Source organism: Arvicanthis niloticus, chromosome 18 (genome assembly GCF_011762505.2).
Source record: "Arvicanthis niloticus isolate mArvNil1 chromosome 18, mArvNil1.pat.X, whole genome shotgun sequence".
Taxonomy (NCBI): Eukaryota; Metazoa; Chordata; class Mammalia; order Rodentia; family Muridae; genus Arvicanthis; species Arvicanthis niloticus.
The window spans coordinates 31,086,445-31,151,029 of record NC_047675.1 but is presented as its reverse complement, the minus strand read 5'-3'; the positions used below and the strand labels follow the sequence as shown (position 1 = coordinate 31,151,029).

The following is a 64,585-nucleotide window of genomic DNA, read 5'->3' as shown; positions in this document are numbered from 1 at the left end:
GGCAGTGCTACCCTAAGGGGTAACGAGTGTTCCTTCATCACATGTGCAGACTCTCAGGGAACTTCTCTTGCCTGCAGAGTCTCCAGAGGGAATTAATTACATACATTTGTTTCCTGGTCAATGGCACTTGGCCCTATAGGTTGTCACAGTGACCGTGTGGGTGGGATTAGCAAGTATCCATCATTGCTGTACACTTCAGTGATCTGAAGTATATTCTTCTGATTTCAGAGATGATTGTTGTCTAACAGGTCCCATTAACTCATACCTGGAGATGCCTCTCATTGTGCCAGAGAACACTGGTTATAATCTGAATCTGTGAACAGTTTTATCTTTGCTCATCTCAATAGTGCCTGAGGCTAACTCCCCGTGAGTGCCAAGCTCTGACCCAGGAGCTCCGTAACCTTAGCACATCATCAGAAAAATGCACAGGGCACTCATCCACAAAGAGAGAAAGCTACTGTGTAGCTGAGATGGACAACACACTTCAGCATGGCCCAGAGCTCAGAGCATAGTCTCCCTAGTGCCTGAAACCCTCTGGGTCCCATAACTTACATGGCTGGTTGTGAGGTCCCATCTCTCACACCACTCCATGGCTCAGGGGCCTCAGGAGGTGCAAAGCGCAGTGGTCCTACAGGAGGCTTGGCAAAGGAGATTCCCAGGAAGGTGTGGACATCAGATTTAGTGTCCTTCAAGTGGATGAGCCTGCCTCGGACCTGGCCAGTGTGTGTGTTTCTGATGGGGCTGGCCTCTGGTGAGTCCTGACCTGGTAGAGAGATGCCTCAGGGTTAGCTTTGTGTAATCAGTTGCTACCAGGTTGTGGGAGTTCTCATCTCAGTGTTATTGGGGCTCAGGAGAAGGAAACCCATGCCCCCTTCCCTCAGTTCACCTGTGGGGTTTGAGTATGGAAGCTTCCCTGTACCTCAGGCCCAGGAACCTTTCCTATTCCCATGTTGAAGGATGCCACAGAGTTTCTCTAGGCCAAAGAGGTCACACACTCAGAGCCATTTGGCTATATGAATCTATGATTCTTATTCTTATTCAAAGGTAAGTAGTAGCTATACACTAAGAAAAGAAAAATGACTTCTTACTTTCCCTTGAATTGTTCAGTGCTTTCTCTAGAGTTAGAGCTTTCTCTCTGTGTTAGTGGCTCATAAAATCTGAGGGCTTTGGTCAGAGAATGTGGAGGCACAGGTTTCCCTCACTTTTAGCTGTCATTCCCAACCCGCTTCCCTGCCCTGTGCCTTCCCTCCCACAAGTTCAGCCTCTGACAGGCAGAACTTGGCAGCTCTGACTCCAATCATTCCCCACTGCCAGTTTAGTGAGCCTCACCCTGCACATGGAGGTGGAGAAGCAGGAGCCCCAAAAGCACAGCATTCAGCCACCTATGCAGTTGGTTCCGTGGCATGGCCGGCTCTCAGGTCTGAGTCTGTGCTGCTAGGAGGACCACGTTTCACAAACAGGAAGCAGAATCTGTGAACCTTGCCCAGGCAGAAATTTAAGCCAAAAAGAAATAGGTGGAGCAAATTCTCATTGTAGGAGACCTGTTTAGTCAGAAATGACTGGAGCCAATGGCCTGGAGGCAGGGCAAAGTCACTGTATTTATCAGGGTTTTCCAGAGTAGCAAGGCTTATAGAATGAATCTCTACATAAATATATAAAAATGGGATTTATTAGAGCAACTTACAGGCAATGGTGTTAGCAATCAAACCATGGCTACCTATGAATAGAAAGTTTAAGAATCTAGAAGTTGTTTAATCTATATGGTTGGATGTCTCATCTGGTCTTCAGTAGATATTGAAATCCCAGAGAAGGAGGCTCTGATGCCAGTGAAGGACTGGATTTGCTAGCAAGGCGGGAGCAAGATGGCAAAGAGCCAACTCTTCTGTCTTTCATGTCCTTATATTGGCTTCCAGGAGGTGTGGCCCAGATTAAAGGTATATCTTCCAGTCTTGAGATCCGAATCGAAGGCATGTGCCAAATGTCCAGACTAAAAGTAAATGTGCCTAGCAAACAACCAATGGAGAGTCACAGGTGTACTCTCCATTTCTGGATTCTAGATGTAGTCGGTTGACAGCAAGAATAGCCATCAGGGTCACCTCTGCTGTTTCTCTTCCCCCTTTGGCCTCCTGGAAAGGCACATCATGGATTCTAGAGCTCGTCTGTGATACCAGAAATGCTGTCCCCTCACCTGGGCAGGAAGCTGTAACAGGAGAAGCCAGACTGTGAGAAGTTCACAGTCAAGATGTCACAGGAGAATCGGGCAAATGCAGGAGCTCTGAATGTGAGACTCATCCTCAAGATTCCTGTGCTTTGAAGACTCCGTTTACTTAGTCTGCTTCCAGGATCCCTAGTCCCTATGATGATCTTGGGGTGTACACGGACTCCTTCCTGTTAGGTTACGTCAAAACACTGCAATTCTGGTACATTTCAAATCCACAGCCTCTATTCACTTCACCATTACGATGTGCGTCCTCTACTGGCCAAGATCAACTTCACACTTAATATTTATTAATATTAATATTTTAATAATATTTAAATAATATTAATATTTATTCACTTAATATTTTAATGTTTGCATTTGTTTATGTATTGTGCTCATATACATATTATGAAGGTTCTCCCATGCCATGGCTCACATACTGAGATGAACAGAGAATTTGTGTAAGTTCATATTCTCATACTGTGTGAATCGCAAAGTGATCAGTGTTGGAGGAATGTTTTCTTACCACATCCTAATTGATCTCATTCTTAACCATATGACCAGTATCTAATGGGGCCTCCAATACTGGGTTCAATCTATGATAAAGCTGAGATACAAATATAAATAAAAGTTTCAGAATTACAAAGAACCCTGGCAGGTTAAATTAAGGAATGCAGGACCCGGAGCCCATATTCAGTCCAGCCTGACTCTCTGGAGGAAGCTTTGTGGGGATCAGTATCAGACAGTCTAAAGTGAGAACTGACATTGATTCCAAATTATGATTACTGTTTTTATTATTCAAATAATAATCCAGAGCCTGCAGTATGGCACTACAGAACTTCTTTCTTGTGTCTCTCTGGCTGCTTCCCTGGCATAACATAGCACTGTTTTCCCCAGTTTCCCTAATCAACATATCAACATGGGCTCTTTGATTTAACCTCACCCCTCCAATGCACTCTTGTCCTTTCTGCTGTTCAAGCCATTCTTGGTAGCTGCTCTCTCTACACCAAGTTCCCTGACCAAAGAACTGCTAGACCGTGAGAGCTGGGAATTTCCCAGATCCCCCAATCGTGGGATGGAAAAACCAGATCCCAGTGGGTGCTGGGCATCCTTGTGCTTCTTAATCCCAGACATTTCTGTAGCTCAGCTCAGGAAATCCCCGTGTGTTCTGCTACTCACGGCACCATCACTCAGAGGCCCCGTGTTGATGATGGCCATGGCCACAGTGAAAATGTAAAACGAAGAAGACACTCAGGTTCTGCTCTGTGGAAGGAGGGAGTGAATAGGGAGAGCATGAGAGATAGAGATACAGGAGACAGAGACAGAGAGACAGGCACAGACACAGAGACAGAGAGAAACAGAGGTTCAGGTCCATGAAAACACCTTCAATGACATGCCACTATATGCCCATTCAGTGAAACCAAGTTTAAGACCCATACAGACAAGTGTTGGCAAAGACAGGGAGCCACTGTCCCCCCGCATACGTGGCTGGAGGAGCTACAGAAATATATAGTTATTGTAGATGACAGTTGGACAGTTTCTTCACACATTCAACCTATGACTGAATAATTTTACTTGCATGTCTTCAGTTCAAAGAACTGAAAACACCAATCACAAAAACCTCACATTTAAAAAAGTTCATCCAGGCTTAATTAAAAGTAGTCAAAATCAGGTCATCTAGATATGCATCAACTGAGGAGTGGCTAAAATGTGTTGTGTGCATATGTGGAATGATACTGTTAACAGATGACATACTTGACTCTCAAATAGGCTTTATTTAGTAACAGGACCAGTTACAAAGGATTCCTTTCCCCTGACAGGACAGCCAGGGTTCTCATGTCTCTAAATTATATGCAGCTTCCAAACTATAGCGTCAGAGAGTGGTTGCCTGGGAGCAGAGACCAGGTAATGATTGACATAGAGGAGTCCAAGAGAACTTTTATCATTGAAAGAAATAGTCTCATACTTAAGGGTATGTGGTTGCATAGCTCATATTTTTATGCAAAATGTGTCCATCTATGCTGGTAAATGGGCAAATTTGGTTTCATACAAATCATTAAACAACAAAACTTAAAAAAAATACAGATACTACAATTCTAAAGGCTATTTGGTGAAGTGACCTGTGTGTCAGCAGAAATGGGGACTTCACAGATGTGTGTGTGCAGCAGGAGCTCCATAATGCCTTGAGGCTTCAATAAAAGTCAGTCCCCCTGCACTCAAAGGAAGGGCTCTTCTCTGCCTAGCTACTCAGCCAAGGCAGAAAGATAGCCTCATCTCTCTTCTGCCCCCTAGTGTTTGAAATGTGAAATGTAAGAATCCTCACTGGATCCTTAATGTTTCAGTGGTTGGTCTTCAACAAAGTGGATCGAAGAAAAAGGACTTTGCCAAGCCAGGAGTGAACACTTGTACTCCAGGGGGGCAAGTTGGTCACAGGTAGGGATCTGGGGGACCATCAGGGTCTAGAGAATTAAGTATTCAGCCTATTAATGACAGAGGGAAAGTACTTTGGGAAACATAGGGTTAAGTTGAATACAATTAGTCACCCTTGTAAAATGGCACAAAGATTGCGAGTTTAAAGACAACAGTAAGATAAGTCCAAAAACGAAATCACAGGAGATGAAATAGTAGTAGTGCCAGGTGGATCCAGGACGTCTCAGGAGGCAGATGTGCTACACACACATGTGGACATACTCAGGGAACAGGCATCTCCTTCTGTGGGACATTTCTGGACTCTCTGACACCACTTACACCTCCAGTATTTATATTGTTATATTATTATAATCACATTTAAAGATTCAGAGCTATGATACACAAATAAGAAAGCATATTGTATTTTTGGGTCTGGGTTACTTCACTTAGTTTATTTTCTTGTTCTATTCATTTACCTGCACATAATTTTACATCTGGTTAATACTGCACATACAATTACAATATTAATGAGAATATTTAATAAGTCTGTGCCTCAGCCTCTGTAGTGCTGTGCTGGGATTACAGGAAAGTTCCACACCACAATTGGAGGAAAATTAGATATGGAGGAGAGAGAGTGGGGGCAGACAGAGACAGAGACAGAGACAGAGACAGAGACAGAGACAGAGACAGAGACAGAAACAGAGACAGAAACAGAAGGAGAAGCAGAGTGGAGAAGGACTGAGAAACAAAGAGGAAGATGGAGGCAGAGGCTAAAGTCTCAGGAAAGTGAGAGTGTCCGCAAACTCAGGTAGTCCTAGCAACTGAAAAGCAGAGACTGGTGGGTCTTGAATTTAATGCCAGGCTGGAATACCCAAGGGCAAGAACCCATGCACAAAGAAAGAAAAATGCAAAATAATTGCTGTTGGTATCAGGCTCCAAACCCAGTGACATCACTTCTAGGAGTTCTCCAAAGCGTTGCAAGGCAACCACCATACATTCCCAGAATCCACCTGGCTACCTCCCACCCTTACCTGCAAGAGATTACATCACTGCCCATATAAAACAGACAGAACCCTCTGACCTCGCTCTCTTTTTCCTCTTCGTCCTCTTCTTTTTCTTCTTCCTTTCTCTTCTTCTTCTCGACCCCTGCCCTATCTCCTGAATAAACCCCACTTGGAACCCTTTGGTCCAGTGTGGTCTGTTCTAAGCCATATGCAGATGTATATCAATTGCAACAATTAAAAAAAAGGAAAATCAAAGGTCCAGAAAAATATCTACAATGAGACATAAATACACACCCATTCAATGCAACCATAGTAACAATTCCCAAGTCCTAGTGCAGGTGGGGCTATGCAACAATTGGCACTCTGCCTATGTCTAAATGGGTTGAAATATGATGCAGTCATTTCAGAAGACAGTTTGGCACAGTATTTCTGGGAATGAGTCCTTTGCTTTTACTGTGTGGGTCCTGGGAATCAAATTCAGGTCATCAAGTTTGATATTGAGTGTCTTTACTCCACTGAGCCATCTGATCATCCTGCATAACCTTTCAAAGTTAAACATATACATGGCTGTACCTATATTTTCATCAAAAGAATTGAAAGCCATTGGTCACTTGATGTTACCTTTGAAATTGTCCATGCCATATTGCTTAGGAATGCCTAGTGATGCTTGCTTACAATCCCAGTACTCCAAGGGCTGAGGTGAGAGAATTGTAAACAGGGGACCCAGACTGGGCTACATAGTGAGAGCCTTTTCTCAAAAAACATTGCATCTCCCAACCAAAGCAGAGTCTTTACATGGGAGTGACTCAGACATGCAGCTGCTGAGAGGATAAAAGAAACCAAAGATTATAACCTGGATTAGAACTCTGCAAGAACTGAAGGAAGAATTGCTTGATTTCGTGTCAAGGACGTTCTACTGGATGGAAGCTAAATACCAGTGGTTTCTTCTCTTACAATGACAGGAAGTGATAGTGTTCCCAAGCCATCTCCATCTCCAGGTGCAAAGCACAGCAACAGAAAGCAGAGCTTGAGGGCACAGAGGGATTCTTGGGATGAATGAGAACTATCTATGGGTTCAGCCACTGTGTCATGGCTTAGAACTCCCCTCATCTGTGCCCTGCTGTCCAAGAGAGGCAACGTGGGAGCCTTTACTCTCATCTGAAGGTGCTGGAAATGAAAAGGGATTTTGTCCTGGGAAAACTGATGTCCAAGGAAGGCAAATTGGCCAGAGGTAGAAGGATGAGAGATACAAAAATCAATAGGACAACAGGACACACCCTCTCAATGGCAGAGATGCTTTGGGGGAAACAAAAGGTATGGTTTGGCACCATTGTAAATGACATAATATACAAGAAGCCTTGAGTTGCTGGGGTTGAGAAGTTTAAGGACCACAGTAACTTAAGAATGCCCCAAAGCTCAAAATCCTCAAGATACAATTTATAGACCACATGAAGCTCAAGAAGAAGGAAGATCAAAGTGTGGATACTTCAGTCCTTCTTAGAAGGGGGAACAAAATAATTAAGGAAGGAAATACAGAGACAAAGTGTGGAGCAGAGACTGAAGGAAAGGCCATCCAGAGACTTCCCCACCTGGGGATCCATCCCATATACAGATACCAAACCCAGACACTACAACAGATGCCAAGAAGTGCTTGCTGACAGGAGCCTGATATAGCTGTCTCCTGAGAGGCTCTGCCAGAGCCTGACAAATACAGAGGAGGATGCTCAGAGCCAACTATTGGACTGAGCACAGGGTCTCCAATGGAGAAGTTAGAGAAAGGAGTAAAGGGTTTGTAACCACATAGGAAGAACAACAATATCAACCAACCAGATGCCCCAGGACTCCCAGGGGCTAAACCACCAACTAAGGAGTACACATGGAGGGGCCCATGGCTCCAGCTGAATATGTAGCAGAGGATGGTCTTGCCAGGCTTCAGTGGGAGGAGAGGCCCTTGGGCCTGTGAAGGCTTGATGCCCCAATGTAGGGGAATGCCACGGCAGGGAGGCAGGAATGGGTGGGTGGAGGAACACCCTCATAGAAGGAGGAGAGGGGGGATGGGATAGGGAGTTTCCTGGGGTTGGGAGGAGACCGGGAAAGGGGATAACATTTGAAATGTAAATAAAGAAAATATCCAATACAAAGAGAATAAAAATTAATCACATGGTCTGTCAAGAAGAGTCAGGATGCTACAGGAAGATTTCTTTAAAACAAGAAGACATTCGTGTACATGAGGCCGTCAGTCAGGGTTCCAGGGACAGGAGTGTCTTCTGCTAGACATGTCTGCACTTTTCTACCTCCTTCACCTCACATTCATGAGACACACAATTGTAAAAGATCTTCACAGATGTTATATGTTCATGCAAGTGTGAGCATTGTAGTGTCTACAAATACCCTGAGAATAAGAAAAAATGTATTATTAGAGGAATCCCACCCAGGCCTTCTGGTCAACCCCACTCTTGGCCTTCCCTGAGGTATTTATGAACATGTCAAGTTCAGTTTCTTACAAAAGTGGACAATTGCTACTTGGAAAGAAAATTGATGACATTTACTCTATAGGGACAATCTGCACAGAGGTTTTCAGAGTCTGGAATGCTCAATGGCTATTGTCAGAGAGGTCTAGAAGCTGAGCTCTAAAACCTGTGTGGCTCAAGTTCATTTTTGGAAACTTAGTTCCTAACATGTTGATATTAAGAGTTGGGAACTGGGCTGGTGAGATGGCTCAGTGGTTAAGAGCACTGACTGCTCTTCCGGAGGTCATGAGTTCAAATCCCAGCAACCATATGGTGGCTCACAACTATCTGTAATGAGATCTGATGCCCTCTTATAGGGTGTCTGAAGACAGCGACAGTGTACTTACATATAATAAATAAATAAGTTTTTTTTTTTTTTAAAGAGTTGGGACCCTTAGAGGGTCCAGAGTGTTATAGTTTGTACATCCTCCCTGGAGAGAACAGGACTGTAACTTTAGGGTCAAACAGCTAGTAGATCTGCTGGCAAACTGACCTATATATCTAAACATTTCTGCTGTTTACAAATCATACAGTTTATGATTTTTTTTTTGTTTGTTTATGAGATGTAGGCTTTGCTATGATGCCCAACCTGGTCTGGAACGCCTGGGCTCACGCAATATTTCTTTCCTGTTTCTGAGTCGATGGGGCCACAGATACCTGTCATAAGACTTGGGGGAAGTTTGTGATCTGACTAGAACAGCAGCTTGCACTTAGGAAAACAATAGGAACTTGGATAATCAGGTTTTCTACTGGCTACTTATAAATAGGTGGAAACATGGAGCTTGCTGAGAGAAGGGTGTAGGGTTTTGATATAGCTTACCCTGTGTAGGCAACATTCCCCTAAGTTTCTGGCTCTTGGAGAAGAAAAGAGGATGGAGAGAAGATAAAGGAAAAGAGTTGAATGGAGTTTAGTAACAGAGGAGTGTGAAAGAAGATGAGGGCACTTTGGCACTTACATGGGAGCCCTTTTGGAGCAGGTCTAATAATAATAATTCTGCCCAGCCTTTTGAGTAAGGAAGTTATGTATGTTGGCAAAATAGACAACTATAGAGGTTAGAAATGGTTATGTGAACGTTGGAATTAATGCAATCTTCTAAATGGACTGTGAGTACCCCAGGCCAACCTCGACTTTACTGAAGTTCACATACCTTTCTTGGGCACTATACAGCCTGGACTCTTCTGGGGAAGAGTCTTGGTCCAGAACTGCAGCCTTCTGGCCTTCAGGGCTCGGCCCACAGAAGGGTGGATGTCCAGCTGCAGGTACTGATCATCTTGGTTTGACATTGGCCAGTAGGGTAGATCCTTGCTGTTGGGGTTCCTGTGGATATGCCAAACGGTAGAGAAAAATGAAGGTCACTTTCATCTAAGGCCTGACCTCCCAATGTGAGATAGGGCAGTAGACTAAGAAGAAGAGGGCTGTGATGATACAGACATCCCGATTTAAAAATACAAGTCTGATCCACTAGTTTCTACTCCCTGTGGGTTAAGTTTGCTTGGCCTGTTTTGTTTCTCCTTCTCAGAGGCAAGATCTAAAGAATAGTACCACAGTACTGTGACCCACCCACAGGTCACTGTGAGATGACCAGTAACCAGCACCTACAAAGTATCTATTTCAGTATGCCTTGGGTACAGAGGGCTCTATCACATGATAAAGGATCCATGAGTGCTGAGATCACCAATCACAAATGGATCCCTACATGAAAACCTAACCCTTAGGAGGTTGAGGGAAGATGATCTTCTCACCCATGTCGTGCAAAATTGGCCCAATATTTCATCATCTTCCTGCTCAGCAGCTTCTCCTCTGAAGAGAGGTAAACTGCAGACAGAAGACAAGGGTCCAGATCCCAGCCATTTATCGCAGCTGCCAAAGTCATGCTTCATATTCACCATGCCAGCTGTACCCCAAAACCAAACTCAAGGCTTTGTTCCCTCCCTCCTTTATCACCCAGCATCCAAGATCAATCTAGTGCCCTAAGTAAATTCCCTCAGGCTCATTCCTGATCCAGTGAATCCTCATTTTCTCTCACACAAGCTAAACTAAGAAAGATCCAGACCCAGTGCAGGTTTTGAGCTGTGAGATGGTACACAGTTGATCCTGTTGGTCTTGGAGCCTTGGACTCCTAAATTTGGCTCTAGGCTCAGACATCCTTCAGGTACAAATTTGGTTCTCCATCCTGCTCATGGGAAATAAGAAAGACTCACATTTGGTGCCCCAGAAGAAGGATCCAAAGATAAAGAAAAGCTCATCACCATGGTCAGCCTTGACGTGCCATGGCCTGAAATTCTTGAGAAATCTGGACCTATGCTGGAACTCGTAGAAGTAGACAGGAGCATGGGAACCTGAGGGCAAGAATACATGGGGATATAAGCACAGCTTGGTCTCAAGTTATCTGGACTCAAAACAGTTAAGTGTGGAGCCCCATCCTGGAGCACTGATTGTGGGAAAGTCCACTGTTAAATAATGACTCTGCCCTCCCTGGGGGTGCAAGTCACAGATACCACTCAGCTGTTTCCTCATCTGTACCCAGATAAAATGTCACCATCTTATACTCAATATAAGGATTTATTAGAGAAAGACTCTTAGGATCTGGAGCCAGAGATCTTATCTAGACATGGGTTAAGCCTGGACACTATGGAGTTTGCCTGGGACTCACAGCTTTGAGCTTCCACCCTCAACCTTGTTACAGATGTACTCACTCTGAAAATGTGCTACTTGAAGTGCAGGAATTATGATCTCAAAGTCCCCTACCATCTCTCTTAACTGCATTTGGAGGGTCCAGGGGTTCTGAGTGTCCCCCATGTACTCTTCCATTAGCAGGTCCCCACACTCAGGAGGCAGCATCTACAACATTGTGATGAGAAAAAATGAGGTTGGGTGGGTGACATCCTTAGGGTGGGGGAATGTCAGTGAGGTCAGTTATAGGGGGAAAGCTCCGAGTGACCCAAACTAGCCAACCCTCTCTAACCCCCCATTTCTAGGGATGCTCTCTGAGCAGGATATTGAGAGGTCCTCTCAATGAGGGCAGGTCTTAAAGAGTCTCACCATCTGCTCCATTGTGATCTTCAGAATAGCCTTCAAGTTCCTTCTGGTTGTTGTCTTTATTGTCTGAGAAAATTCGAAGACCTGGGGTGTGGAGAATATTTTGAGTTTGAAGTAGGCTAGATATGGATCAATGAGTCTTTGAGTTCCTATTGCCCACCATATGAACCCTCAGACACATAGGAGATTAGATCTGGACCTTACCGTAGGGAGAAGCCAGCCATACTCATCATTGTTGACACCAATAATGCTGGGGACAGGTTGAAAGTCAGCTGAAGCCAGCAACTCCTTGGGATGTCTGGGTAGGAATTTCCCATCCACCACAGCAGGCATGATCCTGAAGGCCTGAGGGGGACATTCAAGATTAGTATTGAAGATCTATCATACACACACACACACACACACACACACACACACACACACACACACAAACGTGTTTGTGTGTGTGACAGTTGGGTGTTATCTATCACCTCCTCATTTTCTAATTTGTCTCAGGAGGATCATGCATACCACATCTCTCCCCTCACATCCCTGAAAAGACCCTACATTTAGACCTTATATACAGGACTCTATGAGGCAAGCTGCATCTTTCATTTTGCACCCAGGATTAAAAGAATGCCAAGCCATGCAGATAAAATAATTTGTCCAGAGTAGTGAGGACTTCCAGTCACACACCCTATTGCCCATCATCTTCTCAGACACACAATTCTGCCAACCTTGTTAATAGCCAGAATTTCTGCTTCACTCTTGCTTCGAAGGCAGCGTACCAGGGCTTTTGAGTTTGAAGTTTCACAACCGGATAGATTTGCCACCTTCTGTAATGGGAGTTGGCATGAGAGAGGAGTATCTTTCCAGTCCCAAGTGGGTGCCTGTCCTTAAATATAACATCTTATTGTGTGTTATGTACAATAGAGTGTGAAATTGTTACCATTTCCCTGTTGCTTGGAGTTGACAGCTGAGAAAGGGATCATTCTGTCTGCGCTCATGCGTGTGCGTGTGTGTGTGTGTGTGTGTGTGTGTGTGTGTATTTTGGTGTGTGCGTATGTGTTCCTGTGTAACAATGGGTATTATGTGCCACATTTTGCCTATGAAAGTCAGAGGACAGCCTTGAATATCATTTGTCATCTTCCTCCTTATTTGAGGTAGGTTCTCTTGCCGTTTGTTGCTGCCCACAGCAATGTAATGGACCTTTACCCTGTAGAGCAACTCTGTCTCTGCGACTTGCTTTACCATAGAAACACTGGGATTGCAAACAAGTACCACCATGTCTGGCCTTATGTGGTTTCTGGGGATTTGACCTCTGGTCTGCACACTGGCACAGCAGGCTCTCTCATCTACTGAATCATCTCCCAAACCCATGCACACTTGTTTTGGCCAATAATTAAAGATGCTTGGAGAAGCTTTGCAAGCCACATAATGTATTCAGCATGTGTAAAGTAGAGGGAAGTAGAGCCTCATCCTTGAGCCTCTTAGAAATTATTGGAAAGAAGCTATTTCCCATGGTCCTTGTTTTCCCCACTGAACATACTACTAGAGTACCAGAGGCTGAGGGCTATGGTAAAGTCAGGGCTGGAGTGATGGTGTACTTACTGTGAAGACGTTAGTGGAGTTAGATATAAAGATAGGCACCAGGGCCACCCCACTCTCCATGATGGCTCTATGGAAGAGTCCTTGGGACATGGGGGACACAACATGGAAAGACACACTTGTACCACCTGCTGACTGGCCAAAAAGTGTGACAGAGTCAGGGTTGCCTCCAAAGTTGGCTATGTTCTGCTGGACCCAGCGTAGGGCAGCTATTTGGTCTAAGAATCCCCAGTTGCCTCTGGCGTACTTATCTCCAGTGCTGAGAAATGAAAGGAACAGGGATCAAAGGGCTGTCTAGGTTCTGCTCCTCCCGTTTCCCAGCTCAGCCCTGTGCTCACCTGTAAAAGCCCGGGATTCCCAGGCGGTATTGGGTAGTGACCACCACCACATCCTCAGTGGCTGCCAGCCTGGATCCATCATGCATGGAAGCCATGCCCATAACCAGTGCACCACCATGGAGCCACACCATCACCTAGAAAAGTCAAGAGCTGACCGGAAGTTTCTATACAACACAAGCTCAATTAGGATCTTCCTAGATTACTGGCTGCTGTGTATCTGTACAGATAAATATACACAGGACTCCTCAGCATCCTAGACCTAGGCCACAGATGAGGAACTACAGTCCCATTAGCATATTTTCAAACCCCATTGTAGCATCAGAAACCTCTTAGCCTGGATTAATGGGTTTAAATCCAGATAACGTGACCATCACTATCTGATTCCTCAAAAGTGTGGAGAAGGGTATCTCCACAAGTATTTTTTCTGATTACAAATCAAAAATCTCACCAACTTTTATAGGTACAACCAATACCCAAAGCTAGAAATTTGGCTTATCTCAGTGTTCAGCCCTTGGACACATGGCTGGGTCTCTGGGCTCAAGTTTGTAGCATGTGTCCTTAGTTAATCCATAATCCAACTCCCATGACTTAAAGTTGTTCTGCATGGTAACATCCATCCATCATGCATGGAAGCCATGCCTATAAACAAGAAACAAACAAAACAAGAAACAAAAAACCAGAACCTTCTCGTACCCACTAGGGATAAGTCTTCTCATCAAGGTCTACCCTGATCTATTCCCACCCACTTGATCATGGCCCAATTCTCACAGGCAATTTAGAACTCTCATTGGCATGAGCTGGTGCGTAGATGTTAAGATACAGGCAGTCCTCAGACACAGAGAAGGCAGGCATGATTATCTTTATCTTCTTCAGACCCTTTAAATTCACTATATCATCGTTTTGTAGACACCTGTTGATAATGACAGAGGCTGATCCCAAGAAATGTTCAGTGATCAAAACCTGTGTATCCTAAGTAATATCAGAAGATACACCCATAAAGTCTTACAAACAGTAGAGCATAAACAGGAGCTGAATAATGACATACATATAGACATATGGTAAAGAGCATTAGACCTCAACCTTACACAGAGCTAGAGGTGAATAAGGAATACTCAGAGTGGGAGGAAAATCTTTCCTAAGGAAGAGCACTCTTATAAGTTATCCAATACTAAATGGCTGGCTATTAAACACACACACACACACACACACACACACACACACACACACACACACACACACTATTAAACAGACTAAGCAGGTTATATTTAGAAATGTATATGTGTGTGTTTACATATATGCATGTTACAACAATCAATGACAAAACAGGCCATGAATTTGGGAGAGCAAGAAGGGATATATGGGAGGGCTTGGAGGGAGGAAAACAAATGGATAAATGATGTACTATTTAGTTAGAATAACCTGTGAAGAGAGTCTCAAGGATGGACTGTCTAATATCAGGTTGGCCTGTGGGAATTATCTTGCTTACATAAATCAAAGTAGGATGACTTGTTTGTTTATTGTGGGTGTCACCATTCCCTAGCAAGGGACTTCCGAACTGAGTAGCAAACGTGGGCTCACTCTTAGCAAGCAATTATGCATTCTTTGCTCTCTTTTTTTTAATTACAAATGCGATGTGACCAGCTTTCCTTACTGTGACCTACCTGCTATGATGGGTTAACCAGGAACTGTGACCTGTGGTGAATCCTTCCTTCTCTAAGTTGCTTTTGTCAGGGTATTTTTATTACAGCAAAAGGAAATGAAAGGAAGGCACCTGGATATTTGAGTGCTGTGTCCACAATGGTACTGTAGGAATGAATGGACAAAACTGTACCATAGGGAATAAGAAATCCTTCATCCCACGTGCAGACTCTCAGGGAATCTCTTTTTTCTATATATTCTCCAGTGGAAGCTTTCATACGCGTTCTTTGAACAATGGCACTTAAACTTCTGGGTTGTTACAGTGACTCTGCAGGATACTCATCACTGCTGCCCTCGTGAGGGACTTGTCTTGTATGACACCAGACTCAGGGTTCTTGTTGCTTAATATAAACACACTGAACTTTGCCCATAAACCTCTCCATGGTCAGAGACTTCACTTGGCACAATCTGATTCTGGGATGAATTTGGATGTTTCTCACTGTAGTACCAGGAGCTAACTCCCTACATGACAGTTGTTCCATTCTAATCCTTAGCACATGCATCAGAAAAATGCATGGAAGATGTCCTTCATCACAGGCAGAGAACTGCTCTGTAGCCAAGAGGGAGGAGATACTTTTTAGCATGGCCAAGATCTTGGAGCATATTTTCAACTCAGTACCAGAAACCCTCTGGGTCCAGAACTTACTTGGCCGGCTCTGAGGTCCCATCCCTTACACCACGCCACGGCTCAGGGGCCTCAGGAGGTGCAAAGCGCAGTGGTCCTACAGGAGGCTTGGCAAAGGGAATTCCCAGGAAGGCGTGGACATCAGCTTTGGTGTCTTCCAAGTGGACAAACTTGCCTCGGACCTGGCCTGTGTGCGTGTTTCTGATGGGGCTGGCCTCTGATGCGTCGTGACCTGTTGGAGAGATGCCAACTGGGTTAGTTTTCTGTAATCAGCTGCTTGAGTAAGTTGTGGGAGTTCCCATTTCATTGCTACCGGAGCTCATAGGAAGGGAAGCCAGGGTCCCCCAATTCAGCTGTAACAGCTTCCCTACCCCTCAGGCCCAGGAACCTTTCCTAGTATCCCTTTGAAGGGTGTCACAGCATTTTTCTGGCCAAAGAGGTCATACACTCAGAGCCAGTTGACAGCACGAAGGTATTATTATTATGATTACCGAAAGTTAGGGACAGTTACAGCCACACACAGATGTGGGAAATGCCCCTTTTGCTCTTCTCCTGATCTTCCAGCTCCAGCTCTTTGGAGCCCTTCACGCTGGGCTGCCTCCTCAGCATGCAGTACTTAGACATCTCTGACCCTCAGTGTGCTATGGTGCTCACTCTATGAATTTTAGTGGGCGCATTGGGTGGCTCACATTTCCCGTGCTTTCGTCTGCCATCTGGATGAGCTCCTCACTCCCTGGTACCTTCTTCCCACAAGCTCAGCCTCTGACTGACCTGGATAGCTCTGACCCTGCTTCCTACCACCCCACTTAGGGAGTCTCACCCTTCACATGGAGGAGAAGAATCAGGACCCCATAGACCACAGCATTCAGCCATCCAGGAAGTCTGTGCAGTGGCATGATCGGCTCCCAGGCCTGAGTCTGTTCTTCTACAGACTCAGAGTGTTTCAATAACCAAAGAAGAATATATAGGCCTTGCCCAGACAGGACCAAAAGGAATGTAGATGGGAGAGCATGTGGGGCGGGGCAAAGTTTTTTCTTCCTGATAACTAAAGGCTGAAATGACAGGAGCCAATGACCAACTGTAGGAAAAACACACGTCTGCAGTTTCTGCTCTTTGGCCTCATGGGGAAGGCACAGATGGCTCCTGCACTTCTGCAGTTCTCTTGGGATGCCAGGAGCCCTGTCTTCAAACCTAGATTCACCATGACCACTGTTCCTGTGCTCACTGGCAGGAGTCAGTGCTGTTGTAGAGGTCAGGAAACTGAGTGCTACAACCGGAGAAACCAGGAGGGCTTCTCTGAGTCAGCAAACATGGAAGATTCCATGGACAGAGAGAAGCTCAATGGCGGGAGCTCAGTACGTGACGGTTACAGTGATCCTAGGACCTCCATGGGTTGCTCCCTATAAATCCTGGCTATTTCATCGAAACACTGGAATTTTGGCACTTCTTAGTCACATTCAATCCATCTTATACTGTGTCTCCTCTGGTGCACAGATCAACACACAGTCCTTTATTCACTTGGGAAACACTTTTTAAACTGTTTTTCTTATTGTTTGTTTATTCATTTAATTATTTATTTAGTGTGTGTGTGTGTGTGTGTGTGTGTGTGTGTAGGTGTGTAGGTGTGTGAGTACTCACATGCCATGACATGCATGTGAAGGTCACAAGATAAGTTCTAGGAGTCAGTTCTCTCATTCTGCCATGTAGATGTGGGGAATCCAACTCAGATCTTCAGGCTTTGTTGGAAGTCTCTTTATCCACATAGGTACCTGGCCACCCATCACCCCTACTTGGCAGCATTTCATGGGGCATTGATGGCTCTAATAATGAGGAGAGTCTGGGCTCTTGGAGCCTGTAAAGAAGCTGGAGACGCAGGCCTCTCAATAGTTTCAGATCTTAGAAAACTCTGGCGAGATGCATCAATGACTACAGGATGCGGAGTTCACACCTAGCTCTGTGCGATTTCCCAGAGGAAGTGGTGTGATGATCCACGTCAGACAGCCTTGAGTGCCCTCTGAGAACTGACCTTGGCTCTAACCTTCCAGCCCCCAACAGTTTAAGGACTCACAGTTGGGCATGGCAGGACTTCCTCCTTTGGTTCTTTTCTGGCTTCTCTGACATGAAACAGTCATGGCTTCTCCTGCCTCCTCCAATCTGCAAGGCCTACTTTTGATTCAATATTATCCTTATAATGTGCTCTTGTGCAATCTGTGGTTCCAGACCTTCCTGCCAGGTGCTTTCTCTTTTCATTTCCATAACCAAATGAAAGGCTGGGCCAGTCTCCAGCTTCTCTAAGACTGAGGTCAAGAAACCAGCTTCTATATGCTTCCCAGGACACCCTGGTACTTCTTAATCCCAGACCTTTTAAACTCAGCTTAAAAAAAATCCATGTGCACTGCCTCTTACAGTACCGCCATTGAGAGGCCCAGGATTAATGATGACTAAGATCATAGTAAAAATATGGAATAAAGATGGCAGTGGAGGGAGGCAGAATTGAGAAGGGAGCAAAAAATAGAGAAGGGAGGGATAGAGGGAGGGAGGGAAGGAGAAAGGAAGGGACACAGAGAGAGACAGAGAGAGAGAAAGAGAGAGAGAGAGAGAGAGAGAGAGAGAGAGAGAGAGAGAGAGAAGCAGAGGCTCAAATTTCATCGAAACACATGCAATGATACACCACCCATACCCATTCAATTGAATCAGATGTAATACCCATTGGGTCAAGTATTGGCTAAGACTGGGAGCCATTGGTCCCCTCATACATGGCTGGAGGAGATACAAAATGATATAGTCATTATAGAAAACAGTTTGACAGTTTCTTTAGAAGTTAAAAACACCTATCCTATCTACTTCCAAGTCTTTAGTCCAAAGAGAAGAAGGCAGCAATCACACACACATGAAAAAAAAAAAAGATTGAAAAAGTTCATAAAAGCTTGATTAAAAGTAGTCAAAAATCAGGTCATCTAGATATGCATCAACTGGGGAGTAGACAAAATGTGTTGTGTGCATATACAGACCGATACTGTTAACTAATGACATACTTGACTTTCAAATAGGTTTTATTTAGTAACAGGACCAGCCACAAAGAATTCCTATTCCATAATAGGACCTCCAGGGCGCTGATGTTTCCAAATTATATGCAACTGCCAAACTATAGCATCAGAAAGTTGTTGCCCAGGAGCTATGATTTACATAGAGGAGCTGAAGAAAACTTTTTCCAATGAAAAAAGTAGTCTTATACTTAAGTAGAGCTTTTAGCTGGTAAATAGGAAAATTTGGTTGCAAAGAAATCATTAGACAACAAAGATTTTTTTTTTTTTTTTAAATAACATAGCCACTGAAATTCTAAAGGCCATTTTGTGAAGGGTCTGTGTGTCCACAGAAATGGTGACCTCACAGATGCCTGTGTGCAGCAGGAGCTCAATACTGCATCAAGTTCCCAGCACAAGTGTCAGCCTCAGTTCTCCTTCACTCAAAGGAAGGTCCCTTCTCTGCTCAGCTAGTGAGCCAGGGCTAAAGGATATTTTCAGTTCTTTTCTGTCCTCTGGTGTTCAGAGCGAGGAATACAAGAATCATCACTTTGATGATGGTGTTCTATGGTTGGTCTTCAACAAAATGGATTGAAGAAGGTTGGAAAAGTCTCCAACCTAGGAAAACTGTACCCCAGTGAAGGAAGATGGGCACAGGTAGATATGAAGCAGCCTCGGGGTCTAGAGAATGAAGGAACCAACCTCTTTATGACAGAAGGGAAATGCTTTGGAAGAACCCAAGGGCAAATTGAATACATTTTGTCATCTTTGCAAAGTGTCATAAAGTATGAGAGTTTAGGGACAGCAGTAAGGTAAGAACAAAAAAGAAATCACAGGAGATGAAATAGTTGTCATGCCAGAAGGACCCAGGAGGGCTCCCAGGGCAGATTTACCCCTCCACATGTGGACATGCTTAGATGTTGAACAGGCATCTCTTTTGTGAGACATTTCTGGACCTACTGATACCACACCCCACTTCTAGGATACACCTCACAGACACATATTTCCCAGATGTCCTAAGCATGCAAATGTGAATTTCATAGCATTTCCTATCTGTGGTAATGAGAACAAACTTTAGCAGACAGAAACACAGACACAGATAGAGACACAGACTTACAGACAGACAGACAGACAGATCTACACATTTCAACTTTGAAGAACTAATGAAGTTATCTAGACCCCTTCTTTTTGAAAAAAAAATTGTGCCACTCACCACAGGGGGAAGGACCAACGGGGTAGCCTTTTTTTGGTTGGATTTCTGTAACTACAGACTCCCAGTAGTGTAAGGCATTGGGCATTTTGAATCTACTAAGCCAAAGACTCATTTCCTGGTTTGGATCAAGATAGTGGATAGAGCATGCTAAGGGGCTAGAGGCTCAGAGGCACAGGTGTCTGTCTGTAAGGAGCTCCCATTAGTGTCTGCTCTGTGTGTGGCAGATCCATGTGAGCTGTTTGTTCTTTCTTGTAAGGACATGCTTATATAGACAAAATAACATTGCTGCCAGGTCATGGGGAGATAATCAGCGACTGGTACCCACAAGAGATTCCTGTCTGAATGGTCTCTGGCATTGTAAGGGAGGCTCCTATTGGTGAAGAACCCATGCATGTTGATGAGGTCAACACAGGTAAGGGAAGCCCTGGATAGGAATCCCCTGACTAGGGAGGTTGAAGGGTGTCCACTCATATATGTAAACTAGGTCCAGCACACCCTCCTGCTCAGCAGCGCCTCCTCAGTGAGGTCAGCTTCAGACCAGAGGAGAACAAGGGTCTTAGTCCTGACCACAGCATGCTGCCAGCTCATACTTAACCATCCCTGCTTAGCCTGATCCTAGGCCCTGCATATGTCTATCCCACACTTGCCAGGATCCAGGCTCTAATGGAAGCTTGCCTGGGCTTATTATCACCTAGAATGCCTTCCTTACCTTTGTTATAGAGTAGTAGTCTGAGAAAAAAAAGTCATGACTTTCAAATACCTCCCTTGGAATAGCGACACAACCTGTTATCTCAGGCCTCTAGACAGAAGGAACCATGGCCTTGATTTCAGGCCATGCTAGGTTGGGTAGCACTACCATTCCAACATTGTGATACCCTTTCAAAAAAAAAAAAAAAAAAAACCCTACAACAAACAGATAGAAGAGAGAATCTCAGGTGCAGAAGTTACCATAGAAAATATTGACACAACTGTCAAAGAAAACAAAATGCAAAAAATTCCTAACACAAAATTTGTCCAGGAAATCCAGGACACAATGAGGAAACCAAACCTAAGGATAATAGGTACAGATGAGAGTGAAGATTCCCAAATTAAAGGGCCAATAAATATCTTCAACAAAATTATAGAAGAAAACTTTCCTAATCTAAAGAACAAGATGCTCATAAACATACAGGAAGCCTATAGAACGCCCAATAGACTAGACCAGAAAAGAAATACCTCCTGTCACATAATAATCAAAACAGCAAGTGTACAAAACAAAGAAAGAATATTAAATGCAATAAGGGAAAAAGGCCAAGCAACATATAAAGGCAGACTTATCAGAATTACACCAGACTTCTCACCAGATACTATAAAAGCTAGAAGATGCTGGACAGATGTCATATAGACCCTAAGAGAACACAAATGCCAGCCCAGGCTACTATATCCAGCAAAACTCTCAATTACCATAGATGGAGAAACCAAGATATTCCACGACAAAACTAAATTTACACAATATCTTTCCACAAACCCAGCATTACAAAGGATAATAGCTGGAAAGCTCCAATATAAGGAGGGAAATTATACCCTAGAAAGAGCAAGAAAATAATCCTCTTCCAACAAATCCAAAAGAAGATAGCCACACAAAGATAATTCCACCTCTAACAACAAGAAGAACAACAACAAAAACCAGGAAAAAACAATCACTGTTTCTTAATATCTCTTAACATCAATGGACTCAATTCCCCAATTAAAAGACATAGACTAACGGACTGGATACATAAACAAGACCCAGCATTTTGCTGCATACAGGAAACCCACCTCAGTGACAAAGACAGACTCTACCTTAGAGTAAAAGGCTGGAAAACAAATTTTCAAGTAAATAGTCCTAAGAAACAAGCTGGAGTGGCCATTCTAAAATCTCCAGCCTGAGAACAGAAAGGGAGGGACTCATGGCTCCACCTGTATAGGTAGTTGAGGGTTGCCTTGCCAGGCATCAGTGGAAGTGGACGGCCTTGGTGCCTGAAAGTTTGGATTCTCTAGTGTTTGGGAATTTCGAGAGCAGGGAGGTGAGAATGGGAGGATGGTGGGAGCGCACCCTCATAGTAATTGGAGGAGGGGGGATGGGGTAAGAGGTTAGGCATCAGTGGAAGTGGAGGGCCTTGGTGCCTGAAAGTCTGGATTCCCTAGTGTTGGGGAATTCAAGAGCAGAGAGGCAGGAATGGGAGGATGGTGGGAGTACACACTCAGAGAAACTCCCAGAATTATATGGATTAGACATGACAGAGGCAGGCCGCCAGAAGACTAGATTCCAGAATTCAAACAAAAAATTATCTTGATACTAAAATTTGTTTTGAGAATTTGTATATTGCAGAATACACAGCCTCAGTGTATCTACTCATCAAGCAAGCTGAGCAGACCTGCTGGAACCTCTGATGTCCTGGAATTCCAGCTGGATGCAGTGAAGATACATCATCAGAGGCTTATCAATTTACCCTTCCCCCACCCCTCTTCTAATATCTCAATGTTCATAATCAGCTTGAAGAAGTTAATGAAAATCGGCACCCCTATTCCTTGGGCTTGGGGACTGAGGTGGTTAATATTGGGCTGTCTTTCTAGGGAAGAGTAGTGGTTTTGTTGGAACAGGGAGGATTAGCTAGGATTTATTGCATAGCTATAACCTATTGGTAGAAATATGTATAATTGTTATTAAGATGAAGTTATAATTTCTTAAATGGTACAAAATTTACTTTGATTTCAAATTTAAGGTTTTCATTGGTATGAGCTTCTTATTAATTTAGAAGTGAGATGAATATTGTTACTCTCATAGGCATTGTGCCTGTATAACACATTTAGGAATACAAGGCTTAGACGCAGTCCTTCTGTAACGTTTCTAACTGATTTGAGATGGCTAGCCTGTGATTTAAGGGTCTATAGCAAATTCATGGCTTTGAGTTTATTGTTAGGGTGTTTTCTATATTTTCTTTAGAAATAGCTGAGAGGAGTTAACAGACAACAGTCCAGATTGCCTTACATGGATAGTTGGTTTTCAAAACTTCAGAAGTCCACAGAATTGACGTTACAAACATTTCTGTATTAATGTTCATTTTGATTAGAGACCTGTCTGTTCATGACAGCTTCCTGTCTTGGATTCTAAGAAGAAATTGAGCATCTTTGGAGTTACTCCAGTTGTGGTGAGATAGCCACTAGGCAAGAATTGCCTTTTTTCATCTACAGACAAATCACTGTCCAGAAAAGGACACACTTGTGGAATAGTCGACTGATTATATCTACCAAGACAGAGTAATCAGCCCTTAATAATTCTGCATCACTAGGTCTGTCAGATGATACTGGGCCAGAAGGCTGAAGATCAGATGCTTCAACGTTTTGTAGTATAGGGACTGTCTAGGTGTTCATCGGTCTCTATAAATTGGCTACGTTTTAGAAGCTATGCTTTGTGTTTCCCAAAATTTCAGTTAACTCAGTCATTTTGGATTTCTGATGGGGTTGAAAACTTAATAATCTCATAGTCAATCTCTCTTTTGAGAGAAAAGATTTGAGAGGATGGTTTTCAGCTGACATTCATTCTAAAGCCAAGAACAAAAGCCAGGTTCAGAACTAAGTCTTTTAGTTAGGCGGGATGACAGAGTTTCTGGTTAGTCAACAAAATGATGGACTGCATATTAGGTCTATCTTGTACCTTACTGACACAAATTGTTATAGTTATGCTCCAGTTGTATTTTAAGAGAAAAGTTTTATTTTAACAGGAAGTGTGATATGTAGGAGGGGCTAAGGTTGGAGGAATAAGGAGAGGAAGAGGAGGAGTAAGGAGAAGAAGAGGAGATAGAGAGGAGGAGCTAGGTGAAGAGAGAGAGATGGGTGGGGGGATCATGGAGGCAGATGTTCGCATGTCTCTGCCAGTCAAAGATAGTTGATATATCTAGGTTGGTTATACTTCTGATTGTATGGGCATCTTGTTATTGAGCATTACCAAACATATAAAGCCTTTGGTTAACTTTAAAAAATTGTATAAAAGCAAAAAGGAGAAGGGTGGATGGGATAGAGGTTTTCTAGGGAGGGGAAATGGGGAAAGGGGATGGCATCTGAAATGTAAATAAAATATCCAAAAAAAAAAAAAAAAAAGAGTTGAGTCCACTAGGAAGCTCAGGTCAAAAGCATCATTATCTGCTCAGGACTCTAAGTACTATGTTATCAATCCTGTTTTTCTAGATCAAGTTGAGCTGAAAAAGTAGGTAGGTTTCTGTATTATTATTATTTTTTGAGATAATGTCTTGATATGTAGTCAAGCTGGCCTAGGACTCTAACACTCTTTTATTGGCCTCTGGATGCTATAATGACAAGTGCGCTCACCAAACTTTTAAATCACACCCTTACAGGTAACTTCAAGCATAATTCTGTGTGCCCACATGCTTTAGATTTCTTTGGATGCAATCATAAGCAAGGAGCTGTGGAGTTTGTGACAAGCCCATGCTTGCTTAACTTAGATGACTATGCCAATCTGTCTTCCAATACGACTGCATTATTTCTTACTCTCTCTAATGATGTGTGCAATGTCAGTTGCTTCACATCTTCACCTGTACTGAAACTTACAGGTCTTCAGTATGATTGCATTGGATGGCCCTCTGCTTAAGTAGGAGGATAGTAAATGTGACCCAAGCCTGGGCTATAAAGTGAGACCCTGTCTCAAAGCCTATGACCTCTCCCTACCAAAGAAGACTCTTCACATAGGAGTGACACAGACATGCAGCTGCTGAAAGGATAAAAGGAACTGAGGCTATACACAGAATGGCACTTTTCCTAGCATCCTTTCTTCTGTGCCTTTGTGTCCAGGACAGGCAATACAGGAGTCTTGATGCAAAAGTTTTTCATGCAAAAGTCATAGTTCCTTACAGCTGGTATTCAGTGCAGTAAATGAAACAAGGGGACTTTGCCCTGGGAAAACTGATGAACAAAGAGGACAAGCTGGTCAGAGGTAGAGAGACAAGGAGTTCCCAGGGTCTAAAGAACACAGGACACACCCTCTTAAATAACAGAGAAAATGCTTTGAACAGAGGGAAACCAAAGGCATATTGAAAACAAATTGGCACCATTGTAAATGACATGCAATACTATAGGCCTTGTAATACTGGGCTTGAAAACTGTAAGGACAAAAAGGGCATAAGAATAAACAGCACACGGAATGTCATGAAAAGATGGGTTTTATTAGAATTTATGAAAGGCTAGAAGTCGTTTCTATACATGGAGAAGCCATCAAGGTGCCAGGGACAGAAATCTCTTCTGCTACACATACCTGGGGATTCTTTTCTCTCCCATATTATCTCTAGGACACACACATAGCTGAAGATCATGACTGATGTGCTATGTTTATACAAGTGTGGGTTTCACAGTGTCTGCAGAATCCCTGCGCATAAGAGCAAATTTGTTATTAGAGAAAGCCTACTTGGGCCTGCTGGTCAACCCCCACTCCTGGCCTTGCTTGAAGTGTCTATGAACGTATCAAGTCAAGTTTTTCACAAAAGTGGATAATTGCAATTTGGGAAGGAAAGAGATGAGGGACAATGGGCATGGTTTTTGGTAGCTGGAATGTTCAGTGCCTGACATCAGAGAGGTCTAGGAGCTATGCCCTGAAAGATTATATGGCTTACATTCATTTTCTCTCCTGGTATTTCTCACTCCACAGAACTTTACATGCATTTCTGTTGTTTGCAAGTTGCCCAGCTAGTGATAATTTCTGTTTCTGAGATGCATATCTTGCTATGTTGTCCAAGGTAGTATGAAACTACTAGGCTTATGCAATATTCCTGACTCAGTTTCTAAATAACCGGGACCATAGGTCTATATCCCAAGACCTTCTGGTAGTTTGAGATCTATTTGGAACAGCAGCCAGAGCTTGTGGAGACTATGGGAACTTGGGGCTCATTCATCCACATTCCACATTGATACAGCTTTTATTTAGTGGCTCTAACAGATTGGCAACATTTTGTGACATGTAGAGGGTTTGTCATATAAATTGATAAAACGGACAACTATATGTGTTAGGAATGGTTATGTGAATGGCAGGACCAACAAGCTTTCCAAACCTCAGACATGAAGACCACATGCCTTTCTTCACAAAGGGCATTACAACTCTCTGTGCCTCTCCCGGGACCCCCTTAGCTCCTGGATCTTCTGAGGCAGAGTCTTGGTCCAGAACTCCAGCCTTCTGGCCTTCAGGGCTCGGCCCACAGCAGGCTGGGTGTCCAGCTGCAGATACTGTTCATCTTGGTCCATCACAGGCCAGTAGGGTAGATCCTCACTGTTGGGGTTCCTGTGGATATGCCAGCCAGCAGGGAAGGGTGAAGGTCACTTGATCCTGATTTGACTCAGGACAGTAAATGAAGTAGGCCAGAGGGTTAAGGGGACTGATAGGGTGTATGTCCTGATATTGGGATACAAGTGTGACCCACTAGTTCCTATTCCGTGTAGGACAAGGTTACTGTCCCTCATGGCCTGTTTTCTGCCTCCTTCTCCAAGACAAAAGCTAAAGAACATTACCACAATACTGTGGCCCACCCACCAAGTTATTGCAAGATGACTAGTAACAAACATATATAAAGTGTCTTAGTGTGCCATGTATGCACGCCCGTGTACATAGGGGCGTGTGTGCAAATGCATGGCAGCTGACTATGTGGTAAACTGCTTGCCAAAGTGTGCTTCTAGGGTAGGGAAGACTCTCTCATGTAATAAAGGACCATACATGCTAAAAAGCTCACCACGCACAAAGGGAGTTCTGGACAGCAACCCACCCTTGCAGAAGTTTAGGGAAGGGCATTCTCTCACCCATGGCGTGCAAAGTTGGCCCAGTACTTCATTATTTTTCTGCTTAGTAGCTCCTCCTCCTCTGTGTGGGGAACTGAAGAGAGAAGGACAGGTGCCCATGTCTCAGCCACTTCATGCAGCTGCCCATTCATGCTTCACACTCACCAAGCCAGTTGTCACTCAAGTCTAAACTATTGGTTTGGATCCCTCCTTTCCTACCCCCACAATCCAGGGTCTAAGCCTCTTAGTGAATTCAGCCAGCTTCGTTCCTGCACCATTATTTTCTTATTACCAATAACACAAGGTAGACTTGGAAAGGTCCAGATTATAACCTAATGTAGGCTTTGAGCTGTGAGATGGTGCACACTGGATTCTGTCTTTCTTCAAGGATCTGGTTCCCTCGACTGGATTAAGAACACAGCTATCCTTCAGGTTTCCATAATGGACTGCATCTCCTGCTCAAGGAAATCCACGAAGACTCACGTTTTATGTTACCGAATTGGTAGCCAAAGACAAGGAAAATTTCATCAGCATGGTCAGCCTTCACGTGGGGTGGCCTGACATCCTTGAAGAAGCTGGACTGATGTTGGAACTCATAGAAGTAGACAGGAGCATGGGAACCTGGGGATGAGGATGTGTAATGACATGGTGGTGTTTTGTCCAGAACTGCCCTGACACACATTTGTGACAAGATACCTCCGTCTCAAATTATCTGGAATCAAGATTTGAGTGTGGAGCCCCATTCTGGAGCATTAGATATGGAAAAGCCCACTGTTAAATAATGACTTTGCCCTCCCTGGGGCATCTTTTCTCCTTCCACTCATCTTCATCTGTACTGTTTCTTCATCTGTACTCAGATAAGATGTCACCATTTTACACCCAGAATATGGATTTACCAGATAAAGACTGTCAGTCATCTGAAACCAGAGATCTGATCCTGACATTGGTTAGGCCTGAACACTACAGGGCCTGTCTGGGACCCACAGTTCTGAGCTTCCTCCCTCAACCTTGTCACAGATGTACTCACGCTGGAAATGTGCTACTTGGAGAGCAGGGATCACAAACATGAAGTCTCCCTTCATCTCTCTGAACTGTGCTTGGAGAGTCTCTGGGTCCTCAGTGTCCCCCATGTACTCTTCCATTAGCAGGTCACCACACTCAGGAGGCAGCATCTACCACATCGTGATGAGAAAGAATGACATTAAACAGGCACTTGGATAGGTAGGCAATAGCCTCAGGATGAAGAAATGCAAAAGATATCTGGTATAGGGAGAAAGCTCTGTGACCTTAGACAGGTATGCACACACACACACACACACACACACACACACACACACACACACACACAATTTCTGGGAATTCTCTCTGTGAAAGTTAGATAGGGGTCCTTACAATTGTGGCTGTGCCTCCAAGATTCTCACCATTTTTAGGGCTGTGCTCTTTAGAACATCTGGCAGGGTCTTTCTGGTTATTTCTTCTATTTTCTGAGCTGAGTCCATGTTCTGGTATAGAGAGAATGTTTTTAAGTGTGGCACAGCATGGTTACGAATCAGTAAATCTCTGAGTTTCCATTTCCTACCATCTAAGTTCCTAGGCTCCCAGCGACTAGAAATGAACCTCACCTTAGAAATAATCCAACCATACTCATCATTGTTGACACCAATGATGCTGGGGACAGGGTGAAAATCAGCAGAGGCCAGCAGCTCCTGAGGATGCTTGGGTAGGAACTCCCCATCCACCACAGCAGGGATGATCTTGAAGACCTGAGGAACATTCAAAGTCAGAACTGAAGGTTAATTATACATGTTTTCTGATTTCCAATGAATGTACTTGACTTCATCTCCACTTTCTAATTTGCCTCAGGTTAGTTATTCTCCACCACACCCCCACACACAGCCCCCCCCATTCTCATCTCCCAAGAGACCTTACATTTAGATTAACTTATGTTGGTATTGGTTTTGCACCCAGGACTAAAGTGAGACTAGCCATGAGATTAGGTAATTTGTTCATTGTAATGAGAACTACCTATTACACACCTTGCTATCTGCCCTCTTCCCAGCCACACCATTCTGCCAACCTTATTAATAGCCAGAATGTCTGCTTCACTCTTGCCTCTTAGGCAGTGCACCAGGGCTTCTGAGTTCACAGCTACGCAACCAGATAGATTGGCCACTATCTGTAATGAGAACAGGATGAAGCTGTTTTCCAGGCAGAGAAGTTTCTCTAGTCCCAAGATGGTACCATTGGCTCTAAATGTTATACCAAATGTGTGTGGGGGCTGGAGCAAGGACAAAATTGTTTCCATTTTCCTGTTGCTCAATTGTGACAGTGATATCCCCAATCCTGCCTCAGCCCTCTCTCCTACCTACCACTTAATTTGAGAAATGGTCTCTTGTTTTGCTGCAGCCTACTCCAGTTTAGCTGGTCTGTAACTTTCTAAAGATTTTCCTGTCCCCATCTCCCTTCTCTCCATAGGAACACCTGGATTAACAACATGTATGTTCTGGAGAATTGAACTCAGATCCTTGCACCAGCACATCAAGCTTTCTTTCCTGTGTACCATTTCCCGAACACATACATACTTGCTTTTGCCAGTGATAGAAGCTGCTAGGTATAGCTTTGCTGAACTTTATATAAAGGTTCAGCAAAACAAAACAAAATCAACACCAACCAACCAACCAACCAACCAACCAACCAACCAACCAACTAACCAACCAACCAACTAACCAACCAACTAAAAAGCCCTTTGTATAAAGCACTTGTATAAAGCACTGTATAATGGGGAGGAGGTGAGGGTTCTAAACCTTGAGTCTTTAAGAAAGCTCTGAAGGGAAGTTACTTCCCATGGCCTTCATTTTCCCTACTGAACACAGTACCAGCATACTAGAGTGAGTGCTGAGACAGTAGGTCAGGGTTGGAGGGATAGAGCACACTCACTCTGTAAACCACCTCATAGGAGCTGGAGATAAGATCAGGAAGCACAGCTACTCCACTCTCCATGATGGCACCATGGAAGAGCCCCTGGGACATGGGGGATACAACATGTGAGGACACACTTGTGCCACCTGCTGACTCTCCAAAAATGGTGACACGGTCAGGGTTGCCTCCAAAGTGGGCAATGTTTTGCTGGACCCAACGAAGGGCGGCCACTTGGTCCAGGTATCCCCAGTTGCCTCTGGCGTGCTGGTCTCCAGTGCTGAGAGGTAGAAAGGCCATGAATCAAAGGGATGTCTAGGTTCTGACCTGCCCACATTGCCCTCTCTACCCCAGACTCACCTGAAAAATCCCAGGACACCCAATCGGTACTGGATAGTGACCACCACCACATCTTCAGTGGCTGCTAGCATGGATCCATCATACATGGAAGCCATGCCTACAGTGAGTGCGCCACCATGGATCCACACCATCACCTGGAGAAGTTGAAAGAGATGCCAGGAAGCTTCTATCCAGCATAAGTTCAAGTGGGACTGGCTGCTAGATTATCTACTGCTTTGCATTTATACAGTTATATGCACACATAGGACTTCTCAGCATCTTAGACCCAGGATGCAGATGAGGAACTACAGCCTCACCAGAATATTTCCAAGTGTCACTGTAGTACCAGGAATCTCAGTCTAAAGTAATGTCACTATCACTCTCAGTCTCCTCAAAAGCGTAGAAGGGTGTCTCCATGAGCATTTTTTTTCCTGATCATAAACCAAAAGGATTGCCAAATCTCATTGGCACAAACAATATCCCAAAGCTGAAAATTTGGCTAACCTCAGTGTTCAGCCCTTAGACACCTGACTGCATCTCTAGGTCTCAAGTTGGTTGAGAAAGTCCAGAGTTAGTTCCTGAAACACAACCTCTGACCTCCCAGCATCCCATTGCTCAGTGTCCCATACCTAGGGTTCAGCTGCCAATCATGGATAAGAAGGCCTTCTTGAACCAACTAGGGTCTACACTGTAGCAGAACACAGTTGTTTCATGCTTTCTAATCTTCCTAAGAAAGAAACTTCTACTACCACCCAGTTGACCATGACCCATCTCTCACAGGCAGGTTAGAACCCTCACGGGCATGGGCTGGTGCGTAGATGTTGAGATACAGGCAGTCCTCAGACATAGAGATGGGAGGCAGGATCCATTTCATCATCTTCAGGTTCTCTGAACCCATCAGATAGTCATTTTGTAGACACCTGATGACGATGGCAGTTAATACAAGAAATGTTTGCTGGTCAGTATCAGGTCTTAGTCTGGGTTATCTCTCAGCCACTTTTAGCCACTTCCCTCCTAGATGTGTCCCTAATGTTCTGCTAATGCATGGCTCTCTCTAAAGAGTTAGTTCCTGGAACACAACCTCTGATCTACCAGCGTTCCATTGCTCAGTGTCCCATACCTAGGGCTCAGCTGCCAATCACGGATAAGAAGGCCTTCTTGAACCCACTAGGGTCTACACTGTGGCAGAACTCAGTTGTTTCGTGCTTTCTAATCTTCCTAAGATTTCCTTTTCCTATTGAGGTAAAGGTCACAGGCTTAGTGAAATCTGGGGTAGAATTGGATTTTCAGAGAGGTCTCCACTTGCGTGAAGGCATATATTTTATTATTTTGAGTCTGGGCTCTGGAGAACTCCTGGAGGCTCTATGAGAATAATTTCCTGCAAGCAGTGACATGCACCAATTCTCTTTGTACTCTGTAATGCCTACTGAGAAAGTTAGTCTTAATTTTCACCTTCAGACAACATAGAATCACCTGGGAATAATCGCAATGAAGTACCGTATAGATCATGTTAGCCTATGGGGATTTTCTTGATTCTATTAATTGGGGTCGTAACCTTTCCAACCATGGGAGGAACCATTCCCTAGGAAGGGGCTTCTGAATAGTATGAACAGAGACGGCAAACCGAACATTATGATGTAGGTATGCATTCTTTGCTCTCTGGTCCAAGTTAAAGATGTGATATTATCCATTCCCTTAAGTTTCCCCCTTGTAATGGATGGTAACATGGAGCTGTGACCCATAATAAACTGTTTCTGTTTTAAACTGCCTTTTACCATGCATTTTATCATAGCTACAAGATACAAAATGGAGATACCTGTATAATGTGGTGGTATACCTGCATAGGTACTATAGGATTCAGTGGACAACAATGTCCCAAAGAGTCATGAGGTGTTCTTTACCCTATGTCTAGAAACTCTCAGTATCTCACAGGAAGTTCTTATATGTTTCTTTGGACAATGGCACTTGGCTCCTTAGGTTATATCAGTGACTTTAGAGGCTGGAGTTGTGAAGGACATATCACTGATGCCCTCCTGAGAGCCTTCAGTACATGATATTTGACTCTGGGCCCTTGCTGGTTAATATGTTTATACTGACCCTTGTGGCATGATCACTTGGCACAATCCGAATCTGGAAATCGTTTATATCTGTTTCTCACTACGAAACTGAGATAACTTTCTATAGGAACTGATCTTTGACCCAGGAGACTGGCAAAGTTGTTCTATTAGAAGCCTGAGCTGTGTATCTAAAAGTGCACAACACACTGCACATTATAGACAGAACACTTCTATGGGGTTGAGAAGAAGGAAGCATTTCATTTGTGCTCAGAGCTCAGAGCATGCTTTTATCCCTGGCCTGAAATCGTCTAGGTCCCAGAACTTACATGGCAGGATGGGATGTCCCATCTCTCACACCACTCCATGATTCAGGGGCCTCAGGAGGTGCAAAGCGCAGTGGTCCTACAGGAGGTTTGGCAAAGGGAATTCCCAGGAAGGTGTGGACAGAGCTGTCAGTGTCTTTCACATGAACAAGGCTGCCTCTCACTTGGCCTGTGTGCGTGTTCCTGATGGGGCTGGCTGAGTCCTGGCCTGTGGGTGGAGATGTCATCATGGTTAGTTTTGCCCACGCAGTTGCCACTACATGGTTGATTCCCACCTCGTTTTTGTTAGTGTCCATGGGAAAGGGAATCTGGGGTGTGTAGGCTCAGGTGTGGAGATAGGAGTTTTTTATACCCCACCCAAGCCAGGAACATTGCTCATACTCCTTTTGAATGGCAACGGGGCATGTCTCTGGATAAGGAGACATACTCAGAGCCATTTGGCAGCATGGGTGTATTATTTTCATTATCACTCAAAAGTCTGTAGCAGCTACAGTCACACACGGAGGAAGAAAATGTCCCCTTTGCTCTCTTTCCTCTAACCTGCAGGTGCAGCACTCCTTAGACCTTACACTGGAGTGACTTTTTGGTATGAGGTGTCCTTAAGACATCATTGACCCTCTATGAGGTGCAGGGCTCACTCTGTGGGCTTTGGTGAAGGCATTAGGAGGCATACATTTCCCACCCTTTTATCTTCCATCTTTACCAGCTTTTCTCGCCCTGGTGCCTTCCCTCTCACAAGCTAAGCTGCTGACTCTGAGAAACTGCGCAGCTCTGACCCTGTTCCTCACTGCTCACCGAAGGACTCTCACCTTGCACATGCAGAACGAGAAGCAGGACCCCACAGGCCACAGCATTCAGACATCCAGGAAGTTTGTACAGTGTCATAGTCAGCTCTTAGATCTGAGTCTGTGTTGCTCCAGGATAGCTGTATGCCATGGGCAGGAAACAAAAGATATGGGCCTTGCCTAGGCAGGAATTTGGACCTAAAATAAAGTAGGCAGGAAATTCACTAGGGTGGGGCAAAGTTCGTATTGCCAAAGAAGAGCAGGCCAGCAGGAAGCCGAAGTGATCTTTGTTCCTGCTCTTTGGCCTCCTAGAAAGGTAGATGTCATGGCATCTGAAGTCCTTCTGTAATACCAGGAGTCCCATATACAAACCTAAATCAATTCAAACCGTGATCACTGTCCTTGTACTCACTGGCCAGATGTTGGTATTGCTGTGGAGTCCAGGGACAAGAATCTGTAACAGGGAAAGCCTGGAGGGCCTCATCGAGTAGGTATATATTCAAGAGAGCTCAGAATGTGTACATTACAGTGATCTTGGGTTCTATGAACCCCTCCACATGTGTCCTGGCCATTTCACTGAAACACTACAATGCTGGCACTTCGCGAATCGAATTTCTTATTCACTCCACCTCTGTAATATGTGTTTCCTCTTTTAGCCAGCTCCTGCTGGAATCAACTTTCACAGCTCTTTATCCACTTGAGCACTTTTAATTTTTCCCCATTTCTTTCTTTATTATGCACGTTGTTTATATGCATGTGTGAATGCCATGGCACACGTGTGAAATGCAACTTCTGCCAGTCAGATCCTTCCACTGTGTGGATATGGGGGATCCATTTCAGGTCTCCCATCTTTTGAAAGTTCCTTTGCCCATTGTGCCATCTTCTGGCCTCCACTTAACAAACATTTAATCGGGTCCTGCTAATCCAACACTGAGCTCTCAGTGTCTGAGCTCTCAGAGTCTATGATAAAACCAAAGGTACAGGTCTATACTGGGAGTTTAATAATCACAAAGAACGCTGGCAGAACACACCAAAGAGTGCAGGATTAGGAGCTTCCACAATGCCCAGCTGATCTCTTAGAGGATGTGATACAGGGATCCAAGCAAGCCTGTAGTTTGAGAATTTGCCTTTGCTCTGTATTTCCGGATCCTGATAATCTATGGACCTAGCACTGCAGAACTACATCCTTAAGGCTTTTCTGTCTCTCCAAGCATGACACAGGCAAGCCTTTCTCTATTAACACTTGCTATTGTTTCAATGGAGTGACTGCAATGCACCGCTGTCCAGTCTGTTGTCCCAGCCCTCACTGACTGATCCTCTCTCTCCTCTCAGTTCCTTGAGCAAAGGAACTGTAGGGCTGCGAGCTCATCTTCAGTTCCTCCTTTCTCAGAGTCAAGGAATCAGCATCTTCAAGTTTCCAGGGCTTCCTGGTGCTTCCTCTTAATACAAGTGTAGTGGTTTGAAAGAGGATGGCCTCTACAGACTCATATATTTGAAGGTTTGCTTTCATGTTGGTGGACTGTTTCAGAGGAATCAAAAGGTGTGCTCTTGTTGAAGGAGGTTTGTCACTGGGAATGGGATTTGAAGTTTCAAAAATCCATACCAGACCCAGGCTAACTCTCTGCCTCCTGCTTGTGGATCAGGATGTAAACTCTCAGCTACTGCTCCATTCCTTCCTGCCTGCTGTCATGCTGCCCACCAGAATGATGGTTCTGAACTCATCCTCTGAAATGTAAGGAAGCCCCCAATTAAATGCTTTCTTTTACAAGTACTCTTGGTCATGGTAGCTATAGAACAGTAACTGGGAAAACTGGGAACAGGAGGTGGAACCCATGTGCTTTGGTACCTCACATTCATCCAGAGATCCTATGTTGGTAATTGCCAAGGCCATAGTAAATATGTGGAATGAAGAAGACTCTCAGGTGCATTTCTTGAAAGAAGCAGGGAGTGAGCACAGGGACAGGTAGAAGCGGGGAGAAGCAGAGGCTCAAGTTCTATTGAAATGCCTGCAATAGACACTCCTTCACACCCATTCAGTGCAAAGATATGGAGCCCTCAAACATGTCTGGAGGAGATAAAAATGATACAGTCATAGAAGACAGCTTGGCACTTTCATTAAGAGTTAAACACATATGTGTTATATGATTCAGTAATTCTGGGCTAAAAGATCTTTAGCCCAATGAAAAGAAAATATTGAGCTCAAAAAAAAAAAAAAAAAACTATGTTTGAGAAAGTTCGTAAGAGCTTGATTGAAAGTAGTAGGAATCAGGTTGCTCAGGCATGCATTAACTGGGGAGTGGGTAAAATGTATTGTGTGCATATGTGGAATGGCATAGTTTATCCAAGGACAAAATACTTGAATAATTTGTACCTAGTAATGGGACTAGTCACAAATAATTCCTTTTCCATGATAGGACAGCCAGAGTCCTGATGGTTTTAAATTTTATGCAGTTTCCAAACTCTTCTATCAGAAAGCAGTCATGTGGTTGCCAGGGAGCAGAGACTAGGCGATGGTTAACACGAAGGATCATGAGTGGATATTTTTTTCTTATATTCGAAGTGTGTGTTGTTGCTTATCTCATACTCTTATGCAAATTTACCAAGTTATGCTGGTAAATGGTAAATCCGACTGCATTAAAATCATCTGACAATGAATCTTTCCAGTGGTAAGAGGGTTACTTAGCATCTAAAAATCCCTCTGTGGAATGTCCTGGACATCAACAGGAATGAGTATCTCACAGAGGTGTGTTTACAGCAGGAGCTCAGTAATGCCTTTGGGCTCCCGTGGAAGTATCAGGCACAGCTCACTTGTATTCAAGGGATGGCTCTTCTCTCTGCCCCTATCCTATGATTGTTACTACTCTCGCTTGGGGTGGATACAGGAAGAGGGAGCACATGATGGGCTAGAAGCAGCTTGAATTCTAACCCGACAGTAGCTTTTGAGCTGTAAAACTGCACACCCGATTCCATCCTTCCTCAAGATTGTTTCCACCTGGAAATATACTTCTCGAAGGTCAGGGATTAGAAATGTGAAGTCACCATCATCTTTTGGAACTGTAGTTGGAGGGTCAGTGCCTCTCACGGGCTCCTCTATCATTTGGTCACCCAGCTCAAGGATGATCTTCAAGACCAGAGACCATTTAAAATGAGGTAATACAATCAGCTTCCAGACCTAACTTTTGGACTTTCTTATATTCAAAAGGCCATTCCACCCTTCACACACTTAGTAATTCATCCCATGATACTCATAGTCGTCTCAAGAAAGATTTTATACTTAGTGTAGCTAAATTTGACTTCTACTTTGCTTTGAAGGGTTTGAAGTCAAAGGGTCATGGATTTGAGGTAATTGGTTCAGAGCAGTGAAGCCTTTGCATTCAACACTCCCATTGGCTCCCTTTCTACACAAAACCACTATTCAACAAACTTTGTGAAAAGTCGGAAGCTCCCCTCTTCCCTCTGCTTCCCAGGCAGCCAACCAGAGCATCCAAACCCATCTGTGAACACCCAGACAGGATGGACAGCAACTGTACAAGAATTAGGCAAGGAGGGACTGGCTCATTCTTTCAGGAAAGGAGAAGAAAATTGCCAAGATCTCCAACTGAGTGTGTGTGCCCTGCAAATCTCATAGTGTCCATTGTGTGCATGATGGCCAGTATGAAATTGTTCCCACCTCCTCAGGCTGACCAGTGACAGCCCTAGGAGTCATCTCACCTCCTCATATGATTCTAAAGACAATGGAGACCACTGGGTACAATTGTGCTGGCCAAAGGGAACATTTAACCCAAGTGAGGCAGAGGAGTATGGATTAGTTCCCTTGAGATCCTCAGCATCTTGTGGAACTTTATCCAAAATTGACCACATACTTAAACACAAAGCAAGTCTCAACCAAAACAAAACAAAAAAAAGAACTAATGCCCTAAATCCTATATGACTGACATGGATTAAAGCTGGGCATCAGCAACAACAATAACAACAGAAACTTATGGAAACTGAACAACCCTCTAATGAATAAAAAATGAGTCAAGAGAGAATTTAGGAAAAATTACAGTCTTTCTAAAATTGAGTGAAAACGAATATACAACATACCCAAATTTATGGGACATATTGAAACAACTTCATAGCACCAAGAGCCTACACACACACACACACACACACACACACACACACACACACACAAACACACACGCGCGCACGCGCAGTGCATGCATGCATGTACACACATGTATGCACTCTCACACACATAGATTCATGTGCACACACATACACACAAATATTGGAACAATCTCACAGTAGTAACTTAGCAGCACACCTGAAGCTCTACTAGAACAAAAAGCAGAAATCAAGTCCAAAAGGAGTAGATGGCAAGAAGCAATCAAACCCGGGGATAAAAATCAATAAAACAGACACAAACAAAAAGCAATACAGTAAAGTCAGTAAGATCTTCCATCCCTTATCCAAAGAACTAAAAAGTGGAGAGAGAAGATTTAAATGAACAAAACTAGAAGTGAAAAGAAGGACAGAGAAACAGACATTGAGGAAATCCAGAGAATAGTAAGAACCTATTTTTAAAAACCTGCACTCTGAGAGGGTACTCCTAGGCATTTCCCCTCCATGGGACATCAAGTCTCTACAGGATTAGGTGCATCCTCTCCCACTGAGGCCAGACAATGCAGTCCTCTGTTGCATATATGCCAGGGTCTAGGACCAGCCTGTGTATGCTCTTTGGTTGGTGACTTAGTCTGTGGGAGGGAGGATGGGGGAAGAACTCTTGGAGGGAGGACTGGGGAGCAACATCTGGGATATAAATAAATAAAGGAATTAATTAATAAAAAAACCTCTCTGCACTCCACATAATTGGAAAAAAAACACAATTTGCCTGATACATACCACTTACCAAACTTAAATCAAGAACAGATAAGCGATATAAATGTATCTATAACCCCCAGTGAAATAGAAGCAGTCATTAAAATTCTCTCAGCCAAAAGAAGACAAGAGCCAGATGGTTTTAGTACAGAATTCTACCAGACTCTTAAAGAAGAGTTAGTGCTTCTCAAATTATTCCACAAAGTAAAAACAAACAAACAAACAAACAAAAAACACTGCCCAATTCATTTTACAAAGCCACAGTTACCCTGATACCCAAACCACAGAAAGACCCAACAAAGAAAGACAGTTTACAGACCAATTTTTCTTATAAACACTGATGCAAAAAAAAAAAAAAAAAAAAAAAAAAAAAAAAAACCATCTCAATAGATTACTTTCAAACCAAATCCAAGAATGCATAAAAAATATCATTCACCATGACTAAATAGGCTTCATACCAGAGATGTAGGGATGGTTCACCATACATGAATTGATAAATGAAATCTGCCATATAAACAAACTGAAAAAAATCCATGATCATCTCTTTAGAAGTGAAAAGAACTTTGACAAAAATACAATACCCCTTCATAATAAAAGTGCTGAAGAGATTACATATATACCTCAAAATAGCAATGACAATTTATAGCAAGAGGAGTTCAAAGCAATTCCACTAAAATCAGGGACAAGGTTGTCCACTCTTTCCATGCCTATTCAATATAGTACTTGAATTCTAAGCTAGAGCAATAAGGAGATCAAGAGAATACAGATTGGAAGAAGTCAAAGCACCTGTATTTGCAGATTACATGATAATATGCATAAGTGACCTGAAAAATTCCACCAGGAAATGTCTACATCTGGTAAACACTTTCAGCAAAGTAGCTGGTGTTGGTTAATAAACAAAAATAATTTGTTTATTATTTTACTGGGTTCTTATCCTTCTACCTTCCTTCCAACCCTTATTCTACCTGAAAAACTTTAGTAAGGCAAAGGGCACCATCAATCGGACAAAACAGGAGCCTACAGAATGGAATTTTTTTTTTTTTTTTTTACCAACTTCACATTTGATAGAGAACTAATATCCAAAATATATAAAGAATCCAAAAAAACTAGATATCAAGAAACAAATAATCCAATTAAAGTGGAATATGGACCTAAATAAAGAATTTGCAATAGAGGAAACTCAAATGGCTGAGAAACACTTTAAAAATTTTCAGCATACTTAGCTATCAGGGAAATGCAAATCAGAACTACATTGAGATTTCATTTTACCCCTGTGAAAACAGCTAAGATTAACAAAGCAAGTGACAGCTTATGCTGGTTAGGACGTGGAGTAAGAGAAACACACATTCATTGCTGGTGAGAATGGGAACTTGTACAGCCACTATGGAAATCAGTATGGCAGATCCTCATAAAGATGAGACTAGATCTACCTCAAGATCCAGCTATACAACTCTTGGGCACATTTCCAAAATATGCTTTTCCTACCAGAGAGACACTTGCTCAACCATCTTCATAATATCCAGAAATTGGAAACAACCCAGATGTCCCTCAACAAATGAATAGCTAAAGAAGATGTGGCACATTTACACAATGAAGTGTTACTCATCTGTTAAAACATATGACATCAGCATCTGATATGTAAATAAAATATCCAATAAATGGCCCATCTTTACCTTCAAAAAAGAAAAAAAAATGACATCATGAAAATTGGAGGCAAATGGATAGAAGTAGAAAAAACTATCCCTAGTGAGATGTCTCAGATCCGGAATGGTAAATACAGTATGTATTTGCTTAAACATGTACATTAACATTTAAGTCAATGATAACCAAGCTACAGTTCATAGAACCAGAAAGGGTAGGTACAGAGCAAGGGACTAGATGTAGGCCACCGACCCGAGCTGGTCAAGATAGCGCCGGCTTCCGGTATGATCTACCAGTAAACAAGTGCACTGCGCATGTGATCACCCTTGGGCCAACTCAGTTTTGGCACCAACCCCTCCCGAGCGGGATATGTTAATGAAGCACTGCAATTCCGACCAATCACGCACCTCCACGCGCATTCTCTCCCCCTTCCCCCCCCCACACTAGGGCTGGGTATATAAGCAGCTTGCTCTGGGTGCTCGGGGTTCCCTGCTGAATGATGAAGCACTTCTACAATAAAGGCTGTTGAGAAGGATCCGGTTGTTCGTGTCTTCCTTGCTGGTCGAGTGGGGCGCGACAACTAGAGGGAATAAAATGATCTCATTAGGAAAGAGAAATATAATAGATAATTATAGATGAATGAGGGACTGGGATAAGAGGTTCAAGTGGTGAGGGGGGTTGAGGGAGGGAATATGGGAAAAGCTAACACTAAGGGGCATTTAGGGATAGTATGGAAACTCAATACAGTATATACTTCTATATATAAAATAAATTTATATATGCGATATGTGTGATAAGTGTATATATGAAGGCAATCTAAATGAAATTGCCAAATAATAGGAGAGACAAAGTCCCAACTGGACTTCTCTTGTCACAAAATAAGCTTCCAGTATCAGGATTAAGTTACATCTAATTGAGTTGTTGGCCCAAAATGTCCCACTGGAATCCCCAAACAAGCCAGTCAGTTTCTATTGCTTATAGATTACTCTCCACAAACTGTCAGCAAGATCCCACTGCTGAAGACAACATCTATGAAACTCACTGAACAGGGAGAGGTCCATCTGGTATCTACATAGAACCTTCACAACTATATTATAGTGTCTTTGGCCAAACCAGCCTACAACCCTTTGACCCACAATGGTGTCCTTGCAAAATATGCTAGGGCAATGGTGGCACAAAGCTGTGACAGTAACCAATCAATACCTAATATAACTTAAGTCTCACTGCTTGAGGTGGAACTCATACTCAACACTGCTTGGGTGACCAAGGAACAGAGACTACATACCCCAGGGACCTAGGGTGAATCCAAGCACTGCTGGTCTGAAAAAAAGAAAAGGGTAATGAATAAATGACTACACTCAGAGTCAAGAGCTTTCTTCAGCCATCACCAGAGAAACTTCCTATTGCTGTAGATGGCAACAGATGCAGAGACCCACAGCAAGGCATTATGCAGAGAATGAGAGACCTTGGAACACTCAACCCTAAATGGGATGTCTCCTTCAAATCCCTCTCCCCCCACCCCCACCCCCCAGAGCTCAGGAGACTCTGCAGAAGAGAAGATTGTCTATAAGAGCCAGAGGGAAAGGTGCACATGAAGAAAACAAGGCCCTCTGAATCAACATGAGCCTTGCTCATGTTGTGAATTCACAGAGAATGAAGCAGCCTGCACAGGGCCTGAACATGTCTGCATCAGGTCCTTTTGAATATATATTATGGCTTCAAGTTTAATGTTTTTGTGGGATTTGTGAGTGTGTGGATGAGTGGGTTTCTGAGTCTTATGCCTTGTCTTGGATTCTTTTCCTTCTCTGGCTTGTTCAGCCCAACTTCTATGTGATGGTTTTTAAAATGTATATTATTATATTTAAGTTTGTTACACTTGAACATTATCTTTTAGAAGTCTGTTCTTTGCTAATGAGGGACAGAAAAGGAGTGGATCCAAGTGGGAGGGTAGCTGGGGAGAAACTGGAAGGAGTAGAGGGAGGGGAAGCCATAATCAGGATATATTAAATTAGAAAAGAATCTATTTTTAGTAAAAGGGAAACATAAATTTAAAAAAGAAGGAAACAAAGAGTTAAAAACTTGGAAATGGCTCCTCAATTAAAAAAAAGTGTATATATGGGAAAAAGTGCACAGAATCATTTGAAAACAGACACCACTATCACACACACATATAATCAGTGTTGGCAAAGATGTTTCTGACATGCTCACATGAGGCTAAAGTAGATTCAAATGGTATAGTCATTTTGAAAGACAGACTGGCATTTTCTTCAAAGGTTAAACATATCCTTGTGCATTGATTCAATAAGTCTACTCTAGGGTGTCTAGTCCAACGATGTGAGAGTATATCAGAGAAACTCAGGCCTGAAATGTGCACAACTGACTGATTAAAAGCAGATTAAAAAACAAAACTCCCCATGTGTGCACAGTTGGGAACAAGCTGCACTCGGCCATAAGTCATATATACTCTACTCCATAATATATAAAACTGTGCTTCTCCAAAGGGTGCCTTGCACTGAGAGACTCCATTTTACAAGGAGTCATTCAACCTTATTTTGAGAATGGAGGATGATCTGCACCTTGCTAGACATATAACCCCAAAGGTCATGCTGTTCTGCGGTTGGCCTTCACGGCAATGGATTTAAAAAAATGAAAAGCTTGTTAATCCACAAATAACTTCTTGAGGATAAATTGATCAGAAGTAGTATAGAGGAGTCACAGGGGACCGGGAGACTGAAAAAAAAAAAGTCAAGATGACCAATTTGTGAAAAGACCTGGTCTCAGGGGGGCAGGGAATAAGGATCTCTACTGGACATGTCAGCCTTCTGACGTCCCCATCCTACCTGTACGACACACCCTACTGTCAAACATCTTCACAGATGTGCCGTGAGTATTCGAGTGTAGGCTTCACAGTGTCTGCAGAATCTTTGTGGGTAAAAACAAACCTTAGCAGACACAAAGGAATAATCCCTATTCTTCTGGACCCACACACAGATACACACACATATAGGTACACACACACACACACACACACACACACACACACACACACACACACAGCCTCAGGCTTAAAAAGCTAATATATACCCAGACCTACTTTTTGTATAACTTACACAACTTGCCACCTTGGGACAGAAGTAGACTACATTGATAGATTGTCTTAAATATTGAACATAGGTGACATAGGATTTACAAACACAATAAGTAGAGACATTTTCCTTTGTTCACAACCTTGATGGCCAATACAGGGACCTCTGTGTGCTATGTTCTGAAAGTTTATGCTTCACATGCCCATGGTGAAACCTGTTCTTCAATGGGATGTTAGTAAAAATTGGGTCTTTAGGAGTTGTCACAGGAGACCAGGGGATCTAAAAAAAGCCACTATAGAGAACTGTATCTAGGGTCTTGCACACTCTAGACAAGTCCTCTTCCTCTAAGCTGTATTCCCGTAACATTGGGGTTTTATGTATTCTTTGGTAATTTCACATTTGAACACAATCTGTCCTGATCTGGAACACCATTATTTATCTTGTCTGCTCAGTTGAAGACATAAGGTTCAATCTTTGGCAAAGAGAGCTAGCCCTCATCTCACACACATATGCTGGTATCTCAAACTTGAGCTTCCCGCTCTCCACAACTACAAACACATTTCTATTGTTTAGAAGCCATACATGCTATGATACATATATGTCCACACATGGACACAGCATATATATTATTGAAATGCAATGTATGCATATAAGATGGATAGTTCTTTAGCTTCTGAGCTCACAAAACCTTCCTGAGGCAGTCTTTCAAAGAACTGAATCACAGACATGCATTTCAGGACTGAACTAGCTGGCAGCTTATGTACATTTTTTTTTAAATGGCAGATTAAACTGATGAAGGCAGCTGGTCTGGGGCTTATCAGATGTGTTATAAGTCATTTGTATTTGTGAGAAAGCTTGATAGTTGGTAAAAAATGGACATGGAAATTTGACACTCAACCAGCTCTGATATAGACAACTACCCCAGAGCTTTTAAAGAGGGAATGGAGAATTGAATTTCTGGTTTTACATATGCCAGTTAAGTCCTCTACCATTGAGCTGTATTCTAAGAACCTTGAGATTTTTTTTCTCTTCAGTGATTTTATAAATGAAAGCAATGTGTCATATGCATGCCTAGCTACCCTCATCACTTCCAAGACCACCCACCCACCACCACTTTATTCTACATTATTTCTAGTTGCTGTTCTCTTCCTCCTCTTTCTCTTCTTTCTCTTCCTCCCCTTCTTTAATACCCACTGAGACAAATTAGACATTTATGATTATTTTTGTACTTTTTTTTCAAAACCGGGTTTCTCTGTGTATCCCTGTTTGTCTTGGAACTCCCCTCTACAGACCAGGCTGTCCTGGAACTCAGAGATCCATCTGCCTCTGCCTTCAGAATGCTGGATTAAAGGTGTGCACCCCCCCCACACACACAGCCATTATTTTGTACATTTAATGTGAAGACAGACCACAACTAAAATTTCCAGTTTTTCCAGGAGCTTGCTGTATAGCTCAGACAAGTCTTAACTTGTGATCCCTGGCCTCAGATCTCTGAGCAACTAAGATTTCAAGCCCTATGTCATCTGATCTGACTTTTTTTTTTTTTTTTAACTTTTTATGGTGCTCAGGGCTTTGTACATGCAGGACAAGCTGTTAACCACTGCTATGTCCCTAGCCTTACAACTTCTTTAAGTGTTTAACACATGTGTCTCAAAACATAGCAATTTTGCTCTAGATTATAAAGCCAACCATAGAATGCATGAGATCACATAAAATCATGTGTAATAATTTCCATACAGCTTATTAAAATCCAAACAAAGGATAGGTGCCCCCTATAATCCTATAATTCAACCTCTAATCCACCCACCGAGGAAGCCAAAGCAGCGAGATCATGTGTTCAGGGCCCTCCTGGACTACATAGAAACCGTGTCTCAAAAAACCAAAGATAATCAACAAGGACAACAGTTGTGCATAGTGTGGTAAGTGGATAAAATGTGTTGTGTGCACACTTGAATGGCATTCTACAATAAAAGGAAACAAAAACATTATGTGAAGTGACATAACCAGTCACAAAACATTTTGTTTATATTGGATTAGAGACAAGTCCTAATACACTAAGATAAAGTAATGTCATGTTTACTCTGAAGCAGGGTTAAAGGTGGTTAATGGCATCCAAAGGACCCGAGGGAAGCCCTACGGGAAGCAAGGGGGAATCTGATTTGGTGGCAGGTGCATGCCTTGAGAATTTACTCAGACTTACTAAACCAGATACCTAAAGGAGATTAATTTAATTTCATCTAAACAATCCACAGTAGTCTGAGGGTTTGTGGGTGGATCCATTGCCCACCATGCACCTAAGAGTCCTAAGATCAACCCCTAGCACCATAAAAACAATCCACACTCAAGCTATCAAAAATGAGAAAATTATTAAAAGTCTCAAACATAAAGTTAGTATAAAGTGAGTATAGACACACCAAGCTCAGTGTGTCTACACAGAGCTGATGAGCACAGGCATGCTGGCAGTAGGAACTTTAGTCAATGATGTATGTATAAAATGGAAACATCCTAAATGGTCAGTCTCACTGACAGGAAGGTCTTCCCTGGCCCCCACTTCAAGTCAGCAGGGACTTAATATTATCCTTGCAATGGTTTTGTTTATGCATTCCACCAGGAGAAGGCACAAGAAGTAATCCTTCAGACTGATTTCCCAGAGAAATGATCTCATGCATTCTATTGTTGACTTTACAATCTAGAGCAAAATTGCTATGTCTTGAGACACATGTGCTAAACACTCAAAGAAGTTGTAAGGCTAGGGACATAATAGTGGATGACAGCTTGCCCTGCATGTACAAAGCCATGGGCACCATAAAAAGTTAAAAAAAAAAAAAAAGACAGATCAGACGGCACAGGGCTTTCTCACCACACAGCAAATCTGTGGGCATCTCGACCCCGAATTTCTCAATTTATAAGACTTTACACTTGTTACTGTTGTTGTAAGTTACTGAAATTATGGTTTTTATTTTGCTTCAGAGATGTGGGTCTTGTTATCATGCCCCAGGCTTATGTAATCCTTTAATCCTGGCCTCCAAACATTTGAGGCTGCTGATGCTATGAGTGCAGTTTGTAGTTTACGATCTTTTGAGAACATCATTTTGAAGGGAGTAGGGTTTAGAGAAATCAGGTTCCTGTTGTCAGTTATAAATACGAGAAAACATAAAGTTGCAAAGAGAAGATACAGGATTCTGATGTAGTCAGTCTTCTGTAGTCTACAGTCCCTGAAGCACCCACTTCATTTGAAGAGGGTCTGGGGCTTGGAGAAGAAGAGAGTGAGGATGGGGAGAAGACAATGGAAGATAGGATGGAAGGAAAGAAGGGAGGACAAACAAAAGGGAAAAAAAGAAGGAAGGAAGGAGGGATGAAAGGAAAAAAGAAAAAAGGAAGAAAGGAAGGAAGGAGGAATGAAAGAAAAAAGAAGGAAGGATTGAAGGACCAAAGGAAGAAGGAGCCTAGTTTCAATGAAGGGTTAAAGATGATCTGGGTACTTAGGGTTCACACATCCACAGTGTTATGGAAACTTTTATTAAGACCAATAAAAATTTGCCCAGAAGAATAAGAGGTAACACACGAAGGGCGTCGCATACATGTCTGAAAGAGAAAATATTGGGATTAGAAATGATTCTCTGAGTGTTGGAACAAAATATATACCTTGAACCTCAGAATTACCCCTTCTGCCCTCATTCCCACACCCCTTTTCTGATACCGAACACTACAGCATGGTTTCCCTGAGCCCCATTTATCTCCTGGATCTTCTGGGGCAGAGTCTTGGTCCAGAACTGCAGCCTTTTGGCCTTCAGGGCTCGGCCCACAGTAGGCTGGGTGTTCAGTTGCAGATACTTCTCATCTTGGTCCAACACAGGCCAGTTGAGTAGACCCTCGCTGTTGGGGTTCCTGTGGATATGGCAGCCAGCAAGGAACAATGAGGTTACAGTCATCCAAAGCCCAATCTTACATTTTGGGTCAGGGCAGTGGAACAATTAGGACACGGTTAAGGTGTCTAATGAGACAGGTGTCTTGATATGTGAATACAAGTGTCACTCATGAGTTTCTGCTTCATGTGGGGGAGACTTTCTAACCTATTTTATGTTACCTCTAAGAGGCAAGATCTAAGGAACAGTATCATAGCATTATAGCCCCACCAACTGGATCACTGTGAGAGGGCCAGTATTTGACACCTACAAAGTATCTGTATAAATGTGCTATTGTGTAGAAAAAAAACTCTATCATGTGCTGGAAGATTTGTGCATGCTAGAAAGCCACCATCCAAAAGGGAGCCCTAAATAGGGACCTACATGTGTAAGGTTGAGGGGAGTGCTCTCACCGCTGTCGTGCAAAGTTGGCCCAGTACTTCATCATCCTCGTGTTCAGCAGCTTCTCCTCCTCAGTGAAGTTAGCTAGAGTCATGAGAAAGACAAAGTGTATGCCACCTCATGCAACTGCCAAGTCGTTCTTCACATGCATCATCCCAGCTGCTGTCTGACCCCAAACTATTGTCTTTGTTGCCTCCCTTCTTCATTATCCAGTATTCAAGATCCCCAATTGACTTCCTGCCCTGATGTGATGCCAGCTCCTCCATCACGCCTAGACTGGAAAGGGTGCAGATTCTAAGCTAAGCATTGTTTTGAGGCCATGATATGGTACACATTTGATTTTTTTCTCCCTCTCTCATAACCTAGGTTTTCTGAAATGGACTGAAAGCTCGGGAGTCCCTACAGGAAGTCATTTGGGACCTTGTTCAGTTCAAGTAAAGAAATGAAGACTCACGTTTCATGCCCCAGAAGTACCCAAAGACAAAAGGAACCTCATCTCCATGGTCAGCCTTCACGTAGGGTGGCTTAGTATCATTTAAGTAGCTGGGTCGATGTTGGAATTCATAGAAGTAGACAGGGGCATGGGAACCTGGGGATAGGGACAAATCATGATGTAGTTGCCTCTTACCTGAAATTTTTCTGATAAATATTTGGTAACAAGTTGCATCAATAAAAATTACCCAGAATCACAGAAGTTAAATGGGAGAGGGGGACTAAGGCTAGAGCACCAGCAGTGGGAAAGCCCCAAATAACCAATGCCCATGGTCTTCCCAGCTGAGTGGTTTTGTTAGGTCAATAGAGTATTAGCAACCAGTTTTCTCCTCTGTACCCAGATTTCACTCTCTTAAACTAGACATGAGGAGACCTGGACACCACTGCATTCCACAGTGCTCACCCATGACACCCCCATCTCTGAGATGCTGCCATAAGCCTTGTCACAGGTATACTCACGTTGAAAGTGTGCTACTTGGAGAGCAGGGATCACAAACATGAAGTCTGCCATCATCTCTGTGAACTGTATTTGGAGGGTCTGGGCATCCTGAGTGTCACCCATGTACTCTTCCATTAGCAGGTCACCACACTCAGGAGGCAGCTTCTACACCAAGGAGATAAGGAACAATAAGATTAGGCATAGTATAGGTTCAGTAGGCAGCCACATTTGCTATCTGGGAGAATGTGGCCTGGGATGACATAGGGTATAGGTCTGAGGACCATACACAGAATCACAATGTGTACTGATTGTATTAATAGAGATGCTGTTTGATAAGGAGATATGAGAGACCCCTCTATTTGGAGAGGACCAGAGGTATCTTACCATTTGTGATGTTGTATTCCTCAGAACAGCCTGCAGATTCTCTCTGGTTATTTCCTTTATTGTCTGAGCAGAGTCCAGGCCCTGGGAGGCAGAAGACACTGGTAAGTGTGAGGTCTGATGGACTTCTATTAAAGATGTATTGAGTTTCTATGGCTTAGCATTCATATGCTCTTCAGGCTCCCTGGGATCGGAATTGTGCCTCACCATAGGAAGGTTCCAACCATACTCATCATTGTTGACACCAATGATGCTGGGGACAGGGCGAAAATCCTCAGATGCCAACAACTCTTTGGGATGCCTGGGTAGAAACTTCCCATCCACCACAGCGGGGATCACTTTGAAGACCTGAGTGCCATTAGAAGTCAAAGATGAAGGTTAGTGAAATAAATATCCTGATGTTGACTGAGTCAGTTCCACCATTTTCTCATTTCTCACTAGTTTCAGGGTGATCTGCTCACATTGGAGGAGAATCTACCCTTAGATTAGCCTATCTTGATATTCATTTTGCACACAGAACCAAAAGAATACAAAGGCATGAAGATGAGATATGAAGATGAGATATTTGGTTCAGAATCCCACATCATGTAGACCAGGTTCTCCCAGACACACAAGTCTCCCAACCTTGTTAATAGCCAGAATCTCTGCTTCACTTTTGTTTCTCAGACAGCGCACCAGGGCCTCTGTGTCCATGCCCTCGCATCCAGAGAGCTTGGCCACTGTCTGCAAAGGGAATGAGGCAAGAAAAAGAAGAGTTCTCAATCCAAGTTGATGCTGTTGTGCCTAATTCCCACACTATAGTCTGTGTTGTGTGGATTGGAATAAATACATGCTGTTCCCATTGTACAATTGCTCAAATTGACAGCCAGCAGGCAGGACACTTTCTACCCACATACCTGTTCTTTTTCTTTAGAGTAGCTTTGTTTTCTCCACCTATTTTTGTGTCTTATGTATCAGGGAAACTGTAATTGTCTAAAGGTTTGTACATGAAGGCTGGAAAACAAAGTCTCAGTCTTTACTGTCCTTCTTATTTGACAGGGTGACTTCTTGTTTTGTTACCGCCTACACTAATGAGCTGGTCTGGGAACATCCTAGGATTCTCATGTCTCTGCCTTCCACCTGATGAGAGTAACCTGAGAATTACAGATACGTGTTACTATTTCCAGCCTTTTGTGTGTTCTTGGGATTTGAACTTAGGTTTTCAGGCTTGCACTCCAAGCACTTTTAAAAACTAGTGAACCATCTCCCAAGAACATGCATACTTATTTTTGCCGGTGAGAGAAACTGCAAGGACTAGTTCATGGACAGAGAGTATACCCACTCATCCAGGGTGAAGTAGAGGTGAGTAAATGCTAACCCCTGAGTTTCTCAGAAATTATTGCAAATTGGTGCAACCACTCTGAAAATCAATCTGGAGTTTCCTCATAAAATTGGAACTAGATGTACCTGAAGACCCAGCTATACTACTCCTGGGCATATACCCAAAAGTTGCCCTACTATGCCAGATGGGTACATGTTCCACTATGTTCATAGCAGCCTTATCTGTGATAACCAGAAGCTAGAAACAACTCAGATGTTTCACAGTAGAAGAATAGATACAGAAAATGTGGTTCATTTACACAATGGAATACTATTCAGCTATTAAGAATGAAGACATTATGAATTTTTCAGGCAAATGGATGGAACTAGAAAATATCATCCTGAGTTATTTCCCATGGTCCTTGATTTCCCTACTGAACAAAACACCAGAGTACCAGAGTATAAAGGGTGAGAAAGCAGGGCTGAGAACACTTACAGTAGAGACTGTCTCAGAGGTGTCAGAGATAAGGTCAGGCAGCAGGGCCACTCCACTCTCCATGATGGCTCCATAGAAGAGCCCTTGGGACAAGGGGGATACAACATGTGAAGACACACTTGTGCCACCTGCAGACTCGCCAAAAATAGTGACCTGGTCAGGGTTGCCTCCAAAGTGGGCGATGTTCTGCTTGACCCAGCGTAGGGCAGCCACTTGGTCCAGGTATCCCCAGTTGCCTCTGGCATGCTCATCTCCAGTGCTGAGAAGTGGAAAGGACATGGATCAAAGGGGTATCTGGATTCTGGTCAGCTAATATTGCCCAGCCATGGCCTTACCTGAAAAAGCCCAGGACACCCAGACGATACTGGATAGTGACCACCACCAAGTCCTCAGTGGCTGTCAATAGAGATCCATCAAACATGGAAGCCGATCCTGAAACCAGTGCACCTCCATGGATCCACACCATCACCTGGAGAAGTCAAGAGAGATGCCAGGAAGCTCCTAGCCTGTCCAAGCCCTCTTGTCTGCTTACTAGAATATCAACTCCTGTGCCTCTGTGCAGCTACACAGATACACAAAAATCCTCAGGACTTCAGGGCCTTGGCCACAGCTAGGACCCTCTAGTATTCACATTAGTGTATTTCTAGTCCTCATTCCCACCATGTGTCTCAGTTTGAATTCATGCATCTTTGTATAGAGTGATGTCATCATTACTTAGGCTCTTCACAGTGGAACAGAGAGGCAGTCTCCATGGATACCTCTCCAGATTAAAAATGGAAAGAATCATCAACCCTCATTGTCACCACAGAAACATGAATGGTTAAGTTTGAGTGACCTCAATGTTGAGGTCTTATTCTACAGATCATGAGTTGTAGAATGAGTTCTGGTTTTATGAAAGAGCTGAAGCCTTTGATGGCTCAGTGCTCCAGTGCTCTGTGTCCCATAGCCAGGTTTCAGCTGCATCATGTAACTGAGATGGCCTTTGACCCCAGTAAGCTAAGATTTTCATCAGGGTCCACCCTGCAATAGAACTCAGGTTGCTTTTGTCCCTTCTAATCATCTTGAAAAAATGCCCGCTCCCCAAGCTGACCACAGACTGACACTCACAGTCAGGTTAGAGCCCTCATGGGCATGGGCTGGTGTGTGGATGTTGAGATACAGACAGTCTTCAGACACAAAGATGGAAGACAGGTTCATTTTCATATTTGGCAGGCCTAATTCACTCAGCATATCATAATTTTGCAGACACCTGATGAAAATAGCAGACAGATATTCCAAGAGATAGATGGTGATCAAAATCCAATGTGAGACTGCAGATTTTTATCTCAGACGTATTCAGCTGCTGCTCCTTGTGAGACACCCTGCTAACACATATTCTCTCTACATCCCTACTGACCAAGGGAAAAGCCTCAGGCTCCTTGAAAGTTGGGATGGAGCCAGACTTCCAGGGAGGCCACCAGTCAGGTAGATGCTATTCTTTCTGAGTCTCAGAGAGAGAGAGAAACTAGTCAATGTCTCCATGGAAATGATTGTCTGTCTGTAGTGACGGTCATGGACTTATATAAGAAAATCGAGCTAAGCATTAGCAGGCACGCAAGCATTCTCCAGTCTCTGTTCCTGGGCATGGCTGTGATGTGAGCAGCTCCTGTAGTTTTGATTCACTGTGTTTACCCAAAGGATGGATTGTAATCTGGAGCCTCTAATAGTAGCTTTCTTCCCTAAGATGCTTTTGTTGGTACTTTATTACAGCAACAGAAAACAATCTAAGACAGTAATATTTGGGTGTTGGACTCACTCAGCTACTAGAGGATTCAGTGGGCAGTGCTGCTCTAAAGGGTAGTGGGTAGTCCTTCATCACATGTGCAGACTCTCAGGGAACTTCTCTTGCCTGCAGTGTCTCCAGAGGGAATTAATTACACATACTTGTTTCATGGTTAGTAGCACATGGCCTTATAGGTTTTCACAATGACTGTGAGGAGGGGGTTAGCAAGTATGGATCACTGCTGTACTCAAGGACCTGAAGTGCATTCTCCTGGATTCACGGTTCTTGCTGCCTAATATGTGACATTTAATCATGCCTAGAGATCCCCCCATTGTGTTAGAGAACACTTTGCTTAATTGCAATGTGTGAACAATTTTATCTTTGTTTCTCTTCATAGTACCTCCACATTATTCCTCCTGAGTGCCCAGCTCTGACCTAGGAGCCTGGTACACTTGTCCTACTCAGCCTTAGTACATTATCAGAAAACACATGGAGCACTCACCCACAAACAGAGAAAACTGCTGCCTAGCTGAGATGGACAACACACATCAGCACGGCCCAGAGCTCAGAGACTGTCTTACCCCAGTGCCTGAAACCCTCTGGGTCCAAAACTTACATGACCGGGTATGAGGTCGCATTCCTCACACCACTCCATGGCTCAGGGTCCTCAGGAGGTGCAAAGCGCAGTGTTCCTACAGGAGGCTTGGCAAAGGGAATTCCCAGGAAGATGTGGACACCAGCTTTAGTGTCTTTCATGTGTACAAGTCTGCCTCGGACCTGGCCTGTGTGTGTGTTTCTGATGGGGCTGGCCTCTGATGAGTTTTGACCTGGTGGAGAGATGCCATCTGGGCTAGTTTTCTGTAATCAGCTGCCAACAGATTGTGAGATTTCCACCTTATTGTTACCAGGGCACAGAAGAAGGGAACCCAACCGCAGTGCCTCCCACCCTCAGTTCACCTGTGTATAGCTTGTGAGTGTAGGAGCATCCCTATCCATCTGGCGAGGAACCATAAAATATATGGGATTTCCCTATGGTGGTGACCTACAGTTTGAGAATGTCTGATCTATGGCTTCAGTTAGTTCCCTCCCGGTTCCCCATGCCTTCCTTTCTACAAGCTCAGTTATTCTCTGACTTCAGCCACTCCCCATTACCAGTTTAGTGAGCCTCACCTTGCACATGGACAAGAAGAAGCAGCAGCCCAAAAACCACAGCATGCAGCCAGCTGTGCAGTTGGTTCCGTGGCATGGTCAGCTTGCAGGTCTGCCTCTGTGCTGCTAGGAGGACCACGTTTCACAAACAGGAAGCAGACTGTGTGAGTTCTGCTCAGGCAGGAATTTAAATCAAAAGATGTAGGTGGGGATCTTACTGTGGTCGGTCAAAGTTCTCATTGTAGGAAATGTTATTATTTGCAAGTGATAGGAGCCAATGGCCAGGAGGCAGGGAAAAGTCACCTCTGCTGTTTCTGTTCCCTCTCTGGCCTCCTGGAAAGGCACAGCATGAATTCTGGAGCTTGTCTGGAATATCAGGAGCCCTGTCCCCTCACCTGGGCAGAGACCTGTAACAGGAGAAGTCAGAGGGCTTCTATGAGAAGGTCACAGTCAAGATGTCACAGGAGAATCAGGCAAGTGCAGGAGGTCTGAGTGTGACCTCATCCTCAAGACTCCCGACCTTTGAAGACTCAGTTTATTGAGCCTGCTTCCAGGGTCCTTGGTCCCTGCAATTATCTTAGGATCTGCACGGTCCCTCTCCCTGTTAGGTCACATTTGTTCCAACAAAAGAATCTGAAATTCTGGGGTTTTAAAGTTCACAGTCCCTATTCACTCCACAGTAATGATGAGTCGCCTCTAGTGGTCAGCTCCTGCCAAGATCAACCTCACAGTCATTCACCCATCTAACAAATAATTTTAATTGTTTGCATTTGTTGTGCTCATGGATATATGTCTGTGTGTGGGGGTGCTCCCGAGCCATGTCTCTCATGGGAAGGTGAAAGGAGAAGTTGTGCTAAGTCCATCTTCTCTTTCTACTGTGTTAATCTCAAGAAAAAACTTAGGTCATCAGAATTGCAGGAACATTCTCTTACCACACCCAAATCAATCTCATTCTTATCCATATCAGCAGTACTTAATGAGGCATTAATAGCTCCAACACTGGGGATCAATCAATGATAAACCGGAAATACAAACCAATAAATAGAAGTTTCAGAATTGTAAAGAACCCAGAGAGGATATATCAAAGAATGCAGCAGGATGAGGAGCCCATACTCAGTCCAGCCTGACTCTCTGGCGCGAGATTTGTGGGGATCAGTGTCAGATAGCCTTTAGTGAGAATTGACATTGATCCAAATTATGATTACCATCTTTATTATCCAAATAATAATCCAGAGTCTGCAGTATGGCACTACAGAACTTCTTCCTTGTGTCTCTTTGGCTGCTTCCCTGGCATAACATAGCACTGTTTTTCCCAGGTTCTCTAACCAACAGGTCCCTTTGATTCAATCTCACCCCTCCAATGCACTCTTGTTCTGTCTGTGGTCCTAGTCTTTCTTGGTAGTTGTTCTCTCTACACCACATTTTCTGACCAAAGAATTGTTACACCATGAGGGCTGAGAAGTTCCGAGTTCCTCCACTCTCAGGATGAAGTAACCAAAGGGTCCTGGGCATCCCCGTGCTTCCTAATCCCAGACATTTCTGTAGCTCAGCTCAGGAAATCCCTTGTGCCCTGCTACTTACTGCACCATCACTCAGAGGCCCTGTGTTGATGATGGTCATGGCCACAGTGAAAATGTAAAATGAAGAAGACACTCAGGTTCTGTTCTGTGGAAGAAAGAAGTGAATAGGAAGAGCATGAGAGATAGAGTCAGAGTGGTATGTGTGTGTGTGTGTGTGTGTGTGTGTGAGAGAGAGAGAGAGAGAGAGAGAGAGAGAGAGAGAGAGAGAGAGACAGAGACAGAGACAGAGACAGAGAGACAGAGACAGAGACAGAGACCTTGCTTTGCCTCTTAGGATACACAGATGGCGATTAGGGCCGTAATGACATACCTGGCAGGGAGGCAGTACCTGAATGGCAGCTGGCGCTACAATGTGGGTCATGGAAACATCAGGAGAAATCTGTGGACTGGTGGACTCTTCAATATGTTGAGTCTACAGCTGCTCTTATACCAGCTAATCAAGTGCCTGGAATTTTTCCTTCATTAAGGATCATTGCTCTACCCACACAGGCTTGTCTGTCAACTACTTTAGGGGTTGGGCCATTGGTATGTCAGCAGTGCCCCTCCACAATATATATTTTGAAACTCAATCCCTGAAATATCCTGTATTTAGACAACTGACACAGCCTGGGATTGGTTTTTTTTATGACAATATTAATACCATCCCCAGGATCACCTAACATTCCATCCATCATTTCATCATGAGCCGTCTCTGGGATTGCAGGTTTGAGTACCTCATTTTTGTAAAAGATCCATTCCCCATAACATCATGTGTCTGTCAGTCACATAAGGTCACAACTTCCTTATTTTTCCTTCAGGCCCCACACATCAACCCACGGTATACTTTGTTTTATTTGAGATAACTTTTTAATTCCTATAAACTGTATACAACCCTTCTGAAATATCCCCATGCAGGAGTTGGTGAGAAAATTGCTTTTGAAGTCTTTAATGTCTGAGAGGAGGTGGATGACTTTTCCTGACAGGCTTAGCTACAGCAGAAGGCTACTCTCCAAACCCAAGCCTTAGGAGTTGCCCTGAGGCCAATCCCATCTCTGCAGAGGGAACAGGAAGGTCCTGCATGTCCCATCCCACTCAGGACCAGCTTAAGTCAACTCCTCTAAGGGGCTGTTTAAAATGTGGTCACGAAAGGCATTGGTCCTGCTGGTGCTTCCAATTGCAGCAGCCCACCAAGCCAGGCCCTGCCTGCTAGAAGCCTGGCCACTGAAATTCAGCATGCCCTCATGCAGGCTTGTTCTCTGTGCAATTTGGAGTTTATGATCTTTTGGGAATAGCATTCTGAGTGGATGAAGGCAATAGGGTATCAGGAGCCATAATGGGACAAGCTAATAATTAGCAGGTGATCATCCTAAAATGGCTTGCCTTGGATTATTATATAATCTAGAAGTGAGCTCTTATCAGCAAGGCTGTAAGGGACTTATTTTAGGAAAGATTCCTGCTACTAATACACTTTCCCCATTATTAAACAAATATGACTATCACTAAGCAATAGCACACCCCTTTGGAGCAGATCTCTGCAGATCCACGAAGATGTCTTGTGGTGATGCTATATAGACAGATAGATGACTTCTTAAGTCTTAATGGTGATCCTATGAGAATTCATGGGCTGGAGAGATGGCTCAGCCGTTAAAGGCTAGGCTCACAACCAAAATATAAGAATTCATAAAATTATATTAATGATTATTGAGCTCTTTTATAACAGGACTGCAATTAGGTCCTTTTCTGATAGTCAAAACTGCAATGAGAACTCCGCCAGTCTCCCAAGTGTCATCAGTTAATTGCTCTTAGATAGTAACCATACTTTCTCCTACTCAGTGCATAGTCCAAGAGGTTGTAAAACAATTAACCAAAGGTCACTAAAAGGGAACTAACGATTTATTATACGTGCCAGGACAGAAGATAAAATATTGCCTGGGTTTATCTATACAAAACTTCACTAATTTCTTAGTTATAGTTTTAAACCTTCAGTGAACCTGTGGAGCTAAGACAGGTGATGGATGTTTCGCCAGATAATTACTCCTAATGCATATAAACATTCTCTGTTGTAAACTTCTATTTCAATTTATGATTTGATTTTTGGTGTGAACTTGTGATGAACTTTATAATATGTGATCATGTATTCTGAAAGATGTATAAGTACTGAGGACAAAGAGATGAGAGGCAGTTAGAATAGAGAGATAGAATAGAGATAGAATAGGATTTTTTACCTTTCCTCATTTAGAGTAGTATATAGAATAGAATTTTTCCTTTTTCCAGATAGAATAGAAGTTTTCCTTTTCCCCATTTAGGACCTTTCCACTTTTCCCCTTAAATAGCTTTCACAAGAAACTTTTAACAACTTACTAATAAATGCTATAACCACATCTCTAAGTGTCTTTTCTTCCTGCTACCTCAGACTAACAGGCATAAGTTAAAGCCCAGCAGTTCCTGCTGAGGGAATACAAAGGCTATTTACTTAATCCTTTGCTGGTTTTGGACTGAGGTGCTAAGTACCAGAAAGTGCAGTTTCTGGCCAGAGGATCATAGATAGAAGGTCAGCTACAGTAGCATAGTAAGTAAACTCTTCTAGCATAGATAAGTAAACTTTTATTATATAGCAACCTTAAATATCTCATAAGACCAAAGTTTTATCCCCCCCCTACTGATGCTATTCCCCGTTGGCTGCCTCAAGAAGCACCAACAAGAAGAAGAGAAGAAGAAGAAGAAGAAACCTCCCCACAATGGGGCTGGCCCCCAACAAAAGGGTTTAGGAAAAGGAGGTTTTTGGCTGCCAGTTTTAAATATAAGAAAACATGGCTTGCAGAGAGTAGATACATAGGATTTTGACACAGTCATTCTCCCACAGCCAACAGTCCCTGAAGCATCCACTTTATTTGAAGAAGGTCTTGGAGTTGGAGAAGAGGAGAGTAAAGATGGGGAGAAGATAATGAAAGGAAGAAAGGAAAGAAGGAAGGAAAAAAGGAAAAAAAGAAGGAAGGAAGGATCGAATAGCCTAGTCTCAGTTAAAGGAGATGGAGGCACTTTGGGGCTCACACATCCACACTGGTATTTCAAAATTTATTGGATTTAATGAAAGTTTGCCCAGAATGATAAGGAATAGCATACAGAGTGTTTTTCATACAAGAAATCTCAAAGACTGAGGTTACAAATGCTCGTGTAAATGTTGGAACAAATAAAAGTAAATAAATGGACTTTATAACACTATCAACTTTAAACCCCAAACACCTTTCATGACACGGGGTACTAAAGCTCTGTGTGCTTATCCTGAGCCCCCTTTAACTTCTGGATCTTCTGGGGCAGAGTCTTGGTCCAGAACTGCAGCCTTCTGGCCTTCAGGGCTCGGCCCACAGCAGGCTGTGTGTTCAGCTGCAGATACTGCTCATTTTGGTCCAACACAGGCCAGTGGGGTAGACCCTCGCTGTTGGGGTTCCTGTGGATATGGCAGCCAGGAAAGAACAGTAAGGTCACAGTCATTCAAAGCCTGATCCTATGTTTTTGGTCAGGGCAGTGGAACAATTAGGACACTGGTTAAGAGATCTGATGGGTGTCTTGATATGTGAATACAAGTGTCACTCATGACTCACGTCTCCTTCATGAAGCAGAGACTACTTGACCTATTTTATGTTACCTCTAAGAGGCAAGATCTAAGGAACAGTACCATAGCATTATAGCCCAAACAGCTGGATCACTGTGAGAGGACCAGTACTTGACACCTACAAAGTATCTGTATAAATGTGCTAGTGTGCAGAAAAGACTGTAGCATACTGTGAAAGATCCATAAATTCTAGGAGACCACATTCAAATGGAAGCCCTAGGTAGGGACCCACACATGTAAGGTAAAGAGTTCTGTTCTCACCCATGTCTTGCAAAGTTGGCCCAGTACTTCATCATCCTCTGGCTCAGCAGCTTCTCCTCCTCAGTGAAGTTAACTGGAGTCATGAGAAAGACAAAGTGTATGCCACCTCATGCAACCGCCAAGTCAGAGTTCTTCAATACATCATTCCAGCACTGTCTGATCCCTAAACTATTGGAATTGTTGCCCCCCTTCTTCATTATCCAGAATCCAAGATTCATGGAAGTTTCTAATTAACTTCCTGCCCCGATATGACCTTAGCTCCTCCATCACAGCTTAGACTGGAAAGGGTGCAGATTCTAAGTTAAGCATTGTTTTGAGGCCATGATATGGTGCACATTTGATTTTTTTCCCTCTCTCAAAATCTAGGTTTTCTAAAATGGACTGAAAGCTCAGGAGTCCCTCCAGGAAGTCATCTGGGACCTTGTTCAGTTCAAGAGAAGAAATGAAAACTCACGTTTCATGCCCCAGAAAAAGGACCCAAAGATAAAAGGAACCTCATCAGCATGGTCAGCTTTCACATGGGATGGCCTGATATCCTTGATGTAGCTGGGTACATGTTGGAACTCATAGAAGAAGACAGGGGTATGGGAACCTGGGATGGGAACAAATAATGACTTGAAGTTTTTCTGATAAATATTTGATAACAAAATACATTGATAAAAAGTTATCTAGAATCATAGAAGTTAAATGTGAGAGTGAGATCCATGCTGGAACACTAGCAGTAGAAAAGCCCTTGGTTAATTAGTGCCCATGGCCTTCCCAGCTGAGTGATTTTGTTAGGTCAATAGAGTATCCAACCAATTTTCTCCTCTGTACCCAGATTTCACTCTCTTAAACTAGACATGAGGAGACCTGGACACCACTGCATTCCACAGTGCTCATACATGACCCCCATCTTGGATACCACTCCATGGGCTCTCCTGTTACCCACCCCCCCATCTCTGAGATGCTGCCATAAGCCTTGTCACAGGTATACTCACGCTGAAAGTGTGCTACTTGGAGAGCAGGGATCACAAACATGAAGTCTGCCATCATCTCTGTGAACTGTATTTGGAGGGTCTGGGCATCCTGAGTGTCCCCCATGTACTCTTCCATTAGCAGGTCACCACACTCAGGAGGCAGCATCTACACCAAGGAGATAAGGAACAATGAGGTTAGGCATAGTATAGGTTCAGTAGGCAGCCACATTTGCTATCTGGGAGAATGTGGCCTGGGGTGACATAGGGTATAGGTCTGAGGACCATACATAGAATCACAATGTGTACTGATTGTATTGATAGAGATGCTGTCTGAGAAGGAGATATGAGGGACACCCCCCCCCCCCTATTTGGAGAGGACCAGAGGTATCTCACAATTTGTGCTGCTGTATTCTTCAGAACAGCCTGCAGGTTCTCTCTGGTTATTTCCTTTATTGTCTGAGCAGAGCCCATGACCTGGGAGGCAGAAGACAGTGGTAAGTGTGAGGTCTGATGAATTTGAATTAAAGATGTATTTTCTATTGCTTAGCAATCCCAGAGGATTGGAACTGTGCCTCACCATAGGAACGCTCCAGCCAAATTCATCATTGTTGACACCAATGATGCTGGGGACAGGATGAAAATCCTCAGAAGCTAACAACTCTTTGGGATGCCTGGGTAGGAACTTTCCATCCACCACAGCAGGGATCATCTTGAAGACCTGTGAGGCATTAGATGTCAATGCTGATGATTAGTGAAATAAATATCCTGATATCCACGGAGTCATCTCCACCTTTTTCTCATTTCTCATTAGTTTTGGGATGATCTGCTTACCCTGGAGGAGAATCTACACTTAGACTAGCCTATCTTGATATTCATTTTGCACACAGAACTGAAAGAACATAAAGTCATAAAGATGGAGTACTTGGTTCAGAATCTCACATCATGTAGACCAGGTTCTCCCAGACACACAAGTCTCCCAACCTTGTTAACGGCCAGGATCTCCTCTTCACTCTTGCCTCTCAGACAGCGCACCAGGGCCTCTGAGTCCATGGCCTCACATCCAGAGAGCTTGGCCACTGTCTGCAAAGGGAAAAAGCATGCACAAGTATTCTCAATTCCAAGTCAATGCAGTTGTGCCTAATTCTTACACTATAGTGTGTATGTTGTGTGGATTGGAATGAATTCATATTGTTTCCATTTCCCTATTGCTCAAAGGTGGTAGCCAGCAAGCAGGACTCTTTCGACCGACATACATTTAAGGCAGCTTTGTTTTCTCCACCTATTTTTCTGGGTTTCTTGTATGGAGAAAGTGTAATTGTCTAAAGGTTTGTACACGAAGGTTAGAGGACAAAGTCTCAGTCTTCACTGTCCCCCTTATTTGACAGGGCAACTTATTTTGTTGTCGCCTATACTAATGAGCAGGTATATGAACATCCATGGACTTTCTTGTCTCCCCCACCCACCACCTGACTACAGTAACATGAGAATTACAGATACAAGTTACTGTCTCCAGCCCTTTGTGTGATCTCAGGATTTGAACTAATGGCTTCAGACTTGCACGCTAAGCAGTTTTAGAAACCAGTGATCCAGCTCCCAAGCACATGCATACCTATTTATGCCAATGGTAGAATCTGCAAGGACTAGTTCATGAACAGAGAGCACACTCATTGAGTATGAAGAAGAGGCGAGTAGATGCTAACCCCCAAGTTTCTCAGAAATCATTGGAAAGAAGTTATTTCCCATGGTCCTTGATTTCTTCACTGAACAAAACACCAGAGTACCAGAGTATAAAGGCTGAGGCAGCAGGGCTGAGATCACTTACAGTAGAGACCATTTCAGAGTTTTCAGAGATAAGGTCAGGCAGCAGGGCCACTCCACTCTCCATGATGGCTCCATGGAAGAGCCCTTGGGACAAGGGGGACACAACATGTGTAGACACACTTGTGCCACCTGCAGACTCGCCAAAAATAGTGACCCGGTCAGGGTTGCCTCCAAAGTGGGCAATGTTCTGCTTGACCCAGCGTAGGGCAGCCACTTGGTCCAGGAATCCCCAGTTGCCTCTGGCATGCTCATCTCCAGTGCTGAGAAGTAGAAAGGACATGGATCAAAAGGCTGGCTAGGTTCTGGTCAGCTACTATTGCCCAGCCATGGCCTTACCTGAAAAAGCCCAGGACACCCAGACGATACTGGATAGTGACCACCACCAAGTCCTCAGTGGCTGTCAATAGAGATCCATCACACATGGAAGCCGATCCTATAACCAGTGCACCTCCATGGATCCACACCATCACCTGGAGAAGTCAAGAGAGATGCCAGGAAGCTCCTAGCCTGTCCAAGCCCTCTTGTCTGCTTACTAGAATATCAACTCCTGTGCCTCTGTGCAGCTACACAGATACACAGGACTTCAGGGCCTTGGCCACAGCCAGGACCCTCTAGTATTCACATTAGTGTATTTCTAGTCCTCATTCCCACCATGTGTCTCAGTTTGAATTCATGCCTCTATGTATAGAGTGATGTCATCATTACTCAGGCTCTTCACAGTGGAACAGAGAGGGCTGTCTCCATGGATACCTCTCCAGATTAAAAATGGAACGGATCATCAACCCTCATTGTCACCACAGAAACATAAATAGATAAGTTTGAGGGACCTTAGTTTTGAGGTCTTAAGCTCCTAAGTGGTTCTGCAGAGAACAAATTGTAGAATGAGTTCTGGTTTTATCAAAGAGTGAGAGCCTTTGATGGCTTGATGCTCCAGTGCTCTGTGTCCCATAGCCAGGTTTCAGCTGCATCGTGTGCCTGAGATGGCCTTTGACCCAAGTAAGCTAAGATTTTCATCAGGGTCCACCCTGAAATGGAACTCAGGTTGCTTTTGTCCCTTCTAATCATCTTGGAAAAAAATGCCCTTTCCCCAAGCAGACCATGGCTTGACACTCACAGGCAGGTTAGAGCCCTCATGGGCATGGGCTGGTGTGTAGATGTTGAGATATAGACAGTCTTCAGACACAAGGGCGGAAGACAGAATCATTTTCATATCTGGAAGGTCTAATTTACTCAGCATATCATGATTTTGCAGACACCTGATGAAAATAGCAGACAGATATTCCAAGAGATGGATGGTGATCCAAACCCAATGTGAGACTGGAGATTTTTATCTCAGCCGTGTTCAGCTGCAGCTCCTCATGAGACTCCCTGCTAACACATATTCTCTCTATGTCCCTTCTTACCAAGGGAAAGGCCTCAGGCTCCTTGAAATCTAGGGTGGAGCCAGATGTCTAAGGAGTCCCCCAGTTAGGTGGAACCTGGATTTTAATCTTTCTAAGTCTAGGAGGGAGAGACTTGTAGGTGTCTCCATGGAAATGTTTGGCTCTCTGTAGTGACATTCATAGACCTGTCTAAGAAGAGAAAAGTGAACTAAGCATTATCAGGCATGCAAGCATTTTCTAGTCTCTTTTCCTGGGTGTGATGGTTTGTATATGCTCAGCCAAGGGAGTGGCAAAATTAGAAGGTGTGGCCCTGTTGGAGTAGGTGTGTCACTGTGAGTATGGGCTATGAGACCATCAGCCTAGCTGCCTGGAAGCCAGTATCTGCTAGCAGTGTTCACGTCAAGATGTAGAACTCTTCTTGTACCATGAGTGCCTAGATGTTGCCATGTTCCCAGCTTGATGATAATGGACTGAACCTCTGAATCTGTAAGCCAGCCCCAATTAAATGTTGTCCTTTATAAGACTTGCCATAGTCCTGGTGTCTGTTCACAGCAGTAAAACCCTAACTACCACACTGGGCATGGCTGTGATGTTAGAAGCTCCTGTAGTTTTGATTCGCTGTGTTTAATCACAAAGGATGGGTTGTAATCTGGAGCCTCTAATAGTACCTTTCTTCCCTAAGATGCTTTGGTCGGTACTTTATTACAGCAACAGAAAACAATCTAAGACAGTAATATTTGGGTGTTGGACTCACTCAGCTACTAGAGGATTCAGTAGACAATGCTTCTCTAAAGGGTAGTGGGTAGTCCTTCATCACATGTGCAGACTCTCAGGGAACTTCTCTTGCCTGCAGTGTCTCCAGAGGGAATTAATTACACATACTTGTTTCATGGTTAGTAGCACATGGCCCTATAGGTTTTCACAATGACTATGAGGAGGGGGTTAGCAAGTATGGATCACTGCTGTACTCAAGGACCTGAAGTACATTCTCCTGGATTCACGGTTCTTGCTGCCTAATATGTGACATTTAATCATGCCTAGAGATCCCCCCATTGTGTTAAAGAACACTTTGCTTAATTGCAATGTGTGAACAATTTTGTCTTTGTTTCTCTCCATAGCACCACCACATTATTCCTCCTGAGTGCCCAGCTCTGACCTAGGAGCCTGGTACACTTGTCCTACTCAGCCTCAGTACATTATCAGAAAACACATGAAGCACTCACCCACAAACAGAAAACTGCTGCCTAGCTGAGATGGACAACACACATCAGCATGGCCCAGAGCTCAGAGACTGTCTTACCCCAGTGCCTGAAACCCTCTGGGTCCAAAACTTACATGGCCGGCTGTAATGTCCCATCTCTCACACCACTCCATGGCTCAGGGTCCTCAGGAGGTGCAAAGCGCAGTGGTCCTACAGGAGGCTTGGCAAAGGGAATTCCCAGGAAGGTGTGGACACCAGCTTTAGTGTCTTTCAAGTGCATGAGGCTTCCTCGGACCTGGCCAGTGTGTGTGTTTCTGATGGGGTTGGCCTCTGGTGAGTCCTGACCTGGTGGAGAGATGCCTCACGGTTAATTTTCTGTAATCAGCTGCCAGTAGATGTGAGATTTCCATCTCATTTTTACCAGGGTGCAGGAGAATGGATCCCAGCCACCCTGCCCCTAGTTCGCAGGTGGCATGTGAGTGTGGGAGCTTCCCTACAAGTTCGGCTAGGAACCTTTTTTTATTCCCGTTTTGAAGTATGTCTGAACATTTCTCTAGCCAAAGAAGTCTTCACATTCAGAGCCATTTGGCCACATGAATTTATTATATTTGTTATTTTTATCAAAAGGTCATGCCCATACACCAAGTAGGGAAGAGTGCTTTCTTTCTTTCCTTAGAATCGTCTCCTGCTGTCTCCAAAGCTCCTTACACTGAATTATCTCCTCAGTATGTAGGGATCTTAGATGTGTCTGACCCTCTGAGTCCTACTGGGTCTACAAAATAAGTGTGCTTCTGTCAGGGTAGACATTGGTATGTGTCATTGGTAAATACATGTTTCCAATTGTTTGTCTATTGTGCCATTCTTCAACCTGTGGGTCATGACCATTAGAAAACACATATTTCTGATGCTCTTAGGAACTGAGAAACCACTCAAGAGCAACATTAAATCAGGAAGTAGCAATAACAACAATTTAATGGTTGGGTGTTTCTAATGCCAGCAGATATACAGATTT

General features: G+C 43.6%; 5 protein-coding genes across 13 annotated transcripts in view; all 5 read right to left on the bottom strand.

Moving 5' to 3' along the window:
• Positions 1-1,489, bottom strand: part of LOC117722903 (acylcarnitine hydrolase-like) — a 7,544-nt gene extending 6,055 nt beyond the window's left edge. For both annotated transcript variants that reach the window (XM_034522172.2, XM_076915736.1), the window contains exons 1-2: positions 1,330-1,489; positions 553-763 (exon numbers count right to left, since the gene is read on the bottom strand). In XM_034522172.2, coding sequence (XP_034378063.1) covers positions 553-763; positions 1,330-1,405 — 287 coding nt within the window. In that variant the 5' untranslated portion in view covers positions 1,406-1,489. The remainder of the gene's footprint in view (positions 1-552; positions 764-1,329) is intronic.
• A 4,381-nt stretch (positions 1,490-5,870) lies between these two features.
• On the bottom strand, positions 5,871-16,372 carry LOC117722910 (acylcarnitine hydrolase-like). Of its 5 annotated transcripts, XR_013104865.1 has the most exons (14): positions 16,232-16,372; positions 15,433-15,643; positions 13,857-13,998; positions 13,089-13,222; positions 12,754-13,009; positions 11,880-11,978; positions 11,368-11,508; positions 11,167-11,247; positions 10,821-10,965; positions 10,374-10,463; positions 10,213-10,297; positions 9,867-9,939; positions 9,272-9,441; positions 5,871-8,005 (listed from the first exon to the last, which is right to left on the bottom strand). XR_013104865.1 is itself a non-coding variant. In XM_034522184.2 (13 exons), exons 1-13 carry the CDS (start codon positions 16,305-16,307, stop codon positions 7,995-7,997), a joined length of 1,677 nt encoding a protein of 558 aa, XP_034378075.1. In that variant the 5' UTR covers positions 16,308-16,367; the 3' UTR covers positions 5,871-7,994. The 5 variants fall into 5 exon arrangements, 3 of the variants coding, with proteins under 3 accessions (XP_034378075.1, XP_076771857.1, XP_076771856.1); XM_034522184.2 differs by lacking the exon at positions 10,213-10,297 and having other exon boundaries at positions 10,326-10,463; positions 16,232-16,367; XM_076915742.1 differs by lacking the exons at positions 10,213-10,297; positions 16,232-16,372 and adding an exon at positions 14,750-14,891 and having other exon boundaries at positions 10,326-10,463; positions 15,433-15,572.
• An 8,452-nt stretch (positions 16,373-24,824) lies between these two features.
• On the bottom strand, positions 24,825-33,069 carry LOC117722904 (pyrethroid hydrolase Ces2e). 3 transcript variants are annotated; one of them, XM_034522173.2, is made up of 13 exons: positions 32,887-33,069; positions 32,081-32,285; positions 30,476-30,617; positions 29,719-29,852; positions 29,380-29,638; positions 28,520-28,618; positions 28,065-28,205; positions 27,864-27,944; positions 27,470-27,614; positions 26,926-27,063; positions 26,464-26,536; positions 25,725-25,951; positions 24,825-25,045 (listed from the first exon to the last, which is right to left on the bottom strand). In XM_034522173.2, the coding sequence occupies exons 1-12, from the start codon at positions 32,960-32,962 to the stop codon at positions 25,765-25,767; spliced, it is 1,680 nt and encodes a 559-aa protein (XP_034378064.1). In that variant the 5' UTR covers positions 32,963-33,069; the 3' UTR covers positions 24,825-25,045; positions 25,725-25,764. The 3 variants fall into 3 exon arrangements, with proteins under 3 accessions (XP_034378064.1, XP_076771853.1, XP_076771852.1); XM_076915738.1 differs by having other exon boundaries at positions 25,747-25,951; XM_076915737.1 differs by having other exon boundaries at positions 24,825-25,951.
• A 12,883-nt stretch (positions 33,070-45,952) lies between these two features.
• Positions 45,953-52,961, bottom strand: LOC117723501 (acylcarnitine hydrolase-like). 2 transcript variants are annotated; one of them, XM_034523116.2, is made up of 13 exons: positions 52,799-52,961; positions 52,245-52,455; positions 50,974-51,115; positions 50,202-50,335; positions 49,867-50,125; positions 48,696-48,794; positions 48,279-48,419; positions 48,075-48,155; positions 47,711-47,855; positions 47,214-47,348; positions 46,771-46,843; positions 46,153-46,340; positions 45,953-46,037 (listed from the first exon to the last, which is right to left on the bottom strand). In XM_034523116.2, exons 1-13 carry the CDS (start codon positions 52,872-52,874, stop codon positions 45,973-45,975), a joined length of 1,749 nt encoding a protein of 582 aa, XP_034379007.2. In that variant the 5' UTR covers positions 52,875-52,961; the 3' UTR covers positions 45,953-45,972. The 2 variants fall into 2 exon arrangements, with proteins under 2 accessions (XP_034379007.2, XP_076771850.1); XM_076915735.1 differs by lacking the exon at positions 52,245-52,455 and having other exon boundaries at positions 52,799-52,950.
• Positions 52,962-57,394: 4,433 nt separating this feature from the next.
• LOC117722902 (acylcarnitine hydrolase) overlaps positions 57,395-64,585 on the bottom strand; it is a 7,500-nt gene continuing 309 nt past the window's right edge. The window contains exons 2-12 of the mRNA XM_034522171.2: positions 63,708-63,918; positions 62,105-62,246; positions 61,327-61,460; positions 60,992-61,250; positions 60,151-60,249; positions 59,747-59,887; positions 59,563-59,643; positions 59,191-59,335; positions 58,665-58,802; positions 58,211-58,283; positions 57,395-57,784 (exon numbers count right to left, since the gene is read on the bottom strand). Of these exons, the coding sequence (XP_034378062.1) occupies positions 57,598-57,784; positions 58,211-58,283; positions 58,665-58,802; positions 59,191-59,335; positions 59,563-59,643; positions 59,747-59,887; positions 60,151-60,249; positions 60,992-61,250; positions 61,327-61,460; positions 62,105-62,246; positions 63,708-63,918 (1,610 nt within the window). The 3' untranslated portion in view covers positions 57,395-57,597. The remainder of the gene's footprint in view (positions 57,785-58,210; positions 58,284-58,664; positions 58,803-59,190; positions 59,336-59,562; positions 59,644-59,746; positions 59,888-60,150; positions 60,250-60,991; positions 61,251-61,326; positions 61,461-62,104; positions 62,247-63,707; positions 63,919-64,585) is intronic.

Excerpts from the sequence above, each read along its gene's own strand:
- LOC117722910 (XM_034522184.2), bottom strand. The coding sequence starts at position 16,307 with ATGCCACTGCACAGACTTCCTGGATGGCTGAATGCTGTGGTCTATGGG. Across the intron at positions 11,248-11,367 it reads ATGGCTGGCTTCTCCCTACG|GTCTTCGAATTTTCTCAGAC; the intron begins GTAAGGTCCAGA and ends TCCACACCCCAG. Across the intron at positions 10,966-11,166 it reads AGATCACAATGGAGCAGATG|ATGCTGCCTCCTGAGTGTGG; the intron begins GTGAGACTCTTT and ends ACAATGTTGTAG.
- LOC117722904 (XM_076915737.1), bottom strand. The coding sequence starts at position 32,962 with ATGACACTGTACAAACTTCCTGGATGTCTGAATGCTGTGGCCTGTGGG. Across the intron at positions 30,618-32,080 it reads GGGACATCCCATCCTGCCAT|GTGTCTACAAAATGACTATC; the intron begins GTAAGTTCTGGG and ends CATCGTCATCAG. Across the intron at positions 27,615-27,863 it reads AGAGCACAGCCCTAAAAATG|ATGCTGCCTCCTGAGTGTGG; the intron begins GTGAGAATCTTG and ends ACGATGTGGTAG.
- LOC117723501 (XM_034523116.2), bottom strand. The coding sequence starts at position 52,874 with ATGCCACGGAACCAACTGCACAGCTGGCTGCATGCTGTGGTTTTTGGG. Across the intron at positions 47,856-48,074 it reads GGAATACAACATCACAAATG|AAGCTGCCTCCTGAGTGTGG; the intron begins GTAAGATACCTC and ends TCCTTGGTGTAG. Across the intron at positions 46,038-46,152 it reads AAACCATGCTGTAGTGTTCG|ACATGTATGCGACGCCCTTC; the intron begins GTATCAGAAAAG and ends TTTCTCTTTCAG.